The sequence below is a fragment of the Staurois parvus genome, unplaced genomic scaffold (assembly GCF_062004578.1).
Source record: "Staurois parvus isolate SC_StPar_1 unplaced genomic scaffold, SC_StPar_1.0 ptg000597l, whole genome shotgun sequence".
NCBI classification, from domain to species: Eukaryota; Metazoa; Chordata; class Amphibia; order Anura; family Ranidae; genus Staurois; species Staurois parvus.
The window spans coordinates 2,744,338-2,816,426 of record NW_028318393.1 but is presented as its reverse complement, the minus strand read 5'-3'; the positions used below and the strand labels follow the sequence as shown (position 1 = coordinate 2,816,426).

The 72,089-nt window shown below is 41.9% G+C and overlaps 1 protein-coding gene and 2 long non-coding RNA genes across 3 annotated transcripts; 2 read left to right on the top strand and 1 right to left on the bottom strand.

Annotated features, from left to right (window-relative positions):
- Positions 1 to 31,948: 31,948 nt before the first annotated feature.
- Positions 31,949 to 61,003, top strand: NDUFA6 (NADH:ubiquinone oxidoreductase subunit A6). The gene is made up of 3 exons (XM_089692648.1): positions 31,949 to 32,126; positions 44,409 to 44,524; positions 60,830 to 61,003. The coding sequence occupies exons 1-3, from the start codon at positions 31,991 to 31,993 to the stop codon at positions 60,959 to 60,961; spliced, it is 384 nt and encodes a 127-aa protein (XP_089548774.1). The 5' UTR covers positions 31,949 to 31,990; the 3' UTR covers positions 60,962 to 61,003.
- Positions 38,603 to 39,093, bottom strand: LOC149449895 (uncharacterized). Its single transcript, XR_016315351.1, has 2 exons — positions 38,995 to 39,093; positions 38,603 to 38,888 (listed from the first exon to the last, which is right to left on the bottom strand). It is a non-coding gene; the product is annotated as an uncharacterized LOC149449895 (long non-coding RNA).
- On the top strand, positions 42,291 to 42,781 carry LOC149449894 (uncharacterized). Its single transcript, XR_016315350.1, has 2 exons — positions 42,291 to 42,389; positions 42,496 to 42,781. It is a non-coding gene; the product is annotated as an uncharacterized LOC149449894 (long non-coding RNA).
- Positions 61,004 to 72,089: the final 11,086 nt, after the last annotated feature.

Here is a 72,089-nt window from a genome sequence, read left to right as displayed (position 1 = left end):
GGCAGGCAAACACTATACTCAGACATTCCTTTTCTATTTGTGCGTAGTTTTGCTTGGTAAGAGTCAGTGCCCTTGAAGCAAAAGCAATAGGCTAGCCAGCTTGTAATTGGCAACACCCAAGTCCAGTTTTGCTTGCATCACTTTGAATAGTTACAGGTTTTGTAACGTCATAGTACTTCAGGACATGTGTGTCCGTGACCAAGCGTTTGATGTCCTGCACTTATTATCATGCTTAGGAAGCCAATGCCAAACAGCATCCTTGTCCAGAAGCCTTCTCAATGGCTCGCAGACCTCTGAGAGGTGTGGTAGGAATTTTGCTAGGTAGGTCACATATCCAATGAAGCGCTGCAGGTATTTCATATTTGCTGGCTGCGGCATGTCCAGTATGGCTCTGATTTTTTCAGCCTTCAGCCTTCAAACCCTCCCAGGTTAGAAAGTGTCCATGAAAGCGGACCTCTTTGACCTTGAATTGCAGCTTTTTCATGCCTCAAGTCTCAATTTTACCTGCCTACAATGATTCATCAGTTGCAGCAGTTTACCATCATGATCTTGCTCTGCTTCCTCATCTGTGTCCCCACAGCCAACCACAAGGATGTCATCAGCTATTGGTTCAATACCACTGAGTCCAGCCAATAGTTCATGTTGTTTACGTTGATACACCTCTAGTGCAACTGATACTCCAAAAGGCAGTTTGGGCCATCTTTTCCTGCCCCACGGAGTCCAGAAGGTTATCATGTGACTACTTGCATCATCCAGCTTACACTGTAAAAATGCATCCTGGGCATCAACAAGCATGAACAGACATGCCTTAGGCAGCTGGTACAAAACATCCTCGAGAGTTGGCATGATGTAGTGAGATCGTCTCAGTGCATATTTAAGAATTTGGGATCTATGCATATTCGTAGCTTATTTGGCTTCCTTACAATCACCATGTTACTTATCCAGTCAGTTGGGTCAGTCACTGGTGCCAAGTGTCCATTGGCCTCATACTGGCCAAGCTGTGCCTTAACTGCCTGTTTTAATGCCACCGGCACATTGCTTGGTGCACATTGGACTGGAGGGACACTCACATCAAGGTCGAAATGAACTTCCCCTGGTACAGATTCTACTGGCCCAGTAAACACATAACTAAATTCCTTTAACAGCAGTTGTTTTGTCAAGGACCCCTTGGATAGATTGTCCATCACATTAAGCTCTGCAGGGACGGAGAAACGTATAAGCCCTAGACGCTCACAGGTTGAGCCAGACAACAGTGGCTTTTGACAGGCTTCCACAATGTCAAACTCCAGCTTGCGTGTTAGTCCAGGTATGGCACATTCTGTCTTGAAGAGCCCTAGAGATCTCATAATCGCACCTGAGTATAACTTTAACCTGGTGTCACTTGGCAGTAGACGTGCTTCTGGTGCTAACACCATTTTGTCTCTTAAGCACATTACATCACACGTTGCTCCTGACTCAAGCTGACAGGATTGGGGCTTATTATTTAAAGGTAAAGTGACAAACCATTTCTTTCCTCTGGATTGCACAGTGCCGATCAATTCACTGCTGAATATAACTTCAGTGGTGTGTGTCTCTTCCTCATATGCGGATGTGTTCTCCACATTGTCTAATTTGCTTATTGATGGCCGTCGTTTACTTGACAAACAAACGTTAGCAAAATGGTTTGTTCTTCCACAAGACTTACAAGACTTCCCATAAGTTGGACACTGCTCTTTAATTCTTTGATGCACAGTCCCACAGTATTTGCAAGCTGTAGGGTTGGCAGTATTTGTGCTAATCTGGCGGCGTTGCTGAAGTTTGTTTATGTTGCGATGCTGCATTGCAATGTTTATGCTGTCGGTCTGCTGTCTGTCCTGTTCCATAACTTTCAGACATCTGTCAGTGAGCTCTGCTGTACGGCACGTCTCAATGGCGGTGATTAGAGTTAACTCATGTTCTCTTAGGAGGCGCCTGCGTGGAGGCGTGTGCTCTCGCTAGCTATACCAACAACAATTTTGTCCCTTATCAATTCATCTCTGAGTGTACCATATTCACAAGTTGCTGCCTTTTCTCTCAAGTGTGTAACAAAGTTATCAAAAGATTCTCCCTCTTCTTGTTTGCAGCATCCAAACACATACCTTTCATAAATGACATTTTTGGCAGGCTTGAAATAAGCTTCCAGAGCATTTAAACTGGCTGTAACATTGTATTGCTGATCTGCGAGGAGGGTCAGATTGTGTTTATACACATGCCTGCATTCACTGCCCATGACTCTTCTCAGAGTTGCTGCCTGCACTACTGCAGATTTCCCATTCAAGTCTGTAGCCAGAGAATAATCTTCAAATTCAGCTCTGAAACATTCCCAATTGCTGCTCCAATCCCCACTCATTCTCATCCCCTCTGGGGGAGGTATGCAATTCATGGCAGCCATATTGTCAGTAAGCCTCTGAGCTATCAAATATCAGAAAATCCACAGGCTGTAGTTCACAAACCTGTGTTTCCCAAAGCTGCTGTGCTCCAAACAAGAGGCTCAGTCCCAGGAGCGGACTGACAACTCATGGGGTCCCGGGCAATAGGGGATCATGGGGCCCCTGTATCCTTGCCCAAACTCAAAAAAGCCTATGAAAAAGGTACCAGGGGCATCCCATGGGGCCCCCTACTGACCCCGGGCCCTCGGGCAGTGCCCGAGTTTCCAAGTGGTCAGTCCGCCCCTGCTCAGTCCTGATTCAAGTTACTTCTGACACCATGTTTCATGTACAGGAATGATAACTCTATACAACTATATTGCTCTGGTCCCATGTGTTAAAAAAAAAAATGGAAAAAAAAGAAAAAAATATATTTTTTTTTTCCATACTGTCACCAGTCAATGTCCCTGATCACTGCCTGGCCAGTTATATGATAATGCTGTATGGAACTGACAATATGTTAAAAAAAAAATTGTCAATTTTTATTTTTTTTTTAATTTCTTCATTTTCCAGAAAATTGTAACAAAAAATTACAACTTAAAAAACTCACCATGCCTCTTAAACACCTTGGACTGTCTATTTTCCTAAAATAGGTAATTTTGGGGGTATTTGTACTATCCTGGCATTTTCGGGCCTCAAGAAATGAGATATATACCATAGTTTGTGAACTCTATGACTTTCCTACGGACTAAATAATATACACTGATTTGGGTTATTTTCATCAAAGAAATGTAGCAGAATACATTTTGACCTATATTTATGAAGGTTATTTATTTGAAATTTTGTTTAACAAAAACAAAGAAAAACGTGGGGGTTTTTTCAACATTTTTGGTCTCTTTTTGTTTATTTAGCAAAAATAGAAAAACTCAACAGTGATTGAATGCCGCCAAAAGAAAGCTCTATTTGTGTGGAAAAAAGTATACAAATGTCATATGGGTGCAGTGTTGCAAGACTGCGCAATTGTCATTCAAAGTGCAACAGCACTGAAAATTGGCCTGGGCAGGAAGGGGGTAAAAGAGCCCATTATTGAAGTGGTTAATCTAAAATGGAACTGTATTATCTAACTAAAAAGTCCCATTAACGCTGTGTGTATGTCTTTAAAATTCCAAAAGAGATATTTCCCAATCTGATGTGAATGCAGTGGTGTGGTATTTTTGAAGTGGCTAGTAAATTGTGTGGGACCAGCATATGAGGCTGCTCATTCCTATCACAGATGAGGAGAGGGTGAGACGCCAAACAAACAATATAAAAAAGTATAAATCAATCTGATTCAATGGCACATGGAAACATGGAAACAGGGCAGGAGTCAAGCAAATAGGACACATAAATTAAAGAATCATGAAAACTTTGTTTAAACAGATGAAAGCTATAAAACACATTTACATGTCCAGTCTTAATTATTCCAGTGACAAACAAATATTTCTATGTATTATTGTAAAATAAATCTTCTTATGTGACCTCAATTCTTCTTACACAACTTTAAAAGTGCTTAATTGTTCTTTTAAAGCAAACCCCACCTTTACTTCTACTTATATCATCGGTCATTATGGGATTACCTTTAGCTCACCTGTGATGTTCTTTGCAAGCTTTGTTGTGTTATTCACCTAGGAATTTAATTAAGTGGATAATAAACTGGGAGCATTGGAAGCAGTAATCATTTTATTAGCATTTTGCCTTAATGGCCTGAAGGTGATGAGAGTAAGCAACCTTAAAGCAGAGTTCCACCTGAAAAAAAAAAAAAAGTCAGCAGCTACAAAAACTGTAGCTGCTGACTTTTAAAATACAAACACTTATCTGTCCCTCGGTCCTGCAGTGTCCTCACCACCACTGGTTTCACCGGCCATCTTCTCTCCCTGGCATCTTCAGAATGGGCACCCGGCTGTGACAGCTTGCAGCTTTACAGCCAGGTGCCCACTGTGCATGCGTGAGAAGCTCTGTGCTTTGTGAATGGTCCCGTAGTCTTCTGGGACCTGTCACATGTCCCAGATGACTACAAGGAGGGAGGGGGGAGGTCAACTTCCACTTCTGATCGCCTGTCAAAGGTGCCAATCCTTAATGGGGAGCAGGGGATAAAGCATTAAAGTAGAACTTCCCCTTTTGAGCGGTGCTCCTCTTTAAAGTAGAACTACAGCCAAAACTTTTTTTTTACATTCTGGATGGAGTAAAGGAGGGTTCTAACCCCTGTCAGTTTTCACTTTGCCATCTATGTCCCATTGGGGAGATTTTCCTTTACTTCTTGTCTCATAGTCACAACAAGAAGGGAGAGGAAATCTCTCCAAAGTGAGGGAATCCCTGGTCATCTTTTGGGTCAACAGAACTGCCCTGCAATCTTGCTTTTTCTATAGTTAGCCTGTGACATTACAGTTTGACATGCCTTTACTCCAGCAGAAAATACGGAGACTTGCTGACTAGTGCTACACTGAAAAACTGCTAATCATGAGAAGAAGGCATCACCCATCAGAAGAAGTGGATACAACAATGAATAGTATCATGTGATGCTTAACAGAAAATTTAAAAAAAAATACTTTAATTGTATTTAATTGCTTTGGATAGCATTTAAACTTTTCTTAATTAATGCTTCATATACACACTAACTATTCTGCCACAAATAAGAGTCTCATAGACACCAACACCAGTTAAGGCAATAAGCAAATTGTTCAGAAATATGTCAAATATAGCACAACTTACAGAATGCAGAAGTCTGGACTATTATTATTATTATTATTATACAGGATTTATACAGCGCCAACAGTTTGCTCAGCGCTTTTCAATATAACGGGAGACAATACAGCAACAATACAGTTCAATAGAGGGATAGGAGGGCCCTATGTAACATACAGTGTATATATATATATATATATATATATATATATATATATATACACTATATGGCCAAAAGTATTGGGACACCTACCTTTACACGCACATGAACTTTAATGGCATCCCAGTCTTTGTCCGTAGGGTTCAATATTAAGTTGGCCCACCCTTTGCTGCTATGACAGCTTCAACTCTTCTGGGAAGTCTGTCCACAAGGTTTAGGAGTGTGTCTATGGGAATGTTTGACCATTCTTCCAGAAGCGCATTTGTGAGGTCAGGCACTGATGTCAGATAAGAAGGCCTGACTCGTAGTCTCCGCTCTAATTCATCCCAAAGGTGTTCTATCGGGTTGAGGTCAGGACTCTGTGCAGGTCAGTCAAGTTCCTCTACCACAAACCCGCTCATCCATGTCTTTATGGACCTTGCTTTGTGCACTGGTGCGCAGTCATGTTGGAACAGGAAGGGGCCATCACCAAACTGTTCCCACAATGTTGGGAGCATGAAATTGTCAAAAATGTCTTGGTATGCTGACATCTTAGGAGATCCCTTCACTGGAACTAAGGGACCAAGCCCAACCCCTGAAAAACAACCCCACACCATAATCCCCCCTCCACCAAACTTTGCACTTGGCAAGCACCGTTCTCCTGGCAAACCCAGACATGTCCATTACACTGACAGACAGAGAAGCATAATTGGTCACTCCAGAGAACACATCTTCACTGCTCTAGAGTCCAGTGGTGGAATGCTTTACACCACTGCATCCAACACTTTGCATTGCACTCGGTGATGTAAGGCTTGGATACAGCTACTCGGCCATGGAAACCCATTCCATGAAGCTCTCTACGCACTGTTGTGCTAATCTGAAGGCCACACCAAGTTTAGAGGTCTTTAGCTACAGATAGTTGGCAACTTCTGAGCACTGTGAGCTTCAGCATGCGCTGACCCCGCTCTGTCATTTTACGTGGCCTACCACTCCATGACTGAATTGCTGTTGCTCCCACTTTGTTATAATACCACTAACAGTTGACTGTGGAATATTTAGTAGCACGGATGGACTTATTGCACAGGTGGCAACCTATCAGGGTACCACACTTGAATTCACTGAGCTCCTGAGAGTGACCCATTCTTTCACAAATGTTTGTAGAAGCAGTCTGCATGCCTAGGTGCTTGATTTTATACACCTGTGGCCATGGAGGTGATTGGAACACCTGACTTTAAGGATTTGGAGAGGTGTCCCAATACTTTTGGCAATATGATGTATATATATATATATATATATATATATATATATATGGGATATATATTTATATAAATATGACTCAGCACAGTCTCCTAATTGTTAATGAGAATTTGATTGGCCAACAATGGGACGATAGGCAAATTACAGGGCAATTTCTATCTGCCAAAAGGGCTTACTACTGTTTGGTGAAAAAGTACAGTAAGTGTTACTGCTAGAGCTACCTGACAAAAAAAGATTTTTTTTTTAAACTGATATTCATGAGATTAGGGTGCTGCAGCTGGATGTAAGCCAAGCTCATTGTAAAAGAAAGAATAAAATCTGCAGTTAAATATACTCTGACAGTGTACACTGTCGCTGAGACTGAAAAACATACTATTCTTTGATATCACATACAGCTTTAAATTGTATTTCCACTTTTGCAGGTAAATTGAAATAATGCCTACTTTATTTTGTACATGTTTCCTTTAAAATAGCATAACTTAAAAAAGTTTTTAAAAATTGCTGCTTACCATGTTAAAATCCCCGTACAAGCTTTTCTGATAAATCCAGCACAGAAAAATCTTACTTAGTTCTCTTTGTTTCTGAGGGGTCTGGAAAATTATTATTTTAAAGTCCTAAAACTGTTATGTGTCAGGCTACATTCCCATGGGTATCTAGCCGCGGGTATTTATTCAGTTTGACAGCTGAGAGCAGATAGCTGCATGCAATGACAGGCTGGCAGCAGCTGTAGCTATTTGTGCCTCTTCACACAATCAGCGATCCAGGTTGGATGCACTTTGTGTACATAGAGCCACCATCAGGTGATTGCTAACTATGCAAACAGGCATGAATAGCTGAGAACTTTCCCCCTGTCTTGGACGAGAGGGCCCTGTATGTGAGGATCCTGTTGGGGGCTTATTGAAGTTATTTCAGAAACATGCAATTTCAGCCTCTTTGGATATAAGTTGGAGATTTTGTGTACAAGGATGTATAACAATGTACTTATCATGTATTGATACTCTCTTCTCATTTGTACAGTTTTGCACTGTTTTGTATTACTTTTGTGTGGAAAGAATTTCAATAAAACAATTGGAAAACAAACAGGCATAAATAGTGGCAGCCACCGACAGCCTGTCATTGCAGTGTGTAGGTTCGCCAGTCTCAGCTATCTGCCAGCAGCTGTCAAGCCCATCAGCAGGAATGAGTAGTGGGATTCTCACCATGGCTAAACACCCATGCAAATGTAGCCTAAAAGAACCAACATTTTTATCATTTTGTCCACTTAATGGTATATATGAAAAATGTTGCCAATTTTAAATGTATTTGTTTAAATGCTAAGCAGTGTAATATTTAAATCTGACTTGGTATCAGTCTATTGCAGTCCCTGTAAAGCAGTGCTCAGACTGGGGGAGGGAGAAGCAGTAGAAATAGCCACTGAGCTGCTAATGCTGTGAATGCTAATAGGAGGAGAGAGCAAAGTGAGAGAGAGACGAGCTCATAATTCTTTTTTCACTGTCCAATCATATAATTAGAGTGAACTGTAACCAGGGGCAGCCCGAGGCAGGTGCAGGGATGTGTGCCGCACCGGGCGACACCTACAGCACGGGGTGACACCGGACCCACTCCACGAAAAGATACGTTTTAAAGAAAGCCCTTGGTGACACCCACACTTGGTGACACCCCCTCCGACGATCCCCGCAGAATGGATCTATTATGTCCGATCCATTATGCTACCCAATCTGCAGATCAGATCCATCCTGCGGGAATCGTCGGCTTGCTTTAAAACTTACCTTTTTGTGGAGAGATCAGTTAACCCCATATATGTTGCTTGCCAACGATCCCTGCAGCATGGATCGGATCTGCGAATTGGGGAGAAAAATGGATCGGACTCCGATCCATTATGCTCAATCCGCAGATCTGATCCATTCTACAGAGATCGTCGGAGGGGGTGTCTCCAAGTGTTACCGCACCAGGTGACACCAACCTTAGGGACTCTCCTGACTGTAACTTTGCATTTTTGGTTCAATAGACTTCAATGGAAACACTGCAGAAAACACATGTAGTTAGTTTGTGATGCACTTTGCCTTTTTAATCTACCCAGCAACAAATTGGCCCAAAAAAATTAAAAACTCATCAACAAATGTATAAAAAATGTGCGTGAAAATGCACTGCAAAAAGGACAAAATGCAAACTGCATTGATGTGAACCAGGCATTACTAAACTGCAGAACTGTGTGGTGTATCAAAGATGTATTAATCTCAAAACTGAAGAAACAAAAAGTACAAATCCCACAGTCTCATGTACTGTACCTATTTTATTAGTGTATTTAGCTGCTAGCCAGGAGTTGAACTTCGATGAATACTGAAGTTCCTGAGTTTCAGTGGGGTTAACCTTTTACAGTGAACACCCACTTATTATTATGAGCTATTTTATAATATTCAATGAGATGTTCTTCCATCTGGAAATAAATGTTGACATCTTTTTAACAGTTCCCACAACAATACATTAGACTATATTTTGGAAATGACCTGCTATGTATCCTTTCTTTAACACTGGCAAATATCAATCCCCACTTTTTGTTTTCTTAACATTGTATGGTATAAATATTATTTATATTGTTGTACTAATAGAGGGTATCCTGGCTTGACTGATAAATCTGTAAAATGAGTTTTCTTCACAGATGTTTTGAGAAGTTCTATAAGGGAATTATTAAATGTTATGTGTCATGCTTTTGTACGCTTGCTGCAGGGTTGAAGTTAGTTTATTTAAATCTGCTGACTCAAGAACCCTCTGGGGAACACTAAGATTAATAAATCAGAAGTCAGCAGTTATGCCACAGCTTTCACTTTCCTGAATGTTCCTCCTGACTTTAATCGCTATAGTCCTCAGGAGGGTGTTAAAATGTTGAGCCACTCCAGGACAAAAGACACAAAATGCAGGTGCAGAGTAGTCACCTGGTTTGACTCTTTGCTTATATCCAGGTTTTCAGATTACTACTTCCCTCTTTTTTTAGGTTTGTCTTATGGGAGACTACATGGGATCCTTCTTCAGGACCTCACCATAGCCTCCAGTTTGTCATCATTAAAGTCAACTTGTCAAAAGAGGGAAGGAATAAGACGCGCATGGACTGTGGTTTTAGACGACCAGGTTATTTGTTGCTACCTTCAGGTGATTGGACACTGGCAAACAGAAATGTTAGGGACCTCATGTAACCCCTGCTACTGCTGGTTATCCTCAGTTTTTTAGTAAGCAAGAAGGAATAACAGAGACAGAGGGGAGGGTCATGTGCCCTGTACTGTACTCCAAGAAATAGATTTTACAAAAATCCTTTTTTCTTAATCGTACAATACAGGATACAGGCATAGTGTTAGACAAATGTTCAAACCCACATGCAAGAAAAATATAATTAATTATATTTTAAAAATATTCTTCCCAAATATGTTCACATATATTTGAAATACTACAATTTTGGCTGTATTTAATATATTTAAAAATATATTTATAGTATATATATATATATATATATACTGTATGTTGAAATGTGTTTTTATTACAAAATATATGAAAAAGCATTTTAAAAATACATTTTCAAATATATTGTATGTCTTTAAAAATGCATTTAATCTACATTTTTGGAATGCATTTACAAATATATGTTAAAATGACTTTTTTATATGTTAAAAAAAATCTGAAGAATATATTTAAAAAATATATATTCGTAAAAATATTTTTCAGATATTTTGCAGTATATAGAAATGCATTTCAACATGCAGTGTATATATATATTGAATACAGCCATAATTGTAGTATTTCAAATATATGTCAATATATTTGGGAAGAATATTTTAAAAACATATTTTTCTTCCATGTGGGAAAGCAATACATAAAAATTGGGGTGGGCAGCAGAACAAGCACCAGCTAGCCCACAAAATATAAACAAGGGTATAAGACCCTAGGAAGACAGCTGCTTGTCCAGTTTCCTGAATATGTTCTACACGAATTAAAGGTTTTGAGGAAGGGATTGCAGACATCTATGTCACTTCCAGTGATGTCACATCCTGGAGTTTGGAGTGCATGCTGGTTCTGGGTGGGGAACAGTGGCGCTTCCAGGATTACACATTTGGTCGGATTGTCAGTCCCGGCACTTACAAATGTGAGTTTACAAACATACAGTATGTTTTATCTGTATGGGGACACACATTCTTAACAAAATACTTGGTGAGCAATGAAATTTGTTTTGCGGCTTTTTTTCTGCATACATTATTATTTATTATTATTATTATACATGATTTATATAGTGTCAACAGTTTGCACAGTGCTTTACAAAATTAAGGTAAACATTACAGTAACAATACAATTTGGTACAAGAGGAAACAGAGGACCCTGCTCATTAGAGCTATACATTGAGCTGAGGTCAAGGCTGGCGAAAGGTTGATTCTGGTGGACACTTTCCTGAGTGGCGGGTGCCCGTGGCCTTTATTACAACAAGCGCATTTTGACCTATTTGCAGCATAGGGTCAATAACATCTGTTGAGTCCTTATTCACAAGAGGGGCACAGTGACACGTTTGGACTGTGTTTATCAAGCATGTGCACAGTGACATTATTATTATTATACAGTATTTATAAAGCACCAACAGTTCGCTCAGCACTGTACATTACAATGGGAGACAATACATGCGACAGTACAATAACAATACAATGCGATACACGAGGGGTTTGAGGGCCCTGCTCCTTCGAGCTTACAATCTATGAGGGAGGGGATAGTGGTACAGGAGGAAAAGCTGTGGGGGATGGAGTGGTAGGAAGAGTGGAGGAGGTCAGCAATTAGCAGGGGGTGGGGTAGGCTTCCCTAAAGAGGTGGGTTTTCAGGGTGCGCCTAAAGGAGAGTAGAGTAGGTGATAGTCTGATGGATTGGGGTAGGGAGTTCCAGAGGATGGGTGACGCCCTGGAGAATTCCTGGAGGCAGTCATGGGAGGAGGAGACCAGGGAACTAGAGAGAAGGAGGTCTTGTGAGGAGCGGAGAGTGCGTTTTGGGTGGTATTTGGATATTAGGTCGGTGATGTAGTTTGGGGCAGTATGATGGACAGCTTTGTATGTCAGTGTCAGGATTTTGAATTTGATCCGTTGTTCAATCGGAAGCCAGTGGAGGGATTGGCAGAGGGGGGTGGAGGAAATGGAGCGGTTGGTAAGATGGATGAGTCTGGCTGCCATATTCAGGATCGACTGAAGTGGGGATAGCCTGTGGCGAGGCAGGCCAGTGAGGAGGGAGTTGCAGTAATCGATTCGTGATATGATGAGGGAGTGGATGAGCTGCTTAGTGGTTTCTGGGGTTAGGAATGGGCGTATTTTGGCCATGTTGCGGAGGTGGAGTCTGCATGAGTTTGTTAGTGATTGGACTTGGGGCTGGAAGGATAGATTGGAGTCAAGAATGACAGTTTAAGGAAGTGGAGTGACATCCAATCTGATATGTCGTTCAGTAGGCTTGTGATTCGGGTGGAGACTGAGGGGGTGAGGCGAGGGGTCGAAAGATAGATTTGCGTGTCATCGGCATAGAGCTGGTAGTTGAAGCCATAAGAGTGTATAAGAGCACTTGGTGGAATTATATGGCACTGACTTAAATGATAAGTGTCGAAGCGCTTTATTGTAAACAAAGACATAAATTGTTTGTTTTATTGTGCATTGTTTACACCTGAGCACTGTTTTCACCTTTCTTTTTTTGTTTTTATTGACAAGTGTGTACACAATTGGCACATATTGAACAGCAGGCTTTGGAGAATATTTATTTATGTAATTATTTAACTGTTTAATAGCACTTACGTTTCTGTGTCGCTGATATCACAATACATATTGTACCATGTACTTGTATGAAAAAGTATCCTGTTCTCTTTGTATTGATTCCTTTGTGTGAAATCCCTTGGGCGCGCCCCCTACCCGCAAATGGAATATCATGTATATATATATATATGCATGATTTTGCGCTCCCGTGCCACCCTGTAGCAGTATATCTGCTATAGGGCAGTCAGGAAGTGGTTAAAAACTGACCAAACGAGGCAGGAGAGCACAACATGGTCAGTTCTCTAGCTGTGCTGGGAACTCAGCCCCCTGCACAGCCATTCACTAAAAAGACCAGCATACTGCTGTTTCTTCTCACCCAGCTCCTTATGCAGCTGAAAACAGAGGGTATGTGGTCACTTACATAAAAGGGGGAAAATGTATTTATAACATTTTTAATTTTGTTTATATTTATAATGTTTACATATATATATATATATATATATATATATAAACACAAATGTTTTTCCTTTCATTTCTATTTTAAACTGAATGGGTTGTTTTATAAGGTGAGGGTTCACATATACTTTAAGAACAGAAGAATCTGTAAGAGTGGAATCAGGAGCATACATTTGATCCAGGCCACAAAAGTCTCACAAATTATCATGAAACCAAGCACAGGCTGCATGGTAGGGTCAATAAACAAAAAGAAGCCTTAAAACAGTTCAGGAATTAGAAAAAACAAACATACATACTTATTTAGACGGATGCAACATCGATCCATGCTGCATCTGTCATCTGCCACCTGATCGAGCACTGAGCAATCAAATACAACTGATCTCTCAGTTCTCGGGTTTTAGTCTGAGAGCTGGTAACTATCAGTTACCGGCTCTCTGCTCTGCTCCTTCAGCTCTTGCTGGAATGCCAGGCTGTGGAGGGGGTGGGGGCGGCTGGATCAGGCTCTCAGCAGTTTACTTCAGAGGCTGAACCAGCAACTGATCCATGCATCTGAGTGGATTCTGAGATCTTTCCAGAGCCTGGACTGGCTGGTGGACATCAGTCAACAGTGGGCTTTAGACCACTGTCAGCTGAAAATGAGTCACAAAGGTACAGAACAAAGTGCACTCCTGTAATCTTTAGAGGAAGTATAGCCAAAATAGCTTTGGCCATACTTTCCCTATAAAGAGTAATTTAAACCTTTTGTCTACAGCATATTTAAACACTGGAAAATCCTCAACCAGAACCATCAAAGATTTATTAAGGCAGACAATAGCAGGATCCACAGAAAATACCACCCATTTTTTGCCAAACAACACAATTTTTTTCTAAAATTGGGTATTGCTGAGAGAAACACTTAAAGGGTCAGCATCTCCAGATTAAGATAGGAATGCACCTTATCAACAAGGATAAAGATGGTATCTTTGAGCTTAGTAGAAATAATGGCTGAAGCAGCCTGTTCACTTAATGAATCCTCAGATGAAGAGGAAAGACCACTCTTGTCTCTTAAATCCTCCTCCTCATCTTCCAGCAGCAGGTCTGCAGGCATTCCAAAGTCCAAAATAGACTGGGTTGGGGTGGTGATTTGATCCTTTATGTCCTGATGATTCCCACAGAGTGGTAAGTTTCCAAATAAATTCTGTAATAGAAGAGGAAAATTCCTCCCTGCTTAAAGTGGTTGTAAAGGCTGAAGGTTTTTTTACCTTCATGCATTCTACGCATGAAGGTAAACACTTTCAGTTTTCAGCGCCCCCTTATACTCACCTGAGCCCAATCCCGATCCAGCGATGTGCATGAGAGCAAAAGGTCTCCCAGGCCTCTCTCTCCTCATTGGCTCCCACTGCTGTCAATAACAGCCAGTGAGGAGGGAGCAGGCGGCGGGGCAGAGCTGAACTCTGTTGTCTTATAGCCACACAGGGGCAGCTCGGGAGTGAACACACACGGGAGCTCCCAGAGCAAGCAGCTTGCTATGGGGCATTCAGTAGGGGGGAGGGGCCAAGAGCGCCGGCCGGGGATTCAAGAAGAGGAGGATTGGGGCTGCTCTGTGCAAAACCATTGAACAGAGCAGGTAAGTATGATTGTTTTTTTTTTTTAAATCTGAACCATTACAATCACTGTAAACTGAAGTGATGCACAGCACCACAAGAGGGACAGGGAGCCCTAATATCAGAGATAGGGACCTAACAGAAAGCAGAAATAATGCCCCCAGACCCACTGGTAGAATGAGTGTCTGAATGTCCCTTCGCCACACCCTCCCTCCACTTGCTATCCACAGCAATTGAAGGGCACCCAGTGGGTACTCCCAAACAAAAGTGGCCGAAGGGGTACAGCAACACCCCAGTGTCACTTAAGAATACAGGAGCTCAGGTCAACTGCAGAGCGGAACACTCATCAAATTCAGCTCAGTCGCAGTATAATTCAAAAATGGCTGAAGAACCTGCCACATATTTGTCACACTTAGGTGCAATACAAGAGAAGACCACTAAATGACACCAAAGAGAAGCAGCTGTCTAGAAAAGACTAGTGACGGGCTTTATGTGCGAATTGGACATAAGTTTGACTCAAACATCGACTGTTTGTGTATTCGCTGAACACACGAATGGTAAGGGCATTTGGCAGGGTGCTCGCCCGCCCCATCCTAATACACTGAGCTCTCACAGCGCATCGTGATTGGCCAAAGCAATGCACCCTATCACAGGTCAGGTGCAATGTTTTAGCCAATCACAGCATAATGCACTGTGAGAGCCATAATTGGCTAAAGTCACGGTGATTTTGGCCAATCATGGCTCACGGCTAGGTCCACGCCCCACACTATATAAGGCTGCTTACAGAGCAGCCTTGTGTAGTGTGTTGCTGGAGTTTAGTGTAGTTAGTGATGTTAGGAGTGTAGTGCAGTCAGTGTAGTGAATTGTTGTGAAGAGCAGTGTAGTGGTGTCAGTGTGTTTTACAGCACTTCTGCGTCACCACTGTTTCCATTTTTTTTCTTTGTTGATTTTTTTTTTTTGCAGCATCAGGTTCTGTTCCCCCTTCTGTGTTGTAGGTGTTCCTGCTTCTACATCAGCAGTCAGTGGTTTCCTTTTTTTTTGCTTTTTTAATTTATTTTTTAATTTAATAAAAAATGTTTGCCACAGCTGGAAAAATATTTAGGGCATAATTGCTGTTCCCCCTTCTTTGTCACAGGTGTTCCTCCTTCTGCATGAGCAGTGGTTCCCTTTTTTTTTTTTTGGCTTTCTGAATCTTTTTATTGATTTTTATAGCAGCAAAAATATTTTGGACATAATTGCTGTTCCTCCTTCTGAGTTGCAGGTGTTCTTCCTTCTGCGTCACCAGTGTTTTTTTGGCTTTCTTAATTATTTTACATTTATTTTATTTTAATTTTTGCAGCAGCAGTAAAAAGAATTCTCCACAATTGCTGTACCCCCTATTTTCTTATATTATTAATAAATAAATAAATAATAAAATGGTTTATAGTGCACCAAGCACAAAAGTATTGCACCCAAACACCAAATTCCCATCCCACACTCTAAAAATGTAAATCCCCCCAGAAAATCCCCATCATGTCCGAAAGGCAAAGAGAGGAAGACACTCACAGGCAGCTAAAAGAGGGCAAGCAGCCTCTGTGTGCACAGTGAAAAGTGGTGATTGTGGACATGGTGCATCTTCTGCAGGCAGGGCACGCTTGTCCTTTTTTTTTCACTGCTGCCTGTGTTATTGAGACACAACATGCAGAAGAGGTGGTGAAGTGGATAAAGAAGCCATCCTCATCCTCATCCTCTGTCACCCAGGCTCATACTAGTTCGCCTTCCTCTGCAGCTGACGAAGCAGTCTATTCCACAGGCTCCTTGTCCACAGCTACTCCTTCCATAACTCCACCATAATGCATGGAGGAGTCACCTGAATTATTCAAACATTGTGTCAATCACATGCTGCTGGAGGATGCCCAGCAATTTCAATGCTCTGATGTTGGTCCCCAGGAGGAAGGGAGTGATGTGAGCCTAGAAAGAAGGTGTGCCAATGACGGACAAGAAATTGGCAGTCATGTTCCCCAGCCGCAGCATACTGCCAAGCTGGCTCCAGTGACTAGGAGGGAGGGGATGATGAGGTCACTGACTGTACTTGGGTGCCTGAGAGAACAAAGGAGGAATGTGAGGAGGAGGTACAAATCCAACAAGGCAGGATGTTCTCCAGGGGCAGGTGTAAGGGCAGCCACTCTATTGCATCACACAACAGAGCAGGTGCAGGATGCTGCCAATCATGGCTCACGGCTAGGTCCACGCCCCACACTATATAACTTCCAAAAGTTTATTGGTGGGGGCTTTTTTAAACACATGTGCAGCAGGCCGCACTGTTTCCGTTTGCAGTCTCTGTCTGAAGCAGATCAAGCGTGGCCAAAACACCAGCTGTTTGGGCACCACATGCTTGACAAGACATATGACGACCTGCTATGCAGCCTGTTGACAACAGCACCTGAAAGATCCACGTCATAAAAAAAGTGCAGACTTCTCTTTGCTCCTCATCTGGGATCTCTACCCCTACTATACCTCAATTCTTCTCAACAGCCTCCACTGAGAGGGATGATGGTATAGCAATGGGTGCCACAGGTCCTTGCACCCAATCTGCTAGCAGTATACCACCTATTGATGTCACCAGGCAAATTTTGCTACCCCAGTTGCTGAACCGTAAAAAAAATACTGTCCCACCCATCTACATACTCAGCGTCTAAATGCTAGCTTGGCCAAATTGCTAGCTTTACAACTGCTCTGGTGGACTCTGCCCCCTTCCATGAATTTGTGGAATGTACTGTACCACAGTGGCAGGTTCCGAAAATATTTTTTTTTTTCACATAAGGCCATTCCAGCTCTGTACCATCATGTGGAAGGCAATGTTTTGGTCTCGTTGGACAGGGCAGTCGGCAGAAAGGTCTACATTACTGCTGACAAGTGGTCCAGCAGGCATGGTCAGGGACATTACATTTTCTTCACAGTGCATTGGGTAACTCTGCTGGTAGCTGGGAAGGATGCAGGATGGGGTTCAGTGCTGGAGCTTGTTTTGCCACCACGCTTTCAAAAAGCTGGAGTGGTGATTCTGCCACATCTGTCTGCTCCACCCCCTCCTCTGCCTCTATGGCCTCTCCTGCTGAATTGTCCTCTGAACCAGCAGTGCTCCCTATGCGTGCAAGGGGCTACGCAAGCAGTCAGGCTAAAAGATGAGATGAGGTGCTTCAGCTGGTCTTTCTAGGGGACAGGAGCCACACAGGAGCAGAGATTCTGTCAGCTCTGCAGGGACAGGCTCAGAGTGGTTGACCCCACAGCAGCTTGAGACAGGAATGGTTATATCACGTACCTGGTGATGGAGGCCAATGGAGAGAGGGCTTCCCTTGTGGCTAAGTTCCAGACTCCTCTGAGAGTGGGACAGCGGGAGTCAGGCCCAAAGTGGCAGAGGTCGCCTGTAGGAGTGCTGGTTGGTGGTCCACCTAGAAGCACAGCTGATGTACGGAGATAGGTCTGCAGACAGGTGGCACCTGTGCGAGGTATGCAAGCCTTTCCGGGATTTAGAGATTTACTGGATAGCTGGTCCAAGCCAAGGTCAGGTACCAGGTGGGAATCAGAGCAGACGTAGTCAGATGGGATAGCCGAGGTCATACACAGAGGAGCGAGAGAGAGAGTATCCTTTAGCCAAGCCGAGGTCATACACAGAGGAGCAAGAGAGAGAGAGAGTATCCTTTAGCCAAGCCGTGCCATGCAGGGTACTGGCAGAAATGCCAGGTCTTCCAGAACTTCTGCTGTGGACAGGACCCTGACAGTGCCCCCCCTAAAGGGCAGCCTCCGAATGCCCACCTGGGCCATCTTTTCAGGATACTTGGAACAAAATTCTTGGAGAAGCCTGGGGGCATGCACATTGCCTTTTGGTTCCCAGGAAATATCTTCAGGTGGGTACCCCTTCCATCTGACCAGGTACTGGATTTGTCTTCCTCGCCTTCTGCAGTCCAGAATTGCTTCAACCTTGTATTCCGTCTCCTCCCCAACTGTTATCGGCGGAGGAGGTGGTTCTACTCTCCCTGGAAAAGGATCAGGAACAGCTGGCTTGAGTAGGGAGACGTGGAAAACTGGATAAATCTTGTATGATTCCGTAAGAAACAGCTCAAACACCACTGGATTGATTTCCCTCTTGATCCAAAAAGGGCCAATGTACCTTGGTCCCAACTTACGTGACGGGCAAGGAAGTTTTAGGTTGGCAGTTGATAGCCAAACTGTCTCCGATCTTCAGAGGAGGGTTTCCTCTCCGTTTCCCTTTCATAGTGCTTCTTATAATCAGCCTGGGATTTCTGTATAGACTCTCGGAGAACTTTACAGTTGTTCTGTATCATGGAGAGTCTGTCCTGTACTGCGGGGACCAAAGCTTCAGGAATGGTGTCTGGTATGCAGGAAGGGTGGAATCTATAATTGGCCCAAAATGGTGACTGGTTTGTGGCAGAATGGACTGAGTTGTTGTAGGCAAACTCCGCCAAAGGGGTAGGGATGCTCAATCATCCTGGGAAAAAGTAGAGAAGCACCTTAAGTATTGCTCCAAAGTCTGGTTTGTTCGCTCCGTTTGCCCGTTACTCTGGGGATGGTATGTGGACAATAGGCAGAGTTCCACCTTCAGGGCCTTGCAGAGGGCTGTCCAGTAAACTGCACCCCTCAGTCGGAGACAATATTACTGGGCAGACCATGTAACCTGACAATCTCTTTGATGAAGGTCAGTGCAGTCTCTGGCGAAGATGGAGTACCCAACATTGGTAAGAAGTGGGCCATCTTGGATAGCCGATCCACTACTACCAGAATGGTAATGAACCCCTCAGAGGACAGTAAATCCACAATGAAGTCCATTGCGACCATCTCCCAGGGATGATCAGGAATGGGCAGGGGCCTCAGTAACCCCCAAGCCTTGGTTTTGTCTTGTTATGTAGATACACTGTGCACGATTTCACATAGGCTCTACAGTCTTGATTCAAGTTGGGCCACCAAAAGGATCGCTGGATTAGTTCCATTGTTTTATGGGCTCCAAAGTGTCCAGCCAGTTGATGATCATGGAAAGCCCTGAAAACTTGAGATCTTACTTCTTGAGGTACAAAGATCTTATCCTTGTGCCAAAGAAGACCATCCTGCCTTCTTAACGAACCTTGTTCGGGTTCAGGACATGCAGAGGCTTGCTTGATCGAAGACTTTTTGAAAAAATCGAAAAAATTTTGGGCCGACAAGATGGTGTTGGGGGGAGAAGGCTCTTCTGGGTCCGGGAATATATGGGAAAGAGCATCTGCCTTCCTGTTCTTGGATCCTGGGCGATAGGTTATGAGGAAATTAAACCTGGAGGACTATAAAGCCCATCTAGCCTGCCAAGGTCTTAGGCGCTTGGCGTATCTTAGATACTCCAGATTTTTATGGTCTGTGAAAATCATAACTGGGTGGTTGGCTCCTTCCAAGAGGTATCTCCATTCTTCAAAGGCTATCTTGATCGCTAAAAGTTCCCTATCACCCACATTATAGTTCCTTTCAGCTTGGCTCAGTTTCCTAGAACAAAAGGCTATTAGGTGAAGCAGAGCCTTTGGGCACTGGCGCTGAGAGAGTACGGCTCCTGTAGCAACCTCAGATGCATCCACCTCCAGGGTGAAGGGAAGTGTTGGTTCTGGATGCTGTAACACCGGAGCGGAAGTGAACTGATCTTTTAACTGCTCCAACGCTATTTGAGCTTCCTGGCTCCAGCAGAAATGTGTATGCTGGCAAATGAGTTGAGTAATAGGGGCAATGATTGTGAAAAGCCCTTAATACATTTCCGATAGAAATTGGCGAAGCCCACGAATCTTTGGACCCCTTTCCTGTCTGAAGGTGCAGGCTATTTCAGGATAGCAGATACTTTCTGAGGGTCCATGGAGATTCCCTCAGTGGAAATTATGAGCCCCAGGAATTGGATGGACTGCTTTTCAAACTCGCACTTCTCCACCTTTGCATACAAGCCATGCATCCTTAGAGTGTTTAGCACTTTCCTAACATGATCTCGATGGAGATGCAGTGAGGTAGAGAAAATTAGGATATCATCCAGGTAGACAATTATGAAATGGTCAAGGTACTCTCTAAAGATATCGTTTACAAGGTGTTGAACATAGCAGGGGCATTAAACAGCCCAAACGGCATCACCAGGTACTCAAAATGTCCAAAGCGTGTTCTGAAGGCGGTCTTCCACTCATCGCCCTCCCTTATATGGACTAAATTGTAGGCCCCCCGTAAGTCCAATTTAGTGAACACTCGGGCTGTTCAAAATCTCTGAAACAACTTGGACACAAGAGGAACAGGATACCTATTTTTAATGGTAATTTTGTTAAGCTCTCTGTAGTCAATGCAGGGCCTGAGAGACCGATCTTTTTTTTCAACAAAGAAAATACCAGCAGGGGAGGAAGAGGGGTGGATGAATCCTTTAGCAAGGTTCTCGTCTAAGTAATGCCAGAGGGCTTCCAGTTCAAGCTCGGACAACGGGAAAGTTCGCCCAAATGGTATTTCTGCCCCTGGAAGTAACTCAATTGGGCAATCGTAAGACCGATGAGAAGACAATGTGTCAGCCTTCTTTTTATCAAACACATCAAGAAAGTCGTGATAGGTAGAGGGAACTGTTTGACTGGCCTCTGGTGAAGGTTGGACTGAGAGACATACGGAAGAGTTGGTGAAAGCAGGGGCACCACATTGTTGCAGACAATATTCTTATGAAAAGATGACTTCCTTCTTGGGCCAATTGATCAGTGGATTGTAGGCTTGCAACCAGGGTATTCCTAGGATGGCTGGAAACATGGGGGATCTGATGATGCCAAAACGAATGAACTCCTGATGGCCGGAGTCAGTGGTTGCTAGAATAGGAATGGTTTCCTGGGTAACAGGTCCAGAGCTCGGAGTAGTGCCAGGTTAGAAAAGTCTGTGACCATTTCCGGAGGTCATATATAGCCAGTATTCAGATGGCTGACATTCAACGGAAATTCAACCTGCCCAACAACCGCCTCATTTGTTGCATGCCCACCAGGTGGAATTCACCATTGGCAATGATACAGTGGCTGCACATGCAGCAGAGGGCCATCAATGAGTACCTGTGTGCGTATGGCAGAACAGCGGGAGGAAGAGGAGGAATTCCTTTCCTCTCAAGGCCCCATTTATGCAGATACCATTCCTGCAGGGCCGTAGAGCACACAGGAGAAGGAGAAAGAGGAGGAGGATTGTGGCAGAATGGCATAGAGGATAACATATGGCATTCTTCAGGGGATGTTCTTCAGTCCCCAAAAACCCCAGGAGTAGTACATGGCTGGGAGGAGGTAGTTCCTTATGGTGTCATCCTCAGTGACCCAGAGGACTCAGAATCTCATGCCTCCTCAAACTTACACTGCATGGGCTTCCAGATTCTGCAAAGACTGCGAAAGAACCCAAGGATTCCTGGTATCAAGGAAAGGGATCAATACTGGTTGGCAACCCTTCCTCATCCACGTTAAAAGGGTAAAGTTGCAGAGCTCATCCTGCCTTCACAGAGGGAGCAGAGGATGAAACATTTTGAGGATGCAACATTTTGAGGATGCCTTGAAGAAAAATTTGTGTAACACCTTTCCAGTTCCTGGAAGTGTTTCTGAGGCTTCGTTCGGTCAAAGGAAGAGCGGTGGAGAAGATGACCGATGCCTTAAAACAATTCTTTAATCCTCAGCACACAGGGCTGTTAGGTTTAAGCACCTATCGGCAGCGTCTGCATCATATGGTGCAGGATTATCTAGGGGCAAGAGCAGACTTGGAGACCTTTCCAACTGAGGATCCACTGGGTTACTGGGTCTTGAGGATGGATCACTGGCCAGAACTTGCTCAATATGCAATCGAGCTACTGTCCTGCATCCAGAATGCTATCCGAACGAACTTTCAGTGCTGCTGGAGGTTTTGTGACGGATGAAAGAGTGTTTCTGTCCACAGACTCCATTGACCAGCTGACATTTATCAAAAGGAATCAGTCTTGGATCAACAGAAGCTATCAAGCCCCTGATGCTGATGTAACTGATTAAATTTGTTAGGGATCTGGGATCCCTTGAAAACTGCATATGCTACCTATCCTGTTCCTGACTATGCTAGCTTCCAACAATATTTTTGGTTTAGGGCACCACCAACTCTCTTGGCCCACTTTTTCTGCACTTGTTTGACAGGTGCATATACTGTAATTCCAATTTAAAAAAAAAAACATTTTCTAATTTTATTAACAGTTTTTTAGCAGCAGGGTCCATTCTTGCACTCATAAAGAGTAACTGTGAGGGGGTTACAGTGTTCAGGCACCACCAACACCCAAGGCCCAATTTATCTGCACCTGTTTGACAGGTGCATGTATATTCAATTTTTTACAATGTTTTTCAAATTTTTAACAAATTTTACCAGAAGGGCCCATTCCTGTGCCCAGAAAGAGTAACTGTGAGGGGTTACAGTGTTCAGGAACCACCAACACACAAGGCCCAATTTTTCTGCACCTGCTTGACAGGTGCATCTCATTTCAACTTTTTAAATTTTTTTCTAATTTTTAACAATTTTTAACAGCAGGGTCCATTCCTACGCTCACCAAGAGTAACTGTGAGAGGTTACAGTGTTCAAGCACCACCAACACCCAAGGCCCAATTTTTCCACACCTGTGTGACAGGTGCATATCATTTCAGTTTTTTTTAGAGCCCCAGACCCTTCATCCGAGCACAGGCCTGACAGGGCAGGTAGGGGGGAGGGGCCACATGCCCTTGCCATGGGGATGGTGTCCCCATGCTGATGGGGACAAAGGCCTCTTCCCCACAATCCTAGCCCTGTGGTTGTGGGTGTCTTCAGGCAGGGGAGCTCATTAGAATCAGGGTTCCCTTTAAATTAGGGGGTGCCCTGATGCTGCCCCCCCTTTGAACTATTACTTGTACCCCTACCCATTCACTAAAAGTTAAATTGAGAAAAATGCCTTTATTGAACAAAAAACAAAATAACAACATTGACAAGTCATTTATTTAAAAAAAAGCCAAAAAATGGTTCCATCATTGTAATCCATCATCAATCATGGCATCCAACATTGTCATGAGGACGGCGACTCGCTGAAATAAAAAAAAACTGATGCCTGCCGACCCATCGAGCACTTTCCGCAATATGACAGGTTTGACAGGTGGCGGTCACATGTAAACAATTGGGCGAAGGGGTACCCTGATGCTAATGAACTTCCCTGCCCGGAGACCCCCACAAACACCAGACCAGGGTTGTGGGAAGAGGTCCTTTTTCACATGGGCACGTAGCCTGGTAAGCTGCAGGGAGGGGTGTGAGTGCTCGCCCCCCCCCCTTTCCCTGCCAGGCCTGTACTTGGATGAAGGGTCTGGTAGGAATTTAGGGGGGACCCCACGCTTTTTTGCCCACACTTTTTTGGGGACAGGGATCCCCTTAAAAGTCCTACCAGGCCTAAATGGCCTTGTATGGCTTTTGCAGAGAACCCCACACACATTTCCCCCCCATTTTTGAGAGGTGGGGTACTCCTTAAATGTCCTACCAGGCATAAAGGGCTTTGTATGGCTTTTAGGGGGAACCCCATGCACTTTTTTTGTTGAACTTTCTATTGTGGGGCCCCTCTTAACCTTCCAACCAGAACTAAATGGAATGGGAGGGCTGTTTTTTTTTCTTTTTTACCCTTTGATCATGCTTATTAACCCTGTGATCACCCCATCACCCAGCCAATGCCATTAGCACAGTGTCATTATATAGAATTTTTCACTGATCACTGTATTATTGCCACTAGCGACATCAGGGTCTGTAAGCTCCTTTCCCAGTCAGGGTCAGCTACCGTTAGATTGCCTGTACACTATCACACTCACACTATTACCACCATTACTAGTATAGTGTTTGAATATATTGATCACAAACAGAACTACAGGTGAAACTCAAAAAATTTGAATATCGTGTAAAAGTTCATTTATTTCAGTAATGCAACTTAAAAGGTGAAACTAATATATGAGATAGACTCATTACATGCAACGCAAGATAGTTCAAGCCATGATTTGTCATAATTGTGATGATTATGGCTTACAGCTCAGGAAAACCCCAAACCCACAATCTCAGAAAATGAGAACATTGTGAAAAGATTCAATATTCTAGGCTCAAAGTGTCCCACTCTAATCAGAATCATAGAAAGTTATGTGGAAGGGAAAAGTGTGGAAGAAAAAGGTGCACAAGCAGCAGGGATGACCGCAGCCTGGAGAGGATTGTCAGGAAAAGGCCATTCAAAAGTGTTGGGGACTTTCACAAGGAGTGGACTGAGGCTGGAGTCAGTGCATCAAGAGCCACCACACACAGACGGATCCTGGACATGGGCTTCAAATGTCGTACTCCTCTTGCCAAGCCGCTCCTGAACAACAAACAACGTCAGAAGGGTCTTACCTGGGCTAAAGAAAAACAGACCTGGTCTGTTGCTCAGTGGTCCAAAGTCCTCTTTCTTGATGAGAGCAACTTTTGCATCTCATTTGGAAACCAAGGACCCAGAGTATGGAGGAAGAATGGAGAGGCACACACTGCAAGATGCTTGAAGTCCAGTGTGAAGTTTCCACAGTCTGTGTTGATTTGTGGAGCCATGTCATCTGCTGGTGTTTGTCCACTGTGCTTCATTAAGTCCAGGTTCAACGCAGCCGTCTACCAGGAGATTTTGGAGCACTTCATGCTTCCTTCCGCAGACGAGCTTTATGGGGATGCTGACTTCATTTTCCAGCAGGACTTGGTACCTGCTCACACTGCCAAAAGCACCAAAACCTGGTTCAATGACTGTGGGATTACTGTGCTTGATTGGCCAGCAAACTCGCCTGACCTGAACCCCATAGAGAATCTATGGGGCATTGGCAAGAGAAAGATGAGAGACATGAGACCGAACAATGCAGAAGAGCTAAAGGCCGCTATTGAAGCATCCTGGTCTTCCATAACACCTCAGCAGTGCCGCAGGCTGATAGCTTCCATGCCACGCCGCATTGAGGCAGTAATTGCTGCAAAAGGGGCCCAAACCAAGTACTGAGTACATATGCATGCTTATACTTTTCAGAGGTCCGATTTTGTTCTATGTACAATCCTTGTTTTATTGATTGCATATAATATTCTAATTTTCTGAGATTGTGGATTTGGGGTTTTCATGAGCTGTTAGCCATAATCATCACAATTATGACAAATCACGGCTTGCATGTAATGAGTCTATCTCATATATTAGTTTCACCTTTTAAGTTGCATTACTGAAATAAATGAACTTTTGCACGATATTCTAATTTTTCGAGTTTCACCTGTATACTAGTGCCTTCTTACTATAGTGTTCCCAAAAACACAGTGTTGGCAGGATCAGCCCCGTTCTCTGCCAGCACTAGCATTAAGCTGTTTTTCAGTTTTTCTTTGTGGGTCTTTCTGCCTTTAGTTTTGCCTTCAGCAAATGAAATGCATGCTCAATAGGGTAGAGATCAGGTGATTGACATGCCATTGCAAAATATTCCACTTCTTTTCCTTCAAAAGCTCCTGGGTTGTTTTTCAGTGTGTTTTGGATCATTGTCCATCTGTACTGTGAAGTGCCATCCAATCAACATTGCTGCATTTGGCTAAAACTGGGCTGACAGTATACCTCTAAACATTGCAGAATTCATCCTGATGCTTCTGTCTTCTGTCACATCATCAATAAACACAAATGACCAAGTGCCACTAGAAGCCATGCATGCTCATGCCATCACACTGCCTCCACCATGTTTTACAGATGACGTGTGCTTTGGATCATGAGCTGTTCCAGGCCTTCTCCACACTTTTTTCTTCCCGTCATTCTAGTACAAATTAATCTTCATTTCATCCATCCAAAGAATGTTTTTCCAGAACTGGTCTGGATTTTTTAGATGTTTTTTTAGCAAAGTCTAATCTCGCTTTTCTAATCTTCGGGCTTATGAATAGTTTGCACCTTGTGGTGAACCCTCTGTATTTGCTCTCGTGAAGTCTTCTCTTGATTGTAGACTTTGACAATGATAAGCCCACCTTCTGGAGAGTGTCCTTCACTTGTCTGGATGTTGTGAATGGGTTTTTCTTTACCACAGTGAGGATCCTGCAATCATCAACCACTGTTGTCTTCCGCGCCTTTTTTAAGTTGCTGAGCTCACCAATGCATTCTTCTTTCCTCAGAATGTACCAAACTGTTTATTTGGCCACGTATAACGTTGCTTCTATCTCTTTGATAGATTTGTTTTGTTTTTGAAGCCTTACAATGGCCTGTTTCACTTGACAGCTCCTTTGAACGCATGATGTAAGTTCACAGCAATAGATTATAAATGCAAATACCACACTTAGAATCAACTTCAGAGCTTTACTTGCTTAATTGATGAAGAAATAACAAAGGAGTAGCCCACACCTGGCCATGAAACAGTTTTTGATTCAATTGTCCAATTACTTTTGGTTCCTTGAAAAAAGGGGGGTGGCTACTCTTAAGAGCTATAATTCCTAAACCCTTCCTCCAATTTGGATGTACATACCCTCAAATCAAACCTCAGCATGTGCACTTTCAGCCCATATCCATTATATAACTATAGCTTGAATATGTTTTGGTAAATACTTAATTGTGCCTGTGTCCAAATATATATGGACCTAACTGTATATGCCCAACAAGGACCAGCAATGTACTAGTATGTCGCTGGACTTTGTGTGCTTATACCAGGATGATGCCTGCAGCTACAGGTATCATCCTATTGTTTTTTTTCAGTTAGTGGTCCCCTTTCATGTAAACACAATCTTAACGGCTGGATTGCTTTTACAAGCAGCAAGAAAGGATGTCCGCCCCCCCCCCCCTCCCCCCACCCCTCGAGCCTCCTTCCACAGTTTTTCTGTCTCTCCTGTCCGACCGGGGAACCCAAGAATGCAGCCGGATGTTCCACTGGCTGACCATAGGGCTGATCAGAGATCAGAATACTTCCAATCATCTCTATGGTCTAAGAAACTGGAAGCTACAAGCATTTCATCATTTCGGTTTTGCCGGATATAAACAGCTCCATTTTAAAATTGGGAAATAATCTGATTACACCTATCTTGGTGTGATAATATGCTTTAGGGCAGCGATTCTCAACCTGTGGGTCGCCAACCCTTTGGGGGTCGAACGACCCTTTCACAGGGGTCGCCTAAGACCATTGTAATACACATATTTCCGATGGTCTTAGGAACTGAGACACCGCTCCTCTATCCGTCTCCTGGAGGGTCCACCCACATGCAGATGCGCCCACATACGAGTACCCAGCGTGATGACATCATCACGCCAACCCATCACATACACCCCGTAAAAGTGTTTGTGACAGGGTTGGTGCCATAATGCACTTATGTGGACCAGTCACACATGTTTAAAGAGCAGCTACTGTGTAGAAAGCAGCTGCTGTGTTGAAAGCAGCAGTATTGGAGGTAAAATTACACTTTATGAATTATAATTACTCGGTAAATGTAAAATTATGTACTGCAAAATCATCAACTACTGCAAAAAAAATATTTGTGATTAATCACTATGCTTTAATTATGTTCAATTTGTAACAATGAAAATACATCCTGCATTTCTGATATTTACATTACGATTCATAATAGTAGCAAAATTACAGTTATGAAGTAGCAATGAAAATAATTTTATGGTTGGAGGTCACCACAACATGAGGAACTGTATTAAAGGGTCGGTGCATTAGGAAGGTTGAGAACCACTACTTTAGGGACAGAGGAGAGATCTAGAGTCTAATAGACCCCAGATTTGTCAGAAAAGAGTACCTCTCAAGTGTGTCAGTATGTAAACAGAGATTGCACCCACCATGCATGTGTATCACTGTGAACGTCAGATCAAGGGCAGTAATTCTAGCACTGGACCTCCTGTGTAAATCTAAAGTGGTAACCTGTAAAGTCTTTTAAAGCGTCACCTATGGATATAAAAAATTTACGTAGTTTGTCGCCATTGCACAGAAATGCGCAATTTTATAGCATGTCATGTTTGGTAACCATTTACTCAGCGTGACATCATCTTTTATATCTTAGCAAACAATTGGGCAATATATTGTGTTTTTGTGAATTAAAATCCCAAAAAGTGTATTTTTTCCACATTATTTGCATTTGAAAAATCACTGCACAAATACTATATAATGTTTGGTGGTTCAAAGTAATTTTCTAGAAAAAAAAACCCTGTCTTTTCATGTAAACAAAAAGCATCAGAAAAGGCTTGGTCTTCAAGTGGTTAGAAGAGTGAGTGGTGTGGTGTCTGGCATAAGCTTCTAAAGTTGGCCCTGAAAGCACCCCCCCCCCCCCAAATGACCCCTTTTTGGAAAGTAGACACTCCAAGGTATTTGCTAAGTGAGAATTTGAGTATTTTGAAGATCTCATTTGTTTTCACAAGTTTTTGCAAAATGAAAAAAGAAAACGAAAATTACTTTTTTTTTTCTTTTTTAAAACCCTGTGACAAAAATGATATCTGCAAAATACTCATGCCTCATTTCAGCTTTCTTGGGTTGTCTACTTTCCATAAAGGGGTCATTTGGGGGGGGGTGTTTGTCCTATCCTGGAATTTCAGGGCCTCAGAAAATGCGATAAGTAGTGAGGAAGTGACATGAGGAAATATGCCCTTTGAAAGTCTGGAGGTGGTCATTGGATTTTGGGAGGGTGTACGTAGCTAGGCTGCCAAAAAAGTCTCTCACATGTGGTATCCCCATTCTCGGGAGAAGTAGCAAAATGTATTTTGGGGTGTAATTCCACATATACACATGGTATGTGTGAGCAATATATCACTTAGGTGACAACTCTGTGTAAAAAGAAAAATAATTCCAAACATTTTTGGCAAACAATAAAATCTTTCACGGACTCAACATGCCTCTCAGCAAATTCTTTGGGGTGTCTACTTTCCAAAAAGGGGTCATTTGTTTTTTTTTTGTACTGCTCTGGCATTTTAGCACCTCAAGAAATGTGATAGTCAGTCAGAAAGAAAAAGCTGTGTAAATTGCAATATAGATACCATAGGTTGTATATGCTATAACTTTCAAACAAATGAACATAAACATATTGGGATTTGTTTTTTACCAAAGACAGATTACATTTCGGCCTAAATCTATGACTATCTTTGAGTTTATTGGATATTTTTTATAACCGAAAGTAGAGAATACCCTTTTTTTTTTTCAAAATTTCTGGTCTATTTTTGATTATATCACAAAAGATATAAAACCCAGTGGTGATCAAATACCACTAAAAGAAAGCTCTATTTGTGTGAAAAAAAGGATATAAATTTAGTTTGGGTGCAGCGTTGCATTACCAGTTGAAATAGCGCAGTGCCGAATAGCAAAAAATCGCCTGGTCACTAAGGGGGGTAAATCTTCTGGAGGGCAAGTGGTTAATAGCAACCTTAAGGCACCATGCACACTGGGCGTTTTAATAACACTGGTAACATTAGCTGTGTAAAGTCACGTTAAAAACGTGGGTTTTTCAGCGTTTTTGCATTAGCGGTTAGCTGCGTGTTGCCGTGCTTTGCCGTGTTTTTTTGCATTTGTGTTTTTAGCAGTTTTTTTGCTCAAGATAAGTCCAAAAGCCTTAGTTTGCTATGGTTAATCATGTTTTTCCGTGTTTTTCAGCATTAGAGCGTTTTTACAGCAAAAAACTCTAGAAACCCACTAGTTCTGGGGTTTTTCTCCAGCCAAAAAACGCCCCTGCCAAAAAACGCTTATTACAGTCTATGTGTGCATAGACACATAGGATACCATGCTGGGGAGTTTACTGTCTGTAGAAAAAACCACCAAACGCCAAAAACAGCAGCTGTAAAAACGTCCAATGTACATGAGGACTTGGTATTACTTTAGGATTGCAAAGTAGAGAAGGCTGTGAAGATGCTAAGTGGCTTTCTAGGGGTGGGATCTGTTTAAGTCTAGGTTCACACCTATGCAGGTTGCGTTTTAGGTATTGCGTTTTTGCACTTGCTTTTCTTTTTCTTGCTGCTAGGCAGATTTTAAATGCAAACCGCATCAAAAACGCATGAAAAATGCAATACATGCTTTTCTGCAACATTCCCATTGAAGTCTCTAGAACCAAAAACGCAACGTTTTGTGTTCACAAAGTCCCTGACCCTTTCCAAAAACGCACCGGGTGAAATCACGGAGATGCGAACCTGTCCCATAGGAAATCGTGTTAAATGGACTGTACTTGTTCCACAAAATGCAAAACGCTGCAGAAAATGCTTAGGTGTGAACCTAGGGTAAGGCTCGGTTCACACTAGTGTGGGTGGAAGCCGCTGTGGGACCCGCATTTCATCCCGCATGCTGCAACCACCCGCACGTAAAATGGGGGACCCGCGGGCAGGTGCCATTAATCTTAATAGCACGCCGCCCATACTGGGAACTGCACTGTACTGTAGTGCGGTTCCCAGTGTGGACTGCAATATTTGGGAAGGTGCAGGGACCTTTTTTTGCAAGGCGCGGCAGCATTCAAATGAACACACAGAGGTGTGAATCTAGGCTAAGACCACAAACTCTCTGCATCTAATGTCCCAGTGAATATGAAAGAGAAGATCTGTTCTCTATACAGCCCTGTATTGTTATCATATACTGTGTATGGTGTACAGGTACATTGTAGACACAGGGTTGCATTTAACCGCTTCCCGCCTGCCCTATAGCAGAAATATTGCTACAGGGTGGTACGGGTGCACAAAATCACATATATATATACGTGATTTTGCATCTCCGGGTAGAGGTGCGCGCAAGCTGTGCGCGAGCCCTACCCTTGCCACCAGGTCCCGCCCTGTAATTACTTGCCGGAGCCCGGTGATTTCCGAAGATCTCCAGATTTACTAACAGTTCTCCCTGTCAGCTTGGGCACACTGCTCTGGATGGCTGTGCACAGCAGTGTGATTACAGTGAAGCACACTGACATCGCCCCCAAGTAAAACACTCCCAGCACACAGTTAACCCTTTGATCACCCCTCATGTTAACCCCTTCCTGCCCAGTGCCATTAGTACAGTGTCAGTGTTTTTTTTTTAGCACTGACCACTGTATTGGTGTCACTGGGGGTGTCAGTGACACCAAGTCAGTTCCCCCCCAGTGTCAGAATGCCCGCATCAGTCCCACTTTAAGTCGCTGATCGCCGCCATTATTAGTAAAGATAAAAAAAAATTACAGTGTATATACCGCCATTTGTAAATGCTATAACTTTCACATAAACCAATTAATTGCAAAGATATGCAGCAGAATACATTTTAGTGTACATTTATGACGAAATTCGATTTTTTAAGTTTTTTTACTGGACATGTTTAATAGCAAAAATTCCAAAATATTGTTTTTTTCTTAAAACTGTCAGTCTTATTTTTTTATAGCACAAAAAAATTAAAAATGTGCAGGCATTCAAATACCATCGAAAGAAAGCTCAATTCGTGGGGGAAAAAAGGACATAAATCCCATAAGTGCAGTGCTGCATGACTGCGCAATTGTCAGTTAAAGTAATCCAGCGCCTTAACGCAAAAAATGGCATAGTCAGGAAGGGGGGGGGGGTAAATCCTCTGGAGGGCACGTGGTTAACACTGACTCCTCTGTGTAAACATACAAAGCCTCCGCTATACCCCCTTACTGAGAGACCGGAGGTTCATGCGCAGTAAGGGGTGGCGGAGACGCGCTCGGGAACGGGCATGTGTGAATGGATAACAGATTGTGATTGGCTGGTCAGGTGACGCAGCACATGCGCTGTTCGGCACGATGGCGGCTGCTGGGAAAACCGCTGTTACGAGGACAGTCGGGGCTGTAAAGCCAATTCTTAGCAGAGACCTGGGAGAAGCCAAACGGAGAGTGCGGGAGCTGTACCGAGCCTGGTACCGAGAGGTGCCCAATACAGGTGAGCCGGGCAGGAGAGGAGAGCTCCTCTGTTCTCTCCGACCTTCCTGGACGGTCACCTTGTGAGAGCTCTCCCCTTCCTGGAGGTGGAAGGATCGCCCTATGCACTCTGACCTCTCACCCTGTACATGGGGGGCACCGCTGATACGGGGAGCTGCCTGCACGCCGGAAGTCACCACTTTTCATGTTTGATTCTGATGACCTCGTTCCTTTCCAGAACCAGGCTTTCAGACTTGGGTTATAAAGCCTCCAGAACCTTCTATATTTCCTGGAGAAGTTGTGACTTTTCTGTCACAGGATATCTGCACAATTGTTTATGGAACACATAGTTGTCACCCAGTAAGTCCAACACATTGTAGTGTGAAGACACAATATACTTCCCGAGGTTTGCTAAGTTAGAAAGGATGCTTGCTATGCGGACCCTCATGCATGTTTGCTCCCCAGCCACCGCCGCCGCTGCTGTGTGTCCATTGACGGAACTCGCCCCCACTCCCTCCTCATTGGATGTGACTGACAGCAGCAGGAGCCAATGGCTGCAGCTACTGCATCTCATTCCAGTGAGGAGGGAGAGAACCTGATCCTGTGCACATTGCCAAATCAAGATTGAGTAAGTAAAAGGGGAGCTGCACTCTGAAAGTGCTTTCCTTAACCTCTTTGCACCTCCCAGCCCTTTAAGAGTTTCAGAAGGTGGGCTGGGGTTTTAGGGTCATGTGACTGCCTTGATTTGCCGTCACGGCAGTCACACGATCGGAAAAGGTCCTGATCAAAAGGGTAGATCAGGTCCTTTTCCGGGAGTCGCGGACATATGTGCTGGGAGCGCGCAGGGCGTGTATTTTCTAATTGCACGCAATTATGCGACTGCTCGGCGTCAAGGCCCAGATACCGAGAGACTGCATATTTGCTTGTGATTGGCGTCAAGGGGTTAAAGCAGAACTACACTATATCTGAACACCACAAACCAAAAGCACTTAGTAACTTTAAATATATTCAAAGCAAACCCATCCGTCCATGTCTCCATGCTTTATTGTGGTGAGAAATCACTTCGAGAAACACCACCTAGCATTTCTAGCCATGGTCATCTTGCGTAAGAGCAGACAATTCATTTGGCAGTTACTTCCTGGGATCTATCTGCCCTTAGCTTAGACATGCATGCAGGAAGGTGTACTTAGCTGAGTAAACCCCTCCTGAAGACACCTGGGATGTATGACATCCTTAGGCCTGGAAACCAAGAAGTAACTAAAGCGATTTAAAAAAAAGTTTGATCCAAGTAAATATGATATACTTTCCTATCTACAGTATTTACTAATGCTAACAGCATAAGATTTCAAAATAGTCCATGTTGATTGGGAGAGTAAAGTTCCAATTTAATGCAGAGAATGCATTAAGGTAAAAACTAGGGATTTAACGAAATTTCGTCTGAAAATAGCCCTGTCTGCATTCTTCCGCTAGGAAAAATTTAGCCGATATAGGGGACTGTGTGTACTGCAGATGTGGGGGGCGGCGGAGACAGGCAGGAGAGGAGCAGTGTATACAGTGACTGGCTGCGACTATATGTCAGTGCCGGTTTTTTAAATGTAATTAGCGGCTTTTTTTGTTTTCTTTTCACTATAGTTCACAGAATCAGCTGTCACTTTCCCCCCAGCTAAAAGAAACAAAGTTTCCTTTTAGTTTATTTTCCCAAGTTAAAAGAAACCAGGTTTCCTTTTAGTTTCTTTCCTGAGATAAAACAAAGTTTCTTTCAGTTCCGGGGAAAAAGACCACTCATTCTGTGAGCTAAAGTGAAGAAAGAAAAAAGCCGGTAATTGCATTTAAAAATCGACACCGACATATATTGACAGCCAGTGAGGGAGCCTCTCTGTATACACTGCTCCTCCTGCCCCCCACCCCCTCCCACCTACAAAGAGGACCTGTCACTCATATGCTATCACATAGGGGACTATTGGTCCCCTATGTAAGCAATAAAATAAGTTGGCAAGAAAAATAAAAAAAAAAATATACGAAATAGAAAAAAATACAAAAAAAATTGTGGAGACTCCTCACCCTTACATACAGACATTTCAGTTCGGTTTTCAGCCACATGCATTCTGAATTTTCGGTTTCAGTTTTGGGAACCAGAAATTTCATTTCGGTGCACCACTATAAAAACCTTGTGCCTTTAGAACCACTTGAACCATGAATAACTGCTAAAAAAATTGCTTTTTCTTTCTCCCTCCAGCATGCATGGCGATGTCTAACGCAATTGACATATACGTTTGCGTATGTATGTGGGGGCAGGCTCAAATTTTGGTGGGAGATTTCTTAGTGCTTGTGTATACCTTTTTTAAATTAACCCTTGACGCCGACTGCACTGGGCTATATGCCATTGGGCCACATATTTGTGTATCTGTCTGTGTGCTGGGAGCACGGCGCACTCCCAGCACAGACTGTGGTCTCACCATGAGCCTCGGGTCTTGTACTAACAATCGGGACCCAGAACTCCCAGTTCCAGGTCACCTGATGCTGCAATAGCCTCTGATTGGCTATCGCAGTGATCAGTCACTGTGCAGCCTGTACTGTGTTTTCTATCTCTGAATGGAGGAGAGAGATGCATTGTATCTCTCTCTCTCTCTCCTTTCAGAAAGAAAAAACTGTGTAAAATAAATATTAAAAATATAAAGAGAAAAATACCTAAATCAAGGTTTGATCTAGGTCAGTGCCAGGCTTAATGTTTTGGTCAGGTAAGGGTCAGCATATTTTGGGAAGGATTTTTTTTTTTTTTTAAGCCACTTGCCCTCCTGAGGATTTACCAACCCCTGGACATGTTGCTATTAAACATGTCCAGTAAAAAAATTTTAAATTTTTACTAGTAATGGTTGCGATCAGTGACTTATAGCGGGACTGCAGCAGGCATTCTGACACTGGGAGGAACTGACTTGGTGTCACTGACGTCCCCAGTGACACCAATACAGTGGTCAGTGCTAAAAAAAAAAAAAAAGCACTGACACTGTACTAATGGCACTGGGCAGGAAGGGGTTAACATGCGGGGTGATCAAAGGATTAACTGTGTGCTGGGTGTGGTTTACTATGGGGCTGGGGTTGTGTCTGTGACCTTCACTGTGAGCACACTGCTTTGAATGGCTGTGCACAGCCATCCAAAGCAGTGTGCCCGAGCTGACAGGGAGAAAAACTGTTAGTAAACAAAACAGCTCTCCTCCCCATCAGAGATCCTTAGTAATCACCGAGCTCCAGAGAGTAATAGCCAACCAGGACCTGGTGATTGACAGCCATGTACTTCTATATCACAACACTTAAACCTATAATATCCCAGAAAAGTAATCTACCTTCACCCTTGAAGGCCAGCTAAACAATATATATGTGACTTTTCTATAAGCAAATACATCAAATAAAACCAAAAATTATAAATAAAAAAATATATATACAAAACTATGAAAATTGTAAAAATTATGTCCAAAGTCCCACCGTGTCCAAAATCAAAAATCCAAAAAAATTCAAAAAAATATAAAAAAAATAGTCCCCACAAAGTGTAAAACGAAAAGCTTAAACTTTTTCTTCTTCTTTCATCACCAAAACCTTCTTAATACTCGCAAATCATGATATTCATACACCTCAAAAAAGAAAAAAACTCGACATAGTGTCATACCTTAAATAATATAGAACACACGTGCCACTCGCTGTGCAGCATGCAAAATATTAACTAAAAGTGTATACTCAAAAACAAGTGTCAAAGCACATACAGATAAGTGAAATGACAATATGAGTGAAAACACATTCACATAGGATATGCAATGCAATGTTTGAAAACCACTCCACAAAAAACACTGCCAGTGTATAACATTTAATAATATAACATTTAATAATATTTTTGATTGACAGCCATGGCCGCAAAAAAAAGAAAAAAAAATAGCAAAATGCGCACTGTTGTTTCTGGGCTGTACTGCGGGTACAAATTACATACACATGTGGTATTGCTGCGATCGCCAGGAGCAGAAGAATTTATTTTGTTTTTGTTTTTTTTGGTGGTAGGTTATGATAGTAACAAGAAATGTACAGCTGAATTTAAAACAAAATTTGTTTACTATTTTGGGTCAATTTTCATTTGCTAATAAAACAAAAAAAAATCAAGAGATCCATTACCATTCATCACCAAATGAAAGCCCAATTTGTCCTGAAAAACAAATTATAATCCACCTGGATGTACGGTTTTACTAACACGTCACAGTTGCAAAATTGTCCTTAGGCATTAGGATTTGTTTTACCCTTAGACATGAAGGGGTTAATTAAAAAATAAGCGGAAGATGCCTTCATTGAAAACTGCATGCCAAAATAATCCAGAAATATAGGCAAATTGTTATATGCCAAGCTCAACTTTTTCCTGTAAAACTAGTACCGTGCTGCCCCTTTCGCCTCCTTGGCCTCCCTTTTGTTCAGTGAAGGGGCCCGTCGTCTTAAAAGGACCAGTAAGGCTTGAAAGGTGAAGGATGGGTGAAGCACCCCTGTCACGGTCTCCCCCCTGCTCCTCTTCCCCCCCCCCCCCCCCCCCCCCGTCAGCCCAGCACACTCTATTACTCTCACATGGCTGCCTGCTCCCATCACATGCCCCGGCGCCCGCATGTTGCCCACATAATCTGGGTGCCAGGGGGCTGCCTCTTATTGAGGGCTTCACCTCCTCCCAGCCTGCTCCCTCTCTGCGTCTGCACATGGATTCACCATATGCAGGCTATATGCCTGTTGCTGCGCTCGCCCTTCTCTGTCTTTGCAAGCATGGCACGATCCTGATGTTCCCGTGCTCCGTGCCCGCTGGAAACAAAGGCCATGCTCCCTGTGTGTGGCCAGAGCAGAGGGGGTGGGGCTTGTTGCCGAGGCAACAATACAGCAGGTCTGGGGTTGCCTGCAGGGTAGCGTCCCACTCCGGAAATAAATACCAGAGTGAGACCTGGTCACTGTCTGTCCCTGTTTTATCTCCTCCTCACTGTGCTGGTGTGGTCCTGAGCTGTGGCTAGACCCCCCTGTCCTGTACCCGGTGGATTACAGGAGACCCCTGTCTGACCTGCCTCCTCTACCAGTCCTAGAGTCCCACGCCTGGATATGCTTCTGCTGCTGACTGGTGAGTCCTCAACTCTTGCTGTGCCAGAGTTCTGCCCTCCTTGCTGTGCGCCCTGCCTGTGCCAAGGACTTTAATCCCTGCTGTGCCAAATACTGCCAGCCCATGTGCCATGGATTTAGCCCTGTTGTGCTGGATCCCGTTCCATCCTTGCTGTGTGCCCTGCCTGTGCCAAGGACTTTAAACTCTGCTGTGCCAAATACTGCCCTGCCAGTGTACAAGGCCTTAGCCCTGCTGTGTGCCCATTCCTGTGTCAATGATTTAACCCCTTTGGCTGCCTTTCAATAAAAGCCTTGTGTGTACTCCTGCTCTCTGTGTGTTCTGTCCCACCTTCAGCACCGTCACAACCCCACTTGCAGAAAAAGCCAAGATTTACATATAACTTCAGCTGCCTATACTGCTGAGTCAATTGATTTTGACATGATTTCACTGAAGGCAACCTTTTTGTATTTTTCAGAATAATTTAGTTGCCCGGGTTTCTGACAGGTTTACTTTGAAGCCCAGCAGTTTAATGAGCTGGAACGCTGTTGGGTTGTTTTAAAAAAGATTCAGTAGTAAAAGTGATTTTAAATGCTTTTTTTTTTTTAAATTGCAAACATATTTATACTTGCCTGCTCTGTGCAATAGAGTTTTCAGTGTGGCCCTGAAACTCCTCTTCTTGGGTCGCCTGCAGGGACTCCTGGCTCCTCCCCTCCGCCAAGTACCCGCATAGAAGTCACTTTCTATGGAGGCACTCGTTTGTACTCGCTCCTGAGCCTTGTTGTCTGCATCTGTTGTCACAGACTGTGGGACTCTGCCCCTCCACCCTGCTCACTTGTCACTGGCTGTAATTGACAGCAGCTTTGCTGCCTCAACAAAGCCATTGAGAACAGTCAGTAACAGACAGGAATGGCACTGGATCGATTGAGGACTCGGGTAAGTAAAGGATGAGTGGGGGGTTGAACGGAAGATTCTACTTCTGGATTAATTTGAAAAGTGCATGTGCATAGATTTAGTTATGATTTTTCTCGGGTGCAAAGAAATGTGTTAATCCCCATGAAATATAACTTTTTTTGTTATCTCAACGATTGTTGGATATCCTCTTAACTCTTAGATAACTGAGCAAGCGTTGTGAAAATGACATCTTTCGAGTGAAATTCTATAGGTGCAAGATCAGCTTAACCACTTCTAGTCTGGACACTTTTACCCCTAAAAATAGAGCAGAGACAAACCACCTAAAATGACACGAATAGCTGGTGTCATTATCATATCTCCGACTCACTTGTATAAGTGTGGATCCATAAACCCAAAAAAATGCATACTAAACAATATGGTAGTGTGACAAGAGCACCCCCTACCTGAAAACAGAAGGTTACTAAATGATCCACGCGGAGTAATATGAATTCAAAAAATTCAGACAATACTTTATTTGATCACATAGATCATAAGGAGGTTAAACATGAGCACGGTGAACATATCAAACAAATAAAATCATGTTTAAAAAGCACTAGGCGTCTTCATTATAGGGTCATTTTAGCAAGTAGAGCACCATATATGGCAATATAGGGTAATGGTGAGGTAATTCTCCTAGATTTCCATGGATTTCCAGCTTATATTAGAGTGAGCCATGTATACAGCAGATATATTCCCAATATACGTCAGGAACCTCCTGGTATGTGAAGGCTGGAACACAAAAAATACACAATGTATGTATGAGAATATAGGAGCTAAATCACATCCAGGCCTCACCACGCCTCCCTCTACAGCAATAAGTGGACACTTCAATTACCTTCTCAGTTGTAAGACTGTCATACCCGCTTCTCAAATATAGGGACTTCCTGGGTAACCACCCCAAGTGAAACAAAGTCCACAGTACCAAATGATTCTGGGGATATATATAAAAATATAAATGTAAATGTATAGATCACAGGCATCAAGTGAACCCTGAAAACAAGAAACACAATATAGGTATATTACCATCAATGAAGATCAAGAAGACTCCCGTCGACTTGAAATAAGATCAGGTCCTTGATGCTTGTTCAGAGGTGCATATGGGGGTGGGAAGCCAGGTAGTCACAGTACATAGATTCCAAACACATATGATATGTATGTAGCAGGCCGTGAAAACCTGAGTCTATATACCCAATAAAGGGTTTCCAAAAATTACTCAATCTGAGAAAATTGGAGCGGTTTCATTAGGATATGGCAATGTCACAGCATACAATGCCTAAATAGGATAGCGTGTATATATGTATATATATGTTATCCTCTAAAGAGGATTTCAAAACATTCCCCGTGTATACAGGGTGAATTAGGCCCATATGAGATGCCTTCTTAACTCCATATATGCTCTATAAATCTGGACAGTTGTAAGCTTAAATAACTTGCCACCGGTGGAAGATATATTCCCCTAGGGGATTGCCGTTTGCGAACCGCTGTTATAGTAGCCTTATGGTCGTTTTTCAGAGGGCCTCGTGCCTTCCTAGCAAGGAGCTGTGACACCGCCGTTCCTTCCCACCTCATGGGCGCCGCACCCTATGAAGACGCCGAGCGTAGTGACGTCAATACGTTGACGCGTTTCGTCCGCCAATCACCGCAGACTTAGTCAGAACTGGGAGGGGACTTCAGTCCTTTGGTATGCAATTAGTGCACCATATAAGGCAAAGAGTCTCCACCTCGCCATCTTGTGTTGAAAGAGTATCACTACATTTGAAATATCCAAAGTGAATTAAAACACAAATACTAGATTTAAATTGACTGCTGGAAATAAAAAGGAGGGACCATATTACTGTAAATCAGATCATCTTTAAAGAGGATAATGGAGAGGAACTATTATTATAGTAATTATCATTCAAATAGGGAGACATCAAGACAGGGTTCAGCTTCCTAATTTTAATAATAATCTAGTTATTATAGGAGTTTTAATATATAATGGGAATAGGAAGAATCACATAGTCAGATTCATACTTTGTCCAGATAGATCCATATTTCATTCCCATATATAGTACCCCAGTACAGGTTATAACTCAAGGTATGTTAAAGGTTCCAAAAAATTCAATTCAAAAAAACCCCAAAATTGAGTTCTGTGTTTAGTCCGTATGGGACAAGTGCACCCAGGGTATAGATCCAGAACTTTTCTTTTTGTAGGAGGACTTTATCAAAGTCCCCCCGACGAGCTGAAATATTCAGCAGGAAAATCCCTTTCACTTTCAAACCTTCTGTTTTACCCCCGTGTACTTCTTTAAAGTGTTGTGCCAGTGGGTTCTCTTTCTCTCCCTTTCTTACATTCCTATTTTCGTTTCTGATATCTCTCAGATCCTAGTCCTGAGGTTCCTTTTCGTTTTTCCTATATACATCTTCTTACATGGACATTCTATCATGTATATTATTCTGCTGCTGGAGCAATTAATAAAGCTTCGTATACCGGTTAACTAGGAGGACCGGCCTATGTGGTATGTTCCCATGTGGCCACTGTCAAATTTGTTCATTTGTACATAAGTCTAATCGGTTCTTTAACAATGATAAATCTAAGGCATTCCAGATACGAAGCTTTATTAATTGCTCCAGCAGCAGAATAATATACATGATAGAATGTCCATGTAAGAAGATGTATATAGGAAAAACGAAAAGGAACCTCAGGACTAGGATCGGTGAACATCTGAGAGATATCAGAAACGAAAATAGGAATGTAAGAAAGGGAGAGAAAGAGAACCCACTGGCACAACACTTTAAAGAAGTACACGGGGGTAAAACAGAAGGTTTGAAAGTGAAAGGGATTTTCCTGCTGAATATTTCAGCTCGTCGGGGGGACTTTGATAAAGTCCTCCTACAAAAAGAAAAGTTCTGGATCTATACCCTGGGTGCACTTGTCCCATACGGACTAAACACAGAACTCAATTTTGGGGTTTTTTTGAATTGAATTTTTTGGAACCTTTAACATACCTTGAGTTATAACCTGTACTGGGGTACTATATATGGGAATGAAATATGGATCTATCTGGACAAAGTATGAATCTGACTATGTGATTCTTCCTATTCCCATTATATATTAAAACTCCTATAATAACTAGATTATTATTAAAATTAGGAAGCTGAACCCTGTCTTGATGTCTCCCTATTTGAATGATAATTACTATAATAATAGTTCCTCTCCATTATCCTCTTTAAAGATGATCTGATTTACAGTAATATGGTCCCTCCTTTTTATTTCCAGCAGTCAATTTAAATCTAGTATTTGTGTTTTAATTCACTTTGGATATTTCAAATGTAGTGATACTCTTTCAACACAAGATGGCGAGGTGGAGACTCTTTGCCTTATATGGTGCACTAATTGCATACCAAAGGACTGAAGTCCCCTCCCAGTTCTGACTAAGTCTGCGGTGATTGGCGGACGAAACGCGTCAACGTATTGACGTCACTACGCTCGGCGTCTTCATAGGGTGCGGCGCCCATGAGGTGGGAAGGAACGGCGGTGTCACAGCTCCTTGCTAGGAAGGCACGAGGCCCTCTGAAAAACGACCATAAGGCTACTATAACAGCGGTTCGCAAACGGCAATCCCCTAGGGGAATATATCTTCCACCGGTGGCAAGTTATTTAAGCTTACAACTGTCCAGATTTATAGAGCATATATGGAGTTAAGAAGGCATCTCATATGGGCCTAATTCACCCTGTATACACGGGGAATGTTTTGAAATCCTCTTTAGAGGATAACATATATATACATATATACACGCTATCCTATTTAGGCATTGTATGCTGTGACATTGCCATATCCTAATGAAACCGCTCCAATTTTCTCAGATTGAGTAATTTTTGGAAACCCTTTATTGGGTATATAGACTCAGGTTTTCACGGCCTGCTACATACATATCATATGTGTTTGGAATCTATGTACTGTGACTACCTGGCTTCCCACCCCCATATGCACCTCTGAACAAGCATCAAGGACCTGATCTTATTTCAAGTCGACGGGAGTCTTCTTGATCTTCATTGATGGTAATATACCTATATTGTGTTTCTTGTTTTCAGGGTTCACTTGATGCCTGTGATCTATACATTTACATTTATATTTTTATATATATCCCCAGAATCATTTGGTACTGTGGACTTTGTTTCACTTGGGGTGGTTACCCAGGAAGTCCCTATATTTGAGAAGCGGGTATGACAGTCTTACAACTGAGAAGGTAATTGAAGTGTCCACTTATTGCTGTAGAGGGAGGCGTGGTGAGGCCTGGATGTGATTTAGCTCCTATATTCTCATACATACATTGTGTATTTTTTGTGTTCCAGCCTTCACATACCAGGAGGTTCCTGACGTATATTGGGAATATATCTGCTGTATACATGGCTCACTCTAATATAAGCTGGAAATCCATGGAAATCTAGGAGAATTACCTCACCATTACCCTATATTGCCATATATGGTGCTCTACTTGCTAAAATGACCCTATAATGAAGACGCCTAGTGCTTTTTAAACATGATTTTATTTGTTTGATATGTTCACCGTGCTCATGTTTAACCTCCTTATGATCTATGTGATCAAATAAAGTATTGTCTGAATTTTTTGAATTCATATTACTCCGCGTGGATCATTTAGTAACCTGTTTTCAGGTAGGGGGTGCTCTTGTCACACTACCATATTGTTTAGTACACTTTTACCCCTTCCTGCCCAGGCCAATTTTCAGCTTTCAGTGCTATCACACTTTGACAATTGTGTGGTCATGCAACACTGTACCCATATGAATTTTTAAGCATTTTATTGAGACAGATAAAGCTTTATTTTGGTGGGATTTTAAATTTTTTTTTTTTGCTTATAAAATTTAGCAAATAAATAGAATTTCATCATAAATCTTGGCCAAAATGTATTCCGTTATATTTTTAGTGTAAAAAAAAAAACCCCCCAAATTAGTTTATAACCAAAAATGATAATATTTAAACATTTTTTCTTTTTTTATATTTTTTCTTTATTTTTTTTATTACATACTGTCACCATGGTGACACTGTACTACTTGTGGTGGGTGGTGATTTTTTTTTTTTACACCCATGAAGGATGGAAAAGGATGTTTCTCCTTCTCTCTAGATGCATTCTTGCAGCCATTGAGAACTACTGTGTGAGCTGTGTTTGGTCACAGTTTGTCACTTGGTACAAGGCTGTTGTGAATAGTCTTGTACCATGTGAGTTCTATGATCATTCACAGATTTCACACGTAGTAAGCAATGATGTCACAAGTGACATCTTGCTTACTACTCTGCATGTGATCACTGATTGGCCAATCAGTGATCACATGATCGGGACCTCGTACAGAGGTCCCGTCTGACGATCAGTGTTCCACTGTGTCCGGAGGACACAGCGGGCACCAGATCGCGGTGCTGCGCACTTCCAAGGAGCGCGCACAAGCAGGGTGCGGGGAGGCCGTTTATAAACAGCCACCCGACCCTGCACTGCCACCGTCCGGCCATTTTATATACAACGGCCGGATGGGAGGTGGTTAAAGGATAAGTTCACCTTTGATAACATGTTACATGTTTCACCCATTTTTTATGGTGGAACTTGTAACATGTTCCAGTGCTGCAGCCGCTACACCCCAACCCCCCTCCCTCCCTCCGCTCACATGGCTGTGTCATTCATTCAGTGTGTAGTGTATAAACTACAAGTTTTGACAGCCTTAGCAACTGTTGGATTGTAGTTGTCGATAAACTACCATGGCACTATGGAACGCTGTGGTAGTTCATCGAGTCTTCCTGTCTGTATATATGCTTGCCCATACATCTCGTATGGGCAAGCATATATACCCGCAGGAGACCTGCATGGCACCAGCGATCTGCTGATTTGCTGGTGCAATACTTTACAGGCTCCTTTTTTTTTTTTTTTTTCCCTGCAAAAGGTGAACTTATCATTTAACACTTGATCATATGATCTGCCTAAGGGTTCTTGGGGAAGGCTATTTGGATATAACTGAAAAATGATCTCCTCTGGTGGAATTTTGATTCTTTCCTTCATCAGAGACTGTGGTCAGTGCTTCAGTAAAATAACTGGTACCGAGAGGGTTGAGGTTGAAATTGGAGGAGTAAAGTGGATTTAGTGTGTCTTAATTCTTATCGTCACTAAAGGACTGTTAGAGAAAGGAGAGTTTTATTTATCCCTGTGAAACATAGCATGTAAACATTTCTATATGTAAATCTTTTAAATTTCTTCTACCAGTACATGTTTATCAGCTGGACATCAGTGTGAAGCAAGGACAGGACAAGGTGAGAGAGCTGTTTCAGAAGAATGCACTTGTCACAGACCCAAGGGTGATTGATTTACTTGTAATCAAGGTAAAGTATTTTTATTTTTATAGTCCTGATCATATTCTTAAGCCTTTAAGATGCTTCTGCTTGTTATACTTTCCACCTAGTGAACCTTTATTTAGTAAGGTTATTTATACTGACAATATAGAAATTACACCGGCAACCAGTTAAAATGGTGTAAAATTGACTCAACCTTTCTGTTATGTGTGTCTGTGTGCCGCATGGAGAAGAGAGAGAGCAGCAAAGAGGATTTGAGAACAAAAATTGTGAAAAGCATGGACATTCTCAAGGTTACAAGCCCATCTCCAGCGATCTTAATGTTTCTGTGTCCACTGTGCGCAATATTGTCAAGAAGGTTACAGCCCATGACACTGTAGCTAATCTCCCTGGACGCGTACGAAATAGAAAAATTGGACAAAGATTGCAACAAAGAATTGTTCGAATGGTGGCTAATGAACCTTGATCAACTTCCTGACAAATTCAAGCTGATATTCAGGCACATGGTACAACTGTGCCAGCTCACATTATACGTTGCCATCTGAATGAAAAACTTGCCAAAACTTACCTGATATGCTGTGGAAAGACGAAACACAATTACAGCTTTTTGGTAAAGCCCATCATTCTACTATTTTCAGAAAAATGAGGCCTTAAAAGACTACAGTCCCTACAGTCAAGCATGGTGGAGGTTCACTGATGTTTTAGGGTTACTTTGCTATTTCAGGCAGTGGATGTCTTGACCAAGTGCATGGCATTATCAAATCTGAAGACTACCAAAGAATTCTAGGGTGCAATGTAGGGCCCAGTGTCAGAAAGTTGGGTCTCCGTCAGAGATCATGGGTCGTACAGCAGGAGAATGACCCAAAGCACACATTGAAAAACACCCAGAAATGGTTTCAGAGAAAGCGCTGGAGAGTACTGAACTGGCCAGCAATGAGTCCAGATCTCAATCCCATAGAGCACATGTGGAGAGATCTCAAAACAACAATTGCAAAAAAGAACCCTTCCAATCTAAGAGACCTGGAGCAGTTGGTGAAAGAAGAGTGGTCCAAAATTCCAGTAGAGAGATGTAAGAAACTCATTGATAGTTACAGGAAGCAATTGATTTCAGTTATTTCTTCCAAGGGGAGTACTACCAAATGTTAAATTGAGGGTGCTGATAATCTTGTCCAGTCCATTTTTGGAGTTTTACGTGAATGTGTCGGATATGGCTTTTTGTCTCTCCACTTTTTGTGTCATACCAATACAAACATTAGAAATAATCGTGAGAATGCCTAAACATTTGTAATTGCAACAATTTTCTGGGCGAAATGCGGGGGTGCTGATAATTTGTAAGCTCCAAGGAGCAGGGCCCTCCTATCCCTCTTGTATTGAAATGTATTTTTGCTGTATTGTCTCCCTTTATATTGTAAAGCGCTGAGCAAACTGTTGGCGCTATATAAATCCTGTATAATAATATAATAATTTTGGTCATGACTGTACATGGATCCATCATGTTAGTTAATGCTAAGCGTTCTCCAGTGCAGCCTGAGGAGCTATTCAAATGAGCACTCCAACCACCATCCTTTTCAGAGAGACTTGCTTTAACGATTTTACTGAGCCATCCAGGACTGCTTGGTATGCAGCTGGAATGTGTGTTTTGGATGGTCACTTGAGGTGCCTATGCTAGCAAACCCCAGATACTTTCCTTTCTTTTAGAACTTCAGTCCCTAGACACTCTCATTGCCCTTTTAGTGCTCTTGGTGTAACAAGCTGTAAACAAGCTAATGGCCACAAGAGCAGCAACACATTTGTTTGCATTTATCTTGAATTGATTGTAGCTGTCGCATCAGAGGATAAAACTGATAGAAATATTCCAACAACCCCCCCCCCCCCCAATACTGGCTTTCAGTTGACCACTTAACCTTTAACCTCAGACATAAACTAATTGGCAGGAAACTTCATCCTGAATATGAAGTCACCAGATAAAGGAACTATGCCCTGCAACAAAAAAAAAACACAATATGAACTGCAACAAAATGAATCTATTAAAAAAAGTGTCACACACTCAAAAGGGACTTGCAATATCACAGTACTGCTATGTACCTTATTCAGTGAAAAAAGGTAGCAAAAGCGAAACAGGACAGAAGTTACAAACAAGGATGAATGTGCACAGACACACCATCAAGGAACATAAGAGTTTTCTGCACACTTGTGGGATTTCATTTCTCACAACTAGACCACACTATGCAAGACATTAATGTTTTATTTCTTAAAGGATATGTTCACCCTTTGTAGCATGTTACACCCATATTCAGGGTGTAACATGTTACAATCTGACCGGCGCTCCACAGTGCCATGGTACTCCATCGAGCCTTTCTGTCAGTAGTATCTGCTTGCTCGTACAGGATGTAACAGCAAATAGATATACTGACGGGTCTAGGGGGGTCTGCTGATTGCTGAAGCAATGCTCCATAAACAAGAAATAATAAATGCACATTTTTTTTACCTGCAAGGTGAACTTATCCTTTTTGAAGGGCATTTCAAAACCACTCAGGAAAGGAAACATTTTGAACTAAAGTAGTACACCCAATCAAAAAATCGTACGAAAAATACTACTTTCAAAGCGATCGTACGATAATCTGATTGTTAGTACACAGCTTTCATCCGAAATTGATCAAAGGGACAAGCACGAAAAGTTTTCTCGTACGATACCAGATCGTACGATTTTCATTTTAATCAGTACAGTTTTCGTCTGAAAATACAATGCCAATTCATTAATTCTGAAATTGTAACTTTAGTAACCTCTTCACTATCTAAATGAGACTAGCATGCAAAATAAAGCAGATGATCATTCATCCAATATTCTCATCGTGTGCATGGGGCTTAAGAATAATTTTATTTGACACAAAAGGTAATGGGCTGGTTTTAGACCTAGGATTTCTTCATCATTCTCCAACAGTTTTATGCCCCCCCTTCTCATAAGCACATTCAAAAGGTGTTAATTATGCATTGGATTTCCTGTCTACCTGTCACATATTTTCTGAGGCCCTAAAATGCCAGGACAGTATAAACACTCCCCAAATGAGCCCTTTTTGGAAAGTAGACATTCCTGCACTCTTTACAAAATGGCTGAATTACCCAATTTCAGCTTTACAGACTATACAAGATAACGTATAGTGTGTTTATATATGTGTATTTATTGTGTTCAGGCATGCAGTTTTTGAAAATCTGCTAATCAGGTTTCATTTAAATTGTTCTTTTGGACTGAGCTTGTCTAAACACACAAACTACTTCAAAACCGTTTCAGTGGCTGTGAGCGCAGTATAAACTATATGTAGCCTCAGCTAGATATAGTATGTAGGGCTGTGTTCCGGCAGTGGGACAAGAACTCCCCGTCCTACTCCCCAGAACAAAATCTTTTCGCACTGAGCACTGCTCAGCCATTCAGAGGGAGCTTTGTGTTTTATGAATAAATGCAAAGTTTCCTTGAATTGAATGGGCTGTCCTATGAGTGAAACATATCAAGGTGCATACAAACGTTCATATGCATGATGCAGTGTTAAAGGGGGCCAAGGGACTTGTTGGAAACAAAAATGGTTCAGGTCTATAAACGTTTTAACACACTTTTCACCCAGCGTTTGCACATTTTTCAGTTGAGCCCTGGCTTGACTACCAGACAGTCTCTAGATTTACAACATGACTGGTCCATCTGTAACTGGTAATTCTGTCATCTCCCCACTTGATCTGTCTTGAGATGGATCCGCGACCTAAATCCCCGTGGCAAAAAACCTCCCTTCTTTTAACCTCCTTCTTTTTTCTTCACCTCCTTTGGTTCCTTTTATTGAGTTCTTTGGCTCCTCCTTCTCTATAACTCACTAGAAGACCCTCATCTCTTGCTTTCAGGACAATTCCCCTTCTTAATTCCATTCTCCTCCTGTATTGCTTAGCTGATCAAAGGATTGGGTGGGCTTTTCCAATTATCAGGACGCTGTACACTATGCAGCTTATGCTACACGATACAGTGGGTATAAAAAGTCTACACACCCCTGCTAAAATGTCAGGTTTATCTGATGAAATAAAATGAGACAAAGATAAATCATTTCAGAACTTTTTCCACCTTTTAATGTAACCTATAAACTGTACAACTCGGTTGAACAAAAATCTTTTAGGTGGAGGGAGGTAAAAATAAAAAACTAAAATAATGTGGTTGCATAAGTGTGCACACCCTTAAACTAATACTTTGTTGAAGCATCTATTGATTTTATTACAGCACTCAGTCTTTGTGGGTATGAGTCTACAGCATGGCACATCTTGACTTGGCAATATTTGGCCACTCTTTCTTGCAAAAACACTCCTCATCTGTCAGATTGCGTGGGCATCTCCTGTGCACAGCCGTCTTCGGATCACCCTACAGATTTTCGATTGGATTCAGGTCTGGGCTTTGGCTGGGCCATTCCAAAACTTTATTCTTCTTCTGGTGAAGCCAATCCTTTGTTGATTTGGATGTATGCTTTGGGTTGTTGTCATACTGAAAGATGAAGTTCCTCTTCATGTTCAGCTTTCTAGCAGAAGCCTGAAGGTTTTGTGCCAATTTTGACTAGTATTTGTAACTGTTCATAATTCCCTCTACCTTGACTAAGGCCCCAGTTCCAGCGGACGAAAAACAGCCCCAAAGCATGATGCTGCCACCACCATGCTTCACTGTGGGTATGGTGTTCTTTTGGTGATGTGCAGTGTTGTTTTTGCGCCAAACATATCTTTTGGAATTATGACCAAAAAGTTCAGCCTTGGTTTCTCCAGACCATCACACATTTTCCCACATGCTTTTGGGAGATTTCAGATATGTTTTTATAAAATTTAGCCGTGCTTGGATGTTTTTCTTTGTAAGAATAGGCTTCTGTCTTGCCACTCTACCCCATAGCCCAGACATATGAAGAATACGGGAGATTGTTGTCACATGTACCACACAGCCAGTACTTGCCAGATATTCCTGCAGCTCCTTTAATGTTGCTGTTGGCCTCTTGGCAGCCTCCCAGACCAGTTTTCTTCTTGTCTTTTCACCAATTTTGAAGGGACGTTCAGTTCTGGGTAATGTCACTGTTGCACCATATTTTCTCCATTTGATGACTGTGTTCCATGGTATATCTAATGCCTTAGAAATTCTTTTGTACCCTTCTCCTGACTGATACCTTTTAACAATGAGATCCCTCTGATGCTCTCTGTGGACCATGGCTTTTGCTGTAGGATGCGACTAAGAAAATGTAAGGAAAGACCTAATAGAACAGCTGAACTTTATTTGGGGGTTAACCAGAGACACTTTAAATGATGGCAGGTCTGTACTGACTCCTATTTAACATGATTTTGAATGTGATTACTTATTTGTGAACACGGCTACACCCCCAGTTATAAGAGGGTGTGCACACTTATGCAAACACATTATTTTTAAGTTTTTTTGTTTTTTTTTGTTTTTCGTTTACTCTCCCCCACAAAAGGTTTTATATTGTACAGTTTATAGGTCACATTAATGGTGAAAAAAGTTCTGAAATTATTTTTGTCTATTTTTTTAACATCACAGAAATCTTTGAATGGGGTGTGTAGATTTTTTTATATCCACTGTATATGTAACATTCTCATTATTGTAATAGACCATAATGGCAACGTTTTTACCAAGCTGTTATTGTTTGAGACCCCTGTGTGGGTCCATAATGTTGCCCTACTTCGATGTGTACGCACATTATATTTATGTACATTTCACTTTGATGTGCCAATAAAGCTCTTTTGTTACTAGAAAAATGTGCGACTGCTGTATGAACCTTATGTGAAAACATTTATAAATAGATCCTTAACCAGCCCCTCTAATGTAATGTAAATAAAATGCAGACAGGCAAGTCAAGCTTGGGTAGCAACCATAGCTCCCTCCTTAAATACAGTGGAGGAGGATGCATAGCCACCCAGGGACAGTCTGAAAACAAAACTACTGCAGGCATCGCTTTGTAAAAACTATAAAGTGACAATGTATTAAGTTAGGATACACGGTAAGGGATTTTATGTCATTTGTTTAAAACTATGCTGGTGAATAAAGGCTTGGATATATTGATTAAAAACGCACCTACTTGAAATATTTAGAGAAGGGGCACACACCCTGTATTCTCGCTGGGAGAGTCCATCTGGAAATTTATTCTGTAGCAACAGCGAACAAGTACAGACCTAGTGCTGGTCTTTGAAAAACATCAGGAACAGATAACTTCATTCACAAGCTGACATATTGTTGTGTTGTGGTTTTTTTCTTTAATGTTTATTTTTCCACATGAAATGAAAATGTATATGTTGTTTTCCCATAGATATTTTATCAACCACCTCAAATGGCTGTTCTTCCTACTCTCTCTTTTTTGGCTGCAACTAACAATTATTTTCATAATCAATTAGTTAGCCGATTTCATTGTTTCAATTATTTGATTAATTGGCTAAAAACCTCAAAGTTTAGTGTATAATTTGGGTAATAAAAGATTTTAAAAAAGAACCCAGGTACAGTGTTCAGCATAAATGAGTACACCCATTTTTTAAAAGTAAGATTTTAATCAATATCTCAATGTACACAAGAACAATTTCCAAAATGTTGACAAAAAAAACTGAGTTTTATAGCTCATTACATGACAGTAAGGTTAATAGTATAACTTAGATTACAAAATCTTCAGTTTTACTCAAATTGATGCAAAAATGAATATACCCGACAACAAAAACTACCACATATAGTATTTTGTATGACCTCCATGATTTGCAAGGACATCACCAAGTCTTCTAGGCATGGAATGAACAAGTTGGTGACATATTACAACATCTATCTTTTTCCTTTTTTCAAGAAGGACCTATTTTAGAGCCTGGATGCTGGATGGAGAGTGATGCTCAACTTGTCTCTTCAGAATTCTCCATAGGTGTTTGGGTTCAGATCAGGAGACACACTTGGCCACTGAATCCCTTTTCACCCTGTTCTTCTTCAGAAATGCAACAGTGGCCTTAGATGTGTGTTTTGAATCATTGTCCTGTTGGAAAAGTGCACAACGACCAAGGGCACGGAGTGATGGTAGCATCCTCTCTTTCAAAATAGAGCAGTACATTTGTGAATTCATAATACCATCAATGAAATGCAGCTCCCCGACACCAGCTGCACTCATGCAGCCCCACAGAAGGACCCTGCCACCACCATGTTTCACTGTAGGCATCATGCATTTTTCTTTGTACCTCTCACCTTTGTGACGCCATACAGTTTTGAAGCCATTAGTTCCAAAAACATTTATCTTGGTCTCATCACTCCAGAGTACAGAGTCCCAGTAGTCTTCTTCTTTTTCAGCTTGGGCCCTGGCAAATTCTAGATTAGCTTTTTTGTGCATGGGCTTTAGAAAAGGCTTCCTTTGTGGATAACATCCATGCATGCCACTCCTCTGCAGTGTACGCCGTATTGTGTCATGGGAAAATGACACACCTGCTCTTAACCTATCCTTTTATACACGTGCTTCTACTATGGAGGCTTTGGAAATTTTAGTTAGGTCCACAGTATATAGTGGACCCTTGACACGGGACTGTGGCTTACGCATGTATTTGCAAATGTGTGCAAATTTAACCCTCTGTTTTTAACGCATACTGTTAGATAGGGCCAAATTGGTTGTTTTGCAAGCTGGCTGGTAAGTGTTGCTGGAAAATCTTTTGTTTTGCGATGTGAATTGCCCTTCCATGTGCACCTTGCTGCTAAGGCTGATTATAGGTTGGGACGGTTGCCATTTTTTTTGTAGCATTAGATATGCCATGGAACACAGTGAAGACCGTCATGAAGTGGAGAAAATATGGCGCAACAGTGACATTACCAGGAACTGGACATCCCTCCAAAATTGATGAAAAGACGAGAAGAAAACTGGTCTGGGAGGCTGCCAAGAGGCCAACAGCAACATTAAAGGAGCTGCAGGAATATCTGGCATGTACTGGCTGTGTGGTACATGTGACAACAATCTCCCGTATTCTTCATATGTCTGGGCACTGGGGTAGAGTGGCAAGACGGAAGTCTTTTCTTACGAAAAAAAACATCCAAGCCCGGCTACATTTTGTAAAAACACATCTGAAGTCTCCTAAAAGCATGTGGGAAAATATGTTCTGATCTGATGAAACCAAGGGTAAACTTTTTGGCCATAATGCCAAAAGATATGTTTGGCACAAAAACAACACTGAACATCACCAAAAGAACACCATATCCACAGTGAAGCATGGTGGTGGCGGCATCATGCTTTGGGGCTGTTTTTCTTTAGGTGGAACTGGAGCCTTCGTCAGAGATGTACAGAGAAGTATGAACAGTTCCAAATACCAGTCAATATTGGCAGAAAACCTTCAGGCTTCTGCTAGAAAGCTGAACATGAAGAAGAACTTTGTCTTTCAGCATGACGACAACCAAAAGCATACATCCAAATCAAGAAAGGAATGGCTTCACCAGAAGAAGATTAAAGTTTTTGGAGTGGCCCAGACCTGAATCCGATCGAAAATCTGTGGGATGATCTGAAAAGCGCTGTGCACAGGAGATGCCCTCGCGATCTGACAGATCTGGAGTGTTTTTGCAAGGAACAGTGGGCAAATATTGCCAAGTTAAGATGTGCCATGCTGATAGACTCATACCCAAAAAGATTGAGTGCTGGAATAAAATCAGAAGGTGCTTAGAGTATTAGTTTAAGGGTGTGCACATTTATATACAACTATATTATTTTAGTTTTTTATTTTTACTTCCCTCCACCTAAAAGATTTCAGTTTGTTTAACTGAGTTGTACAGTTTATAGGTCACATTTTAAAGGTGTAAAAAGTTCTGAAATTATTTTTGTCTTGTTTTTTTACAACACAGAAACCTGATATTTTAACGGGTGTGTAGACTTTTTATAACCACTGTATTATGCATGACAGATTCTCTTGTCATAGGCAGGTAGCTTGACCCAAGCTAGTACGCCTGCTGTCACTTATGCTGGCCATACACAAATATTTTTCATTTTGAACATTTTAATTTTAAGAACATTCATTTGATTTTCTAATTGTTAGTGGGGTCAAATAGATGTCCATTTTTTTATTTTACCACAGTGACGGGAAAATTTGAAGAAGCAGAATAGAAAATCTTTCTCAAGCTAATGATTTCTCAGACAGTGCATGTGGGTTTTCATTCAGAAATTATGTTCATTTTAACCACCTCCCGCCCGCCATATAGTAATATGACGGACGCAAGGTGGTTCTCTCGTTCTGGGAGGACAACATATGACGTCCTCCCATTCTTACCACGCATGTGTGGCTCAGGGAGTGCGCGGCGATTGGCGGTGCACTGTGTCCCTCAGACACAGCGGATCACGGAAAGAGCCGAAGGTGTCGGCTCGGTCATGTGATCAGCTGTGTCCAATCACAGCTGATCACATGTAAACAGGGAAATGCCGGTTATCGGCATTTCTCTTCTCTCGAGCTGTCACGCTGACAGCTCGTGAGGAGAGGAGAGCCGGTAATCGGCTTTCTGCGGAGGGGACATGTACACTGATCATCAGGGCACTGATGATCAGTGTGCCCTGATGATCCGTGTAGCCACATCAATGCCACATATCCGTGCCTACCAGTGCACAGCAATGCCACATATCAGTGCCCATCTGAGCTGCCTTTCAGTGCCGCTTATCAGTGCCATGTTTCAGTGCTGCCTTTCAGTGATGCCTGTCAATGCCCATCAGTGCCACCTACCAGTGCAGCCTCATTAGCGCACATCAGTGAAGGAGAAAAATCACTTATTTACAAATTTTATAACAAAAACGAATTTTTTATTTTTTTTTCCCAAATTTTCAGTGGCTTTTAGTTTAAGAAAAAATAAAAAACCCAGAGGTGATTAAATACCACCAAAATAAAGCTCTATCCGTCACAAAAAATTATAAAAATTTCATATGGGTACAGTGTTGCATGACCGCGCAATTATCACTCAAAGTGCGACAGCGCTGAAAGCTGGAAATTGGCCTGGGCAGAAAGGGGGTATAAGTGCCCTGTAGGCTTGTGGTTAAATTTGAATGTTAAAGCAAGTAACATTTTTTTTGAATGGCATTTGTCTATTCATTGAATATAGAAATAATTTTTGTATGAATAATCTTGTCGGAAAATGGATACATGTATGGCCAGCATAAGACATTTGGGAGCAGCACTATAAGGGGTTCATTTATACTGTGAAACCGCAAAAAGAATATATAAGAAAGGTATAGAAGGGGTATATAAATATTTATATTAAATTAGTACTAAGGGCAGAGTATATATAATTTTATTTTTTTTTTTATTTATTTGTTTTATAATCAAAGGAAAACTGGTCAGTAATAAAGAGAAATATTTTTTTTTCTTTTTAATTTAGTTGTATATTTCTTGCTACTACCATAATCTACCACCAAACGAACAACCCAAAATAATTTCTCCTGATGATTGCAGTGATACCACATATATGCATGCTGTTTGTACCCAGAACCAGTAGTGTACATTTTTTTGCTTTTTTTTTTTTTTTTTTTTTTTTTTTTTTTTTTTATCCTCCCACTAACTGACACTGATACTAATTTAAAACTAAAAAAAAAAAAAAAAAAAATACTGACCTTGACCCAAACGGTAACCCTGGCACAGACTTAGATCAAACCTTAATCTAGGGTTTTTTGTTTTTGTTTTTTTTTTTTTAAATTAACTTATTTTTACACACTTTTTTTGTTTTTTGTGTTTTTTTTCTCTCTGTTCAATACAATGTCTCTCTCTCTCTCCCATTCAGAGAGAGGAAACGTGTGGGTGGGCATCACAGTGACTGATCACTGTGATAGCCAATCAGAGGCTATCATAGTGATCAGGTGACCTGGAATCAGGAGTTCCAGACCCCAATAATTAGAGCTGGAGCTAGGGCTTTTGGTGAGACCCCAGTCTCTGTGCTGGGAGCGGTCTGTACAGTGTGCTCCCAGCACAAAGATCGGTATGCAAATTAGCAACCCCATGGGAAAAAGGCCCGGTCCAGTAGGGCCGCATATTTGTGTGCAGTCGGCATGAAGAGGTTAAACCTTGGAAATTTTTTAACTACAACTTGCCATATTTACCTGCTCTGTGCAGTGGTTTTGCACAAAGCAGCCCTGATTCTCCTCTTCTGGGGTCCCCCACTGGCCCTTCTGGTTCCCCATGCCTTCAGAGTGCCCCTATAGCAAGTCATAGTATAAATTACCCCTATAGCAAGGTAAAAAAAAAAAACTTCTGCCTTTTTTATAATCACTTCCTTCACCTGCCCAGAACTACATGTCCAATGAGGCATTGCATCTCAAACATTAACAAGTTCGCAGGCACTTCCTGACTTGTATGGACGGTGTACTTAGCTGTATGTGTACTGCACTGTATTTTCTGATATGTTTTTACTGCCCTTGGACCATCCATGTAAACGAGGCCTAACCGGCCAAGTTATAGTGCAAAAATGGGAGTTAGAACATTGCCATAAACCATTAAATGGTAATGGGTATGCTTACAGTGGTCAGATTTTATTAATTTAGATAAAACTTTTATCCCAAAAAGAGAAACTGTTTCTGTAACTGCTTATAACGTGTCAGCTGGAGTTTGACTTTAATTTGTTGTTAACTTATGTAAAGTCCAACTACATCTACAAGTCTATCTAACACTACCCTCTCTACAGGTTGACACTGCTGCTGCCCAAGCGTGGCTAAATTGCTTATCCATAAATAGAGTGGAGGAGTGATTGTAGCCACCCTAAGATAGGAAGTGTTACTAACTGGATCATCAGGTGAAAACAGGGGACCAAAGGCCTAAAAAACGGAAAATAATGCAGCCACCACGTTCAAAGATTGGTAAGCTGCATATTAGTTTTTTTGCTTTTTTTTCTTTGTCTATTGTGGGTTTAGATAGGCTTTAACATGTTAATGACATACACTATATTGCCAAAAGTATTGGGACACCCCTCCAAATCATTGGATTCTGGTATTCCAATCACCTCCATGGCTGCAGCTATATAAAATCAAGCACCTAGGCATGCAGACTGCTTCTACAAACATTTGTGAAAGAATGGGTCGCTCTCAGGAGCTCAGTGAATTCAAGCGTGGTATTGTGATGGGTTGCCACCTGTGCAAGAAGTCCATTCGTGAAATTTTCTTGCCACTAAATATTCAACGGTCAATTGTTAGTGGTGTTGTAACAAAGTGGAAGCAACTGGGAACAACTACTCAACAACAAAGTGGTAGGCCACACAAAATGGCAGAGCGGGGTCAGCACGTGCTGAAGTGCGCAGAAGTCTTTCAATTGTCTGCAGAGTCAATAGCTGGAGACCTCCAAACTTCGTGTGGCCTGGTTTAGCACAACAACCGTACGTAGAGAGCTTCATGGAATGGGTTTCCATAGCCGAGCAGCTGTAGCCAAGCCTTACATCGCCAAGCGCAATGCAAAGCATCGGGTGCAGTGGCATAAAGCACGCTGCCACTGGACTCTAGAGCATTGGAGACGTGTTCTCTGGAGTGACAAATCACACTTCTCTGTCTGGCAATCTAATGGACGTGTCTGGGTTTGGCGGTTGCCAGGAGGAATGGTACTTTCCTGACTGCATTGTGCCAAGAGAAAAGTTTGGTGGATGGGAGATTATAGTGCGGAGTTGCTTTTCAGGGGTTGGGCTTGGCCCTTTAGTGTCAGTAAAGGGAACTCCTTAAGGCTTCAGCATTCCAAGACATTTTGGACAATTTCATGCTCCCAACGTTTGTGAGAACAGTTTGGGGATGGCCCCTTCCTGTTCCAAAATGACTGCACCAGTGCACAAAGCAAGGTCCATAAAGACATCTATGAGTGAGTTTGTGGTACAGGAACTTGACTGGCCTGCACAGAGTCCTGACCTCAACCTGATAGAACACCTTTGGGATGAATTAGAGCGGAGACTGCGATCCAGGCCTTCTCTGACAGTGCCTGACCTCACAAATGCGCTTCTGGAAGAATGGTCAAACATTCCCATAGACACACTCCTAAACCTTGTGGACAAGGCAGTTGTACAGGCAGGTGTCCCAATACTTTTGGCAATATAGTGTGTCAATGTAAGTGTGCAAGCCTGGTTGCTGCCATGTAGAGATAGGAGGCAATCGGGTACATACACTGAAAAGAAGCAGGTTCCAGTGGACAAATGCTCTTGTTGGATATAATCATTCAAATGCTCTTTAAAGTCACACTTCCTATGTTTCAATATTTGAAAGGAGAAGTACAGACAAAGCTTATTTGGCTGTACTTCTGTGGATCACAGGAGTGCAGTTCGTTCTACACTACTGTGACCCGTTTTCAGCCCGCTGTCAGCTGACGTCACAGAGCTGGTCCAGGCTTTGGAAAGATCGTGACCGCTCTCGGCACAGAAATGTTTGCATTTGCGGTGCATATATGCGACGTCTCGGCGTTAAAACCCACCTGCCGAGAGGCCAAAAACATGGCAACTTCCGACGGGAACAGGTTATGCTCTTTTGGTTTTCTATTTAACTCAATAAAACACAAGAAAACACACATTGTAATACCATTTACTTAACGTGCACACATGAATGTGTCATACTACATGATACTATGTCCATTGATTTTAGCTGAAAAATCAATGCACACTACATGCATTCAACCTGTGGTGAGTTGGGGGGGGGGGGGGTTGTTTTTTTGTGTTTGGTTTTTTTTTTGTAAGGCATTGTGAATTGTTGGGTCATTGGGGCTGTCAATATATATCCTTTTTTTCTAAGATGGGCCTTTTATACCCCTGTAAAAGTTCATAACCCCTCGAGGTGCTAAGAGTTCATTCCTCAATAAACTAGGTGTAGCCTTTCTGATTTTAGTCATGATGAAAAGGCTACAGGATGGCAGTCTAAAAAGAATTGAAGCTCTAAGGAAAGAGCTGTAGTGCTATGAAGTGGCTTAGAGGGCTTTCTTCTTTCTTAGTGGTATTTTATTGGAGAGGTTGGCCTGCTTTGCTTGAGCCCAAGAAAGGAAAGGTGTATTTGTTTCTATTTTTTTTTTTTTTTTTTTCTTTTGAAAACTGCATTGTGAATAAATACAATACACCACACTATAAAATGAGACATAAAGATTCAAGTCTAGAAGCAGATGATTTGTGAATCCATGAAGCAGAAACCCAGGTTGTGTACTTTGTTTTTGATAAGCCTTCTATGATTTTATTCCAGTGAGTATAATAAATTGGCAATACATGGAAATTCTGTTTGCACTATTTCTTTCTGCCTGTTTACAGCACACAGACAGAGGGGTCTTATGAGTACAAAGAGGTGAAACTGGTTCTGGTCATGCACCTGAGGCATACTGGATGTGGAAGTGCTGAACCGCTGCATCTGCAGAGTAGCAAAGGTTACTTATATACGGCTAAGCAGTATTCGTGCTGTCAGTCTGTGCAGGTGAAGGACTCTGTTAAAACAAATTTTACCACCCTCCTGTTTTTTTAGTCACATCCTAGAACAATTTGTCAGAGCTTTCTGTAAATTATGCTTACCGTCGTCTATTTCCAGAACCGCAGCATTTGAAAATGCACACTAATTCCTAAATTCCCCCTCCTGTTGCTGTAGTACTGTGGCAGTGTAAAACCTGCCTTTTTAACCACCTCCCACCCGCCATATAGTAATATGACGGACACAAGGTGGTTCTCTTGTTCTGGGAGGACATCATATGACGTCCTCCTATTCTAACCGCGCATGCGCAGCCCCCGGAGCGCACAGCGCGGCGATCGGCGGTGCGCTGTGTCCATCGGACACAGTGGATCACCGATTCACGGAAAGAGCCGAAGATGTCGGCTCGGTCATGTGATCAGCTGTGTCCAATCACAGCTGATCACATGTAAACAGGGAAATGCTGGTTATCGGCATTTCTCTCCTCTTGAGCTGTCATGCTGACAGCTCGAGAGGAGATCCGGTAATCGGCATTCCGCGGAGGGGACATGTACAATGATCATCAGAGCACTGATGATCAGTGTGCCCTGATGATCAGTGTAGCCCCAGCAGTGCCACCTGCCAGTGCCCATCTGAGCTGCCTTTCAGTGTCACCCAGCAGTGCCAGTCAGTGCCGCCTTCCTTTGCCCGTCAGTGCCATATATCAGTGCTGCCTTTCAGTGCCCATCAGTGATGCCTGTCAATGTCCATCAGTGCCACCTATCAGTGTCCATCAGTGCCCATCACTGCAGCCTCATTAGCGCACATCAGTGAAGGAGAAAAATCACTTATTTACAAAATTTTATAACAAAAATGAATAAACGTTTTTTTCCAAATTTTTCAGTGGTTTTTGGTTTAAGAAAAAATAAACCCAGAGTTGATTAAATACCACCAAAATAAAGCTCTGTCACAAAAAAATGCTAAAAATTTCATATGGGTACAGTGTTGCATGACCGCGCAATTGTCATTCAAAGTGCAACAGCGCTGAAACCTAGAAATTGGCATGGGCAGGAAGGGGGTATAAGTGCCCTGTAGGCTTGTGGTTAAAGGGATACTGTTGTGAGCAATTAATGAAGGCTGCCATTATTGAATTGATGTTTGAACTTCACTGCTGTCTGACCTGCTGACTTAGAAAAGGAAAAAGAGATGAGCATGCTTTTTTAACACTTCTTTTTAGCATGTTTGTTCTGTGTCTGGGACTGAAACACAGGCATCTAGCATTTTTAAGGAGTGGATTACAATGTCAGCCAACATATTTCACTCATGACAGTCGCTGTAAACCTAACTGAGCTTTGAGTTTACTTACTCTCAATACATTCTAGGTGCATCAAAGATGTGCAGAGTCTTAGAGAGAGTGTGCAAGCAGCCACAGCCTGCGTAGAAAAGAATGTCCCCTGCCAACATGCTGCATATAAGGACTGTTGCTTTGTGTGGAAGCAATGATCTTTCTTCACAGGTCACATTCCAAAGCTAGAGCTCTTTGTTTAGCAGAACTTCAGCTTCCTTCTGTGAAATAATTTCAGATAAGCTACCTTCTTACAAACCAGTAGCACCATATATGATTCAACATTACTAGATACGATCTTAAGTACTGTCAGAGTGGTAAGATCTTTTATAAGCCTCTTTTTTCAGTTGCTCAAAATGTAGTAAATTTTAGTAGAAATGGTGTGCCAGAAGTGGTTAAATGTCTTCTAGCCTATATATTCATGTACTGTGCATTAATAAATCATGTCCTGTATACCTATGTATACCCTTTGTGACCAATGGTAATGCTATTTTCAGGAGCATCATTGCATATTATTTTTTTTTTTTTTTTTTTTTTTTTTTTTTTTAGTATCTGTTAGAGTAGTTTTTATTTTTCATGTATGGGTTTTATGCAATATTTCTAACAGTTGTTTCTTTTTAGGGTAAGATGGACTTAGAAGAGACAATAAAGGTTTGGAAGCAAAGGACCCATATTATGCGATATTTTCATGAAACTGAAAATCCACGACCCACTGACTTCCTCGGCAAATTTTTGGCGGGTCAAGACTTTTAATTTAACCTTTTTGTCTGCAGTAATAAATATATTCTCCAAATATTTGTTTGCATTTTTGTTGTGTAAAATAATCCAAAGGAAATAAAAAGGAGATAGATTTAGGTCATTTGGTCTTGTTTAAAAATTATGACAAGCATGAAAAGAGTGAGAAACTAAATCTAACATGAGTATAAATTTACTGTATGTGATTTAACAAAAAGGTTAGATTCTTAATAGAATATATGAAGTAGCTTTAAAAGGGCCAAATTATGAGAAAAGTTGAGGATGTAAGGAAACCTGTCATCAAACAAAACACCACACTGATGGAGGCTGCCATTGTCTTGCTTACAAGTTCCATGATAACCCCAAGGCAGAGAAGCACCAGTTCAGCAGTGAGATGACTGCGTGATAACTAGTGTACAGCTTGTAAAATACAGTGGCAGCATTCATAAAACTGGGTTTTAGCCTAATGCCAGATTACCTGCTCTAAGTGGAACTTGAAAACAATTATGTGATTTTTAGTTTACTTGGCTTTATGTATTCGTGAAAGTAACAACTGCTGTCCTATGCGTGTGACAGGTTTGCTTCAGCCTGGAACGATCACTAATTCTCTTGTGAATTACAAAAGTGTTCTATGGCAACAAATTATTACTGTATAACAGCTATTTTTAAAATCTAAATGGACTGCACCATGCAAGTGTTCTAGCTAAGGAAATGCAAGCAGTAATAGGGTACCAAATATTGTCCCTCAAAATGCTGCTCCACTACAATAGAATAGCTTTCTTGTAAATATATAATATACAAAATGAATTTAACCCTAATAAATTACAACTGAACCCCAGGCAGATGTGTAAAAAAAAAAAAAAAAAAAGTTTTTTTTTTATTATTATTTATTTATATATCATAAAGCAGATAATATAATTTACATGTAATTGTGTTTGAAATTGGTCCCTGGCCACATTTCCGATTTTTTTTTTTTTTTTTTTTTTTTTTTTTTTTTTTATATATTTTCCTGTGCTGCCATATCCCTTGAATTCCCATAGGAGACCCTTCTGTGTGTGCTTCTGATCTGCACTACAGCTGTATGTGCTGTGGTCTGAGTGCTGCACATTGAGGCAACGGGAGAGGGACACCCAGCCACTGTCAATCATAGCTGTGAAGGAGGAGAGTTGTGGCTTTTGTGCTTTCTGTCCCTGTTGGGCTGCCAGTGTGTGCAGCATTCTGTACTTGCATGTATAGATGTAGTACAATGCAGGGGCATGCATGTAGAGAGGTTTCTGTGGGGCTACATATGTCCTGGTGGCACATGGAACACATAGAGTAGTGTTGCTGTCGTCTGAATAAACTTTCAAAAGTAAAAGCAGAGGAGGATTTTTTTTTTTTTTAGCAGCAATTAATATTTTTTTTTAATGAAATACAGCACTACATTACATTTATTGTTTAATGCATTCAGGGTATTTGAAATTGACTTAATGACAACCTATCGATAAAGCAGCACAAGTAGGCCAAACATCATGCTTCCTCAAGGGTAAGCAATACACAAAACTTTTTTTTTTCTATTTTGGATAATACAGGTGAAACTCGAAAAATTAGAATATCGTGCAAATGTTCATTTATTTCAGTAATACAACTTAAAAGGTGAAACTAATATATGAGATAGACTCATTACATGCAAAGCAAGATAGTTCAAGCTGTGATTTGTCATAATTGTGATGATTATGGCTTACAGCTCATGAAAACCCCAAATCCACAATCTCAGAAAATTTGAAAATTACATGCAATCAATAAAACAAGGATTGTACATACAACAATATCGGACCTCTGAAAAGTATAAGCAGGCATATGTATTCAGTACTTGGTTTGGGCCCCTTTTGCAGCAATTACTGCCTTAATGCAGTGTGGCATGGAAGCTATCAGCCTGTGGCACTGCTGAGGTGTTATGGAAGACCAGGATGCTTCAATAGCGGCCTTCAGCTCTTCTGCATTGTTCGGTCTCATGTCTCTCATCTTTCTCTTGGCAATGCCCCATAGATTTTCTATGGGGTTCAGGTCAGGCGAGTTTGCTGGCCAATCAAGCACAGTAATCCCACGGTCATTGAACCAGGTTTTGGTGCTTTTGGCAGTGTGGGCAGGTGCCAAGTCCTGCTGGAAAATGAAGTCAACATCCCCATAAAGCTCGTCTGTGGAAGGAAGCATGAAGTGCTCCAAAATCTCCTGGTAGACGGCTGCGTTGACCCTGGACTTAATGAAGCACAGTGGACCAACACCAGCAGATGACATGGCTCCCCAAATCAACACGGACTGTGGAAACTTCACACTGGACTTCAAGCATCTTGCAGTGTGTGCCTCTCCATTCTTCCTCCATACTCTGGGTCCTTGGTTTCCAAATGAGATGCAAAAGTTGCTCTCATCAGAAAAGAGGACTTTGGACCACTGAGCAACAGACCAGGTCTGTTTTTCTTTAGCCCAGGTAAGACACTTCTGTTTGGTGTTCAGAAGCGGCTTGACAAGAGAAATACGGCATTTGAAGCCCATGTCCAGGATCCGTCTGTGTGGTGGCTCTTGATGCACTGACTCCAGCCTCAGTCCACTCCTTGTGAAAGTCCTCAACACTTTTGAATGGCCTTTTCCTGACAATCTTATCCAGGCTGCGGTCATCCCTGCTGCTTGTGCACCTTTTTCTTCCACACTTTTCCCTTCCACATAACTTTCTATTAATGTGCTTTGATACAGCACTTTGGGAACATCCAGCTTCTTTTGCAATTACCCTTTTGAGGCTTTCCTTACTTATGGAGGGTGTCAATTATGGTTTTCTGCACAACTGTCAGGTCAGCAGTTTTTCCCATGATTGTGATTCCTACTGAACCAGACTGAGAGACCATTTAAAGGCTCTGGAACCCTTTGCAGGTGTTATGGCTTAATTCGCTGATTAGAGTGGGACACTTTGAGCCTAGAATATTGCACCTTTTTCACAATATTCTAATTTTCTGAGATTGTGGATTTGGGGTTTTCATGAGTTTATATCCTTTTTTCACACAGATCGCTTTCTTTTGGTGGTATTTTAATCACCAATGGGATTTTTATTTTTGGTGATGATATAAATGAAAAAAGACCAAAAATTTAAAGATTTTCTACTTTTGTTTTTATTAAACATATATCCAATAAACCCAAATTTAGTCATAAATTTAGGCCAAAATGTATTCTGCCACGTCTTTGGTTAAAAAACAAAATCCCAATTCGTATATATTGTTTTTGTGGGAAAATTATAGCATCTACAAACTATGGTATAGATACTGGAATTTACGAAGATACTTTCTGACTGCCTATCAGATTTCTTGAGGTGCTAAAATGCCACAGCAGCATTAACACCCCCCAAATGACACCTTTTTGGAAAGTAGACATCCTAAGCTATTTACTGAGAGACATGTAGTCCACACAAGTTTTTGTAATTTTTTTTTTTTTTTTTTTTTTAACGGGTTTGTCACTTAAATTATGTATTGCTCATACATGCCATGGGTATATGTGGAATTACACCCCAAAATATAGTTTGCTACTGCTTCAGTTTTGGAGGCCCTAAAATGCCAGGATCGTACAAACACCCCCACCCCATGACCCCTTTTTGGAAAGTAGACACCCTAAAGAATTTGAGAAGGTATGGTGAGTATTTTGCAGATATTTTTTGTGGCAAGATTTTGAAAGAAAAAAATCCATTTTCATTTACTTAATTTTCCAAAAACTTGTGGCAACAAATTAGACACTCCAAGTTATTTGCTAAGTGTCATGGTGAGTATTTTTGCAGATCTTTCCACAAAGGGGGCATTTGGGAAGGAAGGGGGGGGTGGTTGTACTATCCTGGCATTTTAGGGCCTCCGAAACTTTGATAGGTAGACAGGAAGTGTAATGAGGCAATAAAGCCCTTTAAAAGCCTGAAGGTGCTTATTGGATTTTGGGGTCCTGTATGCAGCTAAACTGCCAAAAAGTTTCTCACATGTGGTATCCCCATACTCGGGAGAAGTAGCAGAATGTGTTTTGGGGTGTAATTCCACATATACCCATTGCATGTGTGAGCAATATATCATTTAAGTGACAACTTTGTGTTCATGTTTTTTTTTTGTTTTTTTTTCCCCAAAAAAAACTGGTAAAAAATAAATTCTTCTATTGTCTCAACATGCCTCTCAGCAAATAGATTGGAGTGTTATGGGGTCTCCAAGCGAGACCTTTCAGATGAGAGTCAAAATTGATAAAGAAAGGTGCATTTATTACACTGCAGTGGAGATAATAATATAGCATACAGAAGTTCACCTCGTGTGAGGTGGACTAAGGTAAACAATATATCTAAACTCTTAAGCTTTAAACTGATTACAGTGAAGGAAATCGAATGGTAGGTGTATTGTGATACAGAGACAGAATAGCAACAAAACTTTCAAAAGAAATGCATGTCTAACAAATGATGCACTGATTTGCATGTTCATGAGGGAAATAAGTATTTGATCCTCTATCATTCAGCAGGATTTCTGCCTACCAGGTGTCTTTCATACAGGTAACAAGCTGAAATTAGAAGCAGTCTCTTAAAGGGAGTGCTGCTAATCTCATTTTGTTACCTGTATAAAAGACACCTGTCCACATGAGCAATCAAACAGTCAGATTCCAAACTCTCCACCATAGCAAAGACCATAGAGCTGTACAAGGATGTCAGGGACAACATTGTAGACCTATACAAGGCTGGACTGGGCTACCAAACTATTGCCAAGCAGCTTGGTGAGAAGGTGACAACAGTTGGTGCAATCATTGGCAAATGGAAGAAGCACAAAACACCTGTCAGTCTTCCTAGGTCTGGTGCACCATGCAAGATATCACCTCGTGGAGTGTCAATGATCATGAGAACAGTGAGGAATCATCGCAGAACTACACGTGAGGATCTCCAGGCAACTGGGACCACAGTCACCAAGAAAACAATTGGTAACACACTACGTTGACAAGGATTAAAATCCTGCAATGCCCACAAGGTCCCTCTGCTCAAGAAAGCACATGTCCAGGCCCGTCAGGTGTTCAAATACTTATGTTCAGCAGTGCAAGACAAATAAATTCTTTAAAAATCATACAATGTGATTTCCTGAATTTTTTTTTTTTTTAAATTTTGTCTCTCATAGTGGGAATGCACCTAAAATGTGAATTTCAGACCCCTCCATGATTTCTAAGTGGGAGAACATGCAAAATCGCAGGGTGTTCAAATACTTCTGTTCCTCACTGTATACACACAAACACACACAAAAGATGCTTTTCAAAAACTTGAAACAGGAAGGTAGGAGGTTAATTCACATCCATGGATGCTTATGTCACAGGCACAAACTTCAAACCACATTTCCTAAGTAAAAGAAAGGTTAAGTGCATTAAAACCTCTTAACAATGACAGTGTATATATATGTTTACAAGAACCTTCATTGTTAGACCCCCAATATTTCTACTCAATTCCCTCCTCTTGACCCCCCCCCCCCCCGGCTGGGGGTCACCACTAGATTCCCTACCTAATATGACACTGGAAGGTCCACAGTTCTACTTCACTACTAAGTGGAGTAAAGGCCTTCTTAGAATGTATGCGGATACTTATACTTTACTTATTCACATCACCCATCTTGGCATCATATTAAATCTGCTAGGACACCTATCTGGTAACACTCTATTTCTTCCCTTGGGGTCATCCTCCTTAGTTTTAACTATCGTAGTAATCTTTTGTATTCCACATTTAGCACATCTGGAAAACAAATAGACAAGCAATTTTTGTACCTTTTTAAGCTTATAACCTTTAACAGGTTCCCACCCGGCCTATAGCCAGATGGCAGCCTGCAAAACCCCTTGTCCCTCCGGATGGACGCCCTATGGTGTCCTTTCAGGCATGCACAGTTTGCATGCCCGCAGAGCCGCGCACTGTTTGGTGCGATCTGTCACCAGCCGTGTACCTCGGACACAGCCGATGACAGATCTGAGTACCGGCCCTGTTGCCGGTACCATGTGACCTGCTGTGACCAATCACAGCAGGTCACATGACAGTTGTATACAATGGATGGCTTCCTTTCATGTTATTCATTGTATACTAGTGTGTCTAGCTGTGAATGGTCACAGCGATCACATGCACAAGCTGGGCCAATCACAGCCCAGCTGTGTCATGTGATTAGCCGTGGCCAAATCACAGCTAAGCACAACGAAAAAACCCTGAATGAATCGGTCATTGTTGTAATTTTTTTACATACCGTCACCAGTCAGTGTCCCTGATCACCGCCAAGCCAGGTATATGATGACGCTGTACTGCACTGGTGACAGTATGTAAAAAAAAATATTTTTTGTTAATTTAGCAAAAAATAAAAACCCCAGTGTTGATTAACTGGACGGCAACATCCAGCCACAGTGTTTTTACTACGGCAGTGTGGCACCCCTGCGCAGAATCACGTTTTTGAACGTCATTCTGCAAAACAGGTAGGGGGCGCGCGTGACCACCCTACCTGTGCCGCTGATCGCGGCCGTGGGTGTCAATCGCCGGGTCCAGGCCGGTCATTACCCGCCGGATCCCAGCAATTACTGGCAATCACTGACAGGGAAACACTGACACTGTACTAATGGCACTGGGGAAGTAGGGGTTAACTTTTTTTTAGGTAATGAAAGGGTTAACTATGTGAGGGGTGTGCTTCACAGGAACACGCTGATCCTGAGAGATAAACTCTTCTCTCAGGATCAGCGTTCTCGGAACTGACAGAGCAGAATACATTTTGGCTGAAATTTATGACGAAATTTGATTTTTAAATTTTTTTACTGGACATGTTTAATAGCAAAAAGTCCAAAATATTGTTTTTTTTCTCAAAATTGTCAAAATAGTGCAAAAAATAAAAAAATGCACAGGCGCTCAAATACCACCGAAAGAAAGCTCAATTTGTGGGAAAAAAAGGACTTAAAAAAACAAAAACATATTTTTTCTATTATTTTTTTATATTTCAAAACCTTGTGAGAAAAAAATGGGATCTGCAAAATACTCACCATGCCTCTTTTTAAACTCCTTGGGGTATCTACTTTCCAGAAAGGGGAGCGAGATCTGTACAGTTGTGTTCAAAATAATAGCAGACATCACTAACCTGATCAATCATTGTTTTTGGTAGAAATGATATTTCTACATGGCAAATAATTTACTAGCAGGTGTAGTAGAATAATAGAAATCCAACAGACCCAACAGTCATGACATGCATACTGCTGATTCTGTGTAATTGAATCACTAATTGAAAGGGGCATGTTCAAAATAATAGCAGTGTGGAGTTCTATTAATGAGGTCATTCATTCTTTGAAAAACAGGTGGCAATTATTGCCCTTATTTAAGGAAGGAAGGCAGCAAATGTTGTACATGCTGGTTACAGTGCATTTCTCTCTGAAATTTTTAGGAAAATGGGTCGTTCCAGACATTGTTCAGAGGAACAGCGTACCTTGATTAAAAAGTTGATTGGAGAGGGGAAAACATATAAAGAAGTGCAGAAAATGATAGGCTGCTCAGCTTAAGTGATCGCAAATGCTTTAAAGTGGCAACCAAAACCTGAAAGATGTGGAAGAAAGCGAAAAACTACCATTCGAATGGATAGAAGAATAGCCAAAATGGCAAGGACTCAGCCAACAATCAGCTCCAGGAAGATCAAAGAAGGTCTAAAGTTACCTGTGAGTACTGTTACATTTAGAAGACGCCTATGTGAAGCCAAGCTATCTGCAAGAAGCCCCCGCAAAGTCCCACTGTTGAAAAAAAGACATGTGCTGAAGAGGTTACAATTTGACAAAGAGCACATTGACTTGCCTAAAGAGAAATGGTGCAACATTTTGTGGACTGATGAAAGTAAGATTTTTTTTTGGGGTCTAGTGGCCGGAGACAGTTTGTCAGACGACCCCCAAACACTGAATTCAAGCCACAGTACACAGTGAAGCATGATTGCGCAAGCATCATGATATGGGGATGTTTCTCATACTACGTTATTGGGCCTATTTATCGCATACCAGGGATCATGGATCAGTTTGAATACATCAGAATACTTGAAGAGGTCATGCTGCCTTATGCTGAAGAGGAAATGCCCTTGAAATGGGTGTTCCAACAAGACAACGACCCCAAACACACCAGTAAACGTGCAACATCTTGGTTCCAGACCAACAAGATTGACGTTATGGAGTGGCCAGCCCAATCCCCGGATCTTAATCCAATAGAAAACTTGTAGGGTGACATCAAAAATGCAGTTTCTGAGGCAAAACCAAGAAATAGAGAAGAGCTGTGGAATGCAGTCCAATCATCCTGGGCTGGAATACCTCTTCACAGGTGCCAGAAGTTGGTTGACTCCATGCAACACAGATGTACAGCAGTTCTCAGAAACAGTGCTTATACAACTAAATATATATTAAGTGATTCAAAGGAAAGCAAAATCTTCAAACATTTTTCAGTTTATATAGTGAATGTTTGAGTTTGTAAAGAAGAATACAAACACTGCTATTTTTTTGAACAGTCTAATATTCACTTTTCTTCAATTTTTTTAGAGGAACAACACAAATTTGATATGTTTTTCTTCATGTTTTGATTTGGAATAGAATGTGTAGTGTTCCCAATGCATTTGTGTGTATGGAAATAAAAGCAATTAGAAGGATTTTGAGCTTTATTCGCTTTTTTCAACACACTGCTATTATTTTGAACACAACTGTATGTAGTTGTGAGGAACCGCAGTGTTGTACTACAGGTGTCAGACAGTTCTTTGCAGCAAAAACTTGAGCAGAAACAAAGCATCACTTAGCATAGCTTCATTATAGATCACTGACCCCAGGGGAACCCTTAAGGCATGGAAGGGACTAATGGTTGGTACTCTCTCATGGTCATTACAAGAGCTGCAGCCTTTTTCTCTACAGTGGCTTCAATGAAACTCCGGATCATCCTTGTCCCAAGAGGTATCAGACAAGGGAGTGCCGTGCTGCCTACTAATATTACCATTACCATTCCCAGCATGGCCTTCAACCCACTTGTATTTGGGAACCAATCTCCAAATCAGCTGCCCGCATTAAACCCATCCCATGTCTGCACTGGAACATGAGCTAGCTTTCTCATTGTATACACAAGTGCCGGTTACTATGCCTTCACATTGATAGAATGCCATAGGAACATTTTAGTGGTTATGGGCCCTACCCTAGTAATTTTTATACATGGGTCACATGATTTGCCCTCTATAGCCTTGACTACTAAAATCAAGCAAAGGCATAACAACAGTTTACACATCTTTTGAGATTCTCTGTATTTCCTTGCAATGGCTGGCATGTATCCACGTATGTTTTCCTTCTAATTTTACAGCTGTGACAGTTTCCAGGACTACTTGGTAGGGTCCTTCAAACTTTGGTCCCAAGGGTACCTTTACATGTTCTTTTACTAGGACCCAATCACCTGGATGTAAATCATGCGTTACAGTTACTTGATCTGGAATGGAATCAAAAACAAGCTTGTGCGTCGCATTTAATTGCTTTTGTAAGGCAATTGCATAAGAAACAAGGTCATTGTGCATTACAGCGGTCTGATGTGGAAAATTCAACCCTATCTTAGGTGGGCCTCCAAATAAAATCTCATAGGGGCTCAGGTTCTCTGTCTTACAGTTAGCTGTGGTCCTGATGCTGTAAAAACCAGAGGCAACAGTTCTGGCCACTGCTTCTTTACCGACCCTTCCCCCTTTTCTTGCATTAGTTTAGCTAACCTATTCTTAATGACTCTATGGTATCTTTCTACGTTCCCTGAACTCAGGATGATATGGGACATGAAAGGCCTTTTCAATCCCCAAGTCTTTGCATGATCTGTCCGGTGAAATGTGTTCCACGGTCACTCTCTATGGTTTCAGGGACTCCAAAACAGCATGTCACTTCTGAAAGGAGTTTCCGTGCTGTTGTCTTGGCATTTGCTTTGACCACTGGCCAGGCCTCTACCCACGATGAGAACATGTCCACACACACCAAAACATATTGGTATTTGCCCGATTTGGGTAATTGGATGTAATCAATTTGAAGTTTTGGAAAGGGAATAGTGGCTTGGCCAAATGTCTTTGTGTCACTCTAGTTGGTTTTTGCTGGGTTATTTTTAGCACAAATTATGCATTCCTCAACAAAATCCTGACATGCAATCCTGCAATACTGAATGAACCATCCGGCCTTTTCAATGTTTCTCTCCATTGCCTTAGGAACCTGGACCATGGGCCAGTTGCATGATCATCTTCTCTGTTTGAGGTGGGACACATATTGCATTTTCCATGCACAACAATCCATCTTGATCTTTCTTTGCTCCATCCCTTTCCATGATCTCATACCAACCATCGGGTGCAGATTCTTGCAATTTCCTAATCAGTTCCTTTGCCTTCTTTATTTGCTCTCTTTCTTTCTCCAGTCTTGTGCAAGCTTCTTCTTCTTTTGCAGTCAGTGATTAGGGTCATACTTCTTACCACTGAAATTTCAGCAGTCTTTCTGGCTGTATGGTCAGCCAGCTGATTTCCTTTTTCTTCCATAGTTTGTCCTCCAGTATGTGCCTTGACCTTCAAGATGGCTACTTCCCTTGGGAGGGTGACCGCGTCAAAGAGTTCTTGAACATATCTCCAATTTTGGATTGGTTCTTCTGCAGCAGTTGTGAATCCTCTGTTCTTCCATATGGGTCCATAGTCATGGACTACACCTGCTGTCTGTATAGATGTTGGCTGATCGATCCCTTGCGGTTTCTCAAGCCCTGGTGAATGCTACCAACTCAGCAACTTGCACTGAAAGTGGTGAAGGGAGCAGTTGGGTCTCCATAACTTCCTCCAATGTTGTCACCATATATGCTGTTCTTGGTAATCCATCCTTGTATAGACGTGAACCATCTACAAACAGGATCAGATGAGGATTTTCAAGTGGAGTGTCATTTACTGGGGAGATTTGCTGCATTTCTTCTTCCATGAGTTCCAAGCATTTGTGATCACCCTCCTCTTCAAGGTCCTCTTCCCTTTCTGGGAGAAAGCTGGCAGGATTGATTGTAGTACATCTCTTCACTTCTATTTCCCCTGATTCAAGCAGGATTGCTTCATATTTGCTCATCCTTGCTCTTTCCAAGATTTCACTTGCTGCAAGTGTTGTGTAGACTGTC

Coding starts and splice junctions, on each gene's coding strand:
- NDUFA6 (XM_089692648.1), top strand. CDS start 31,991: ATGGCGGCTGCTGGGAAAACCGCTGTTACGAGGACAGTCGGGGCTGTA. Junction 32,127..44,408: donor CCGAGAGGTGCCCAATACAG/GTGAGCCGGGCA, acceptor TTCTTCTACCAG/TACATGTTTATCAGCTGGAC. Junction 44,525..60,829: donor TTGATTTACTTGTAATCAAG/GTAAAGTATTTT, acceptor GTTTCTTTTTAG/GGTAAGATGGACTTAGAAGA.